At 43.3% G+C, this 60,948-nt stretch overlaps 1 protein-coding gene and 1 pseudogene across 4 annotated transcripts; both read right to left on the minus strand.

The window, feature by feature from the left end:
- Positions 1-13,187: 13,187 nt before the first annotated feature.
- On the minus strand, positions 13,188-18,427 carry LOC147019648 (uncharacterized; annotated as a pseudogene).
- A 7,744-nt stretch (positions 18,428-26,171) lies between these two features.
- LOC147019649 (rho-related GTP-binding protein RhoA-C) lies at positions 26,172-56,731 on the minus strand. 4 transcript variants are annotated; one of them, XM_085894258.1, is made up of 5 exons: positions 56,574-56,731; positions 40,755-40,912; positions 33,747-33,867; positions 32,756-32,886; positions 26,172-26,931 (listed from the first exon to the last, which is right to left on the minus strand). In XM_085894258.1, exons 2-5 carry the CDS (start codon positions 40,908-40,910, stop codon positions 26,758-26,760), a joined length of 582 nt encoding a protein of 193 aa, XP_085750384.1. In that variant the 5' UTR covers positions 40,911-40,912; positions 56,574-56,731; the 3' UTR covers positions 26,172-26,757. The 4 variants fall into 4 exon arrangements, with proteins under 4 accessions (XP_085750384.1, XP_085750385.1, XP_085750387.1 ...); XM_085894259.1 differs by lacking the exon at positions 56,574-56,731 and adding an exon at positions 56,164-56,308; XM_085894261.1 differs by lacking the exon at positions 56,574-56,731 and adding an exon at positions 42,373-42,392.
- Positions 56,732-60,948: the final 4,217 nt, after the last annotated feature.

A 60,948-nucleotide genomic window follows, 5' to 3' on the forward strand; every position in this document is an offset into this window, starting at 1 on the left:
ACACGTTTCAAAACCATCCCTATCAGTTCCAGTCGATGCATTGAAATCCTCCAAGACTTGAATAGTATCTCGCCTGGGGCACTGATCAACCACAGACTCGAGCGTGGCATATAATGCATCTCTCACGGTGAGATCACTCGCCGCATAAACAGAGACCAGGGAAATGACACCCAAAGTGACGAATCCTTAGTCTCATAATACGCTCGTTGATCGGTGTTGCCTCAATTATCATTGGACACAGCTACAGCAACTCCTTGGGTATGGTAACCATCAGAGCGAACAGACCAATAGAAGGTGTAACCACCCACCATGATCTCGCCACTATCCGGTCTCCGAACCTTAGAGAGTGCTGCAATACTGATGTCCAAATGCTTGAGCTCAGATGATAACAGACAGGTGATCATCCTCTCTGAGGGATAGGACATTCCAGGCACCCACCCGAAGGGACCGCCTCAGGTTAACCCAAGGAGGGAGACCACCGTCTGGTGGATGACACCTCAGCACCACCCTGACACACACTACCACAATATGACCCAGGAAGATTACCCCATGGTTTTCCTCCTTACATCAAAGAGTGGTGGCCCCGAAGGTTTTGCCCCAATTCCGTCATCTGGTGAGCTGCCCTGCGAAGGGCAGCTGCACAGGAGGTACTCTCACGGAGTGGGTTTTCAATTTTCTTTGCGTTTTTCTTGTTTTGCAGAGTGCAGGGTTTTACGGTGGTCAGAGTGCAAATCCTGCCACCATCCTCCTGATAAGAAGTAATCCAACTGCAGGAGGACATACACAGACAGTCAGGCACTAGATATGAATGGCTGTTGGCTCACAAGGAGCTCTTTGGCCCTTTGACAGGTTTTGTTTTTAATCCTGCTGGGTGTCCATATCCAAACACCCTCCTTACCAGGAAACCTGGTGGGAGAGATGGTTTCATCGCCGACAACCTGACCATGGAACAGGTTAGTACAAGTACAGGTTTACATGATACCTGCAGCAAGTCACCAAATCTAATCTGGCCTGACCTGATGACAATGTGTTGGTGCTCATATCTCAAAGGTTCGACATTAAAACTAGCTGAAACTTCGAATATACATCTAATTAATGGCTTTCCAAACAAATTTCACCTGAGTGCCATAGTTTTTGCTTTTTTGCCATTTATGATCAGTCAACTATCCACACATCATGCACAAATAACTCAGAAATATCATGCAATTCTGCTTGGTTTCCACCGGAGGGCAGCACTATATAATTTATGGATATGCATTCGTAGATCAATTTATTTGTGCATCAAATACGTCATCTACAATTGTACGTACTCATTACCCTCTGCTCACGAAGTGAAAGGCAGGGTTAAGCAGTCGGTGGCATACATATGTATGTCGTCCGTCGTACGTGTTTGCATTTTGTTAAGATTGAAAACAGTTCAGCGGAGGAAATTGAAAGTTTACCACATGTTACATGACCATGTGATATATAGCGGTCACTTTTGAGGTCAACATATGCAAAAGGTCAACAACTTCGGTGAGATTTCTAAAATCCTCAATTTTCATCCGATTGATTAGAAATTTGAACAGGATTTTCATATCAGCTTTCTGAATTCATCCACCAAGTATTCTTGAGGTTAACATAGGGCAAAAGGTTAGGCTGAATTTCTAAGATTGCCAATTTTCATCCACTTGACTTTAAATTTGAAGAGCATTCTTGGGAAAAGTGCCAGGGGCATAGAAAAGAGCCCTTTATATGATACAAGACAACCTGTTGTGACAGCAGTTGATGAAAAAAATAATTTCAAAAAAAATAAAATAAAGATAGCTCCAGTAAACTATACTGCTGAGGTTGTTTACATTGATTAAATTCTCCCAAAGAGTACTTGACTGAATCGGGAATTGATTTTTTATTAATTTTTTTCGTTGCCCGATTTTAACGAAACTTGATATTGCGCGTCAATGTGAAAAAAAAAAATGGAGAAAAGAAAGTCGAAGAAATTATTGTGCGTAATCTTCTAAACACAATTTTATTTATTAATGAACACGGAAGTATTACATCAAAATGGCCTTGTTTATTTTATGCTAAAAGAGCAGGTTGTGGGTCACCAAACATGTTCTGAAAATTTATCAATATGATTATATGTGCATTAAATAGTTCGATACAAACTATTGTGGTTGCCTAACTCTTGGGAAAATTAATGAAATTTAACTCCGAAGTTATTTCTCGAGGCTGTTGAAAAAAACAGCCGCGTGCCATATATGGATGTTGACGTCACGTTCTCCAAAACAAAGCGGACGCTCACTCGCTCATTGAAGAAGTGTCCAGTTCAGCAGGCCGTTCTTTCGCTTTTTTTGAGTTTGCAACTGTCGATATTATCCTTTTTTATTTTGAATTATTGTAGAACAAAGTTATTTGGATATTTGTACATCATGCCTTGTACGTGTGTCATCATGTTTTGCAAAAATGGCTGGAAAACGGGTAATCGCTCCCACCGATTCCCGAAGGAATCAAACATTCGCCGGCAGTGGATAAGATTTGTACAAACAAAACGGACGAATTTCCCCCCAAAGAAAACGGGTAAAGAGGACCCGTTGGATAGACTTGTCATTTGTGGTGACCATTTCACAGCCGAGGATTATGAAGGCTTAAACACATCTGATCAGCACTCTATGAATGAGTTGTTGGTTGACAAGTTGTCCAGATACTGCTCTGTCACAGAATCAATTGTTGAGTTTAAGTGAGAAAAACCTTGAAATGTATTCTTAAAGAGTACATGGAAAAGCACATAAATAAACTTTCTGAAAAACACAAGCATGAAAAAAATCTCAACAAATCAACTTATTGTTGATTAAATTACTTTAACAGCATCAGCAAATTGGGCTATTTCATATCAATTGTAAAAAAATTGATCAATTTTCCACATTTTCTTTCTAAATTTGGTAGAATATTTCCCAATGAGGCGAAACATGTTTTGGTATTTATATGCCACAACAGTCTCTTGAAAGTTGGGGTTTGTTCTAACTGTTCACTTTATCTGGGGTCAAGCTCAGCTGGCAGAAAGACTTCAATGCCAAGGCTACGGTGTATAATATATTTGGGTCCATTATTGATCCATTCTATTTCTGACTCTTGAGTGACTAGAGGGTTAAAAATTATTATATCAAATCACAGACGAATCAAACTTTACATTATTTTATGCATCGAACAAGAAAATGAAAATCTATAAACCAATCTGTCTGGTGGAGTCTCAGTGTGAACTGCCCGGCAGTCAGTCCTGCCACTTTTACACGAAATAGGCCACTTTCTGGCACTTGCAAGTGGCTCAGATTTATATGGCTCAGGGCCAGAAACTCCATAATATAAATTCCCACAATCCTCCGACTCGTCCTCGGTAATATCGGAATGAAAACACTCAATTTCATCGCTGCTAAAATCGCTCTCCGATTCGCATCTCGCCATTGTTCACACGCTGTTTCCGAATGTTCACGTAGTTTTCGGAGAACGTGCCGTCATAGCATCTTTGGTAAATTCTGGTCTGTTTTTCGATCACTGACAAAAGTTTTGACTTAAAAGTTAATTTTATCATATTTTGAGTTTCAAATGTAAGAAAATAATTGCCCAACGATTATTAATGTGATTACAACTTTCGAATCACGCAAAGTCATCAGCGACCCAAAACCTGCTCTTTAAAAATAAATCCTTCTTTGTCTATACTAAATGTCTGAGATTTTTTAATAAATCATTTCAAGAAAATTAAAAAGATAGCTCCAGCAAACGATACCACTGAGGTTGTTTACATTGATCAAATACTCCCAAAGAGTACTTGACTGAATCTGGAATTGATTTTTTAATAATTTTTTCATTGCCCGATTTTAACGAAACTTGATACTGCACACCACAGGCGAATGGTGAGTAAGGTGGGCTGAAAATTTTTGTGCTATCGTGTACCATTTTGGCTGTATTTCGGGAACATACATATATCCAAGATGAGAGTTTTGGTAATATATAGATGTGCCATGTAGCAAACAAGAGAAAAGAAGGGACATTGCATAGTTTGCAGAAAATGCCAGACAGAAAAAAAAGAAGGGACATTTCTCCATTCCATGCATTGTTGAAAATGTCAGACGATAGAGAATAAGGCACATTCAAAAAATCTCGTGCGTGTGCTGTACAACCCTTGTGTTCTTAGGAGAAACCAAGTAATGCTCTCTCAAAGTTCATGTCCCTTTTCTACCATTTTCTACAAGCTATGCAATGTCCGTGCTTTTCTATAGTTTGCTACATGGCACATACCATAGAAAGCGGTCTTTTCACTGCCCCTGGCATTTTTCCCCAATAATTAAACTGTCCTTTGCATTCTTAAGGCCGAAGTCACATTTGCTCTACGGCGAGGATACGGCGGCCGTACGCCCTCTGAATTGACAGAAACGTGTGGCGGCCACAGAGTTTCTGAGGTGGCCTCAGGGTAGCCCGAAGCCGTATGGCTATATTTTACAGGCCTAAGGTCACCGTGGAATTATAACTTTGTTCATTTCTACGTTCGCCGTAGCAATTAGACAAGCTGAAAAAAAAACTGGTAAAAAAAAAAAAAATTAACCCATTCGTTACCGTCCGTCTGGCTGCACGTTCGCCTTTGGACCCCTGCGGTCGCTTTGCGGACACCTTGGGTCTGCCTTGAAAATTATATGGCCACCGCAGGAACGCCCTAAGGTCACCGTGCGACATCAAATCAAAGACTGTACGGCAACCCCACGTTTTCGGTCTCCACAATTTATAAATACGCCGTGCAGCTCCCCGAAAAATAAAAACATATGTGACTGCTACATTGTGTCACCGTGGAAATACTGCAGCCACCGTATAATTGCTAATGGCCGTAGATTTTGGAGACCCCACGGCCGCCGTGGAAAATGTGACCTAGGCCTAAGTGATGTAATGACATTTTCCATTGGCCAAGCCTTCATTTTTACTTTTGAAGCTGAGGCCATAAATTAATTCTTATTCTTCTTCATTTGGATGCAGCACAAGGTTGTGGGGTTGCATCATTTGCTGAGGGCAGGGCTGTGCAACTGATGCAGTGCCCTCTGCTGGTTTGGGCAGGAATTTGTAATTTGCAGCAATGCCAACCCTCCCGATTTCATCGGGAGGCTTCCGAAAATTCACCCAAACTCCCGCCCTTACGATCACTATCCTTATCCTCCCGAAATTTTGATATTTTTGCACTGTTCACTAATCAGAATGTACTAGTATGAGAATTGAATGAAAAGCATCGTCTGCTACGTATAGCATGTGGTAACTCCATAACGTTCGCTGCTACCAAATTGTACGTAAAAAATTGCAAATTCAAATGAGGAGCAGCGAAACATTGGGTCTGGATCTCGCTTATGCGATCATGCACTGAGATTTAGTGCATGCGGTATGTGTGCAATACAGTGCATGCGGTATGTATGCACAGTGTATATGCATGCGATACGCTCACTGCATGCAGCTGGGCCCCGTACCAGCCCGGCGGTCGCGACCACCGTGCGGTGTTTAATTTAACAGCCGCTAGAGTTCTACGAGTCGCGCTGCAGCTGTGGAACATCGACTTCGAAGTTACCGATGCTTCAAGCCCTCGATGTTGATTACGAAATGGCAGAAAAGAAGCTTACGAAGACCAAGAAATGGTCTCAGAAGTACAAGACCGAATACAGTCTCCAATACCCGTGTATTCGAAAGTCTGAAAGAGGAATTCATCATGCGTATTGTACAGTATGCAGCGTTGATATTTCAGTTGAGCACGGAGGTCGCGATGATATTCGGAAGCACGTTGGAAGCAAACGGCACACAGACATTGCAAAGGAGAGATCTTCGAGCACGAGTACCGGTACACTTCTGAATTATTTCACCAAACAAGGGACAAGCGAGGAAGAGGATGTTACCCGAGCGGAACTTCTCTTTAGTGGATTTATTGTGGAACATAACTTGCCCATATCAGTCTCAGATCATGCTGGACCTCTATTTCAAAAGATGTTTCCAGATTCAAAAGTTGCTTCAAAGTATGGATGTGCAAGAACAAAAACTTGCAAGATGTGCAAGATGTGCAAGAACAAAAAAAAAAAAAAAAAAAAAAAAAGCAAGAAAAAAAAAAGAGTAAAAAAAAAAAAAAAAAAAACAAGAACAAAGAAGAAAAAAAGAACACTGGTCAACAATTTTTTACTTTCTGAATGTTGTCTAGATTTCTACAAGTGAATTAGGGTATTCTGGCACTGCTGAATCAGGAAATGGCATCCGTTTCTCTCCATCAGGTCAGGTTTTTGTGCTAAGTTGATTTGAAAAAATCAGATCTTGTGACAAAATCAATTACATTTTTGTGGCATTATCAGCTGATTTTTGTCAACACATATCATCCTAAACATGTTTTTAAGAAAAAAATGTTTTGCCAACAACATTTATTGATTACATGATAGAAACATCGATTACTGTCATCTGAATGGTGGGCATTGATAAAGGTAAGTACAAGTAAATTGCATGTTGCGTCACCACTGTTCAAACTTCAGGGCTTGAACTTCCGTTTCTTCGAACTCCTGGAATGTTCAGCGGCAGGGAGGTCTCTCTTCAGATTCCAACAGTAGTCAGCCATCATGACTGCGTCCCAGCGACCCTGATACCTGGTCTCCATCTCCTTCATGTCCTGATGGAATCTCTCCCCCTGCTCGTCACTCATTGAACCCAGGTTCTCAGGAAACCGGTTCATATGTGAAAATAGGTAGTGCATCTTGATGCTCATGTTGCAGCCCAGGTTTCTGAAAGCAGTCAGCATGTTGTTGACAAGTTCTGCGTAGTTTCTGGCCTTATTGTTGCCAAGAAAGTTCTTCACTACCAAAACAAATGTCTTCCACGCTTCCAGTTCCACTTCGTTCATTGAGTTTTTGAACTCTGGATCTCTGATGAGCTGACGGATCTGAGAACCATCAAAGATGCCAGCTTTCAACTTCTCCATGGTCAATCCTGGAAAAGCCTGGCACAAGTAAGTGAAGCAGTCACCATCTTTGTCCAGAGCCTTGGTGAACTGCTTGATTAAGCCGAGCTTGATGTGCAGCGGTGGGAAGAGTATTCTGTCTCTGTCCACCAGAGGGTCGTTGATGACGTTCCTTTCTTTGCATGGCACCAATTCCTCCCGCACAGGCCAGTCCTTCTTCGTGTAATGCTGAGCACGGTCCCTACTATCCCACATGCACAGAAAACATGGGTACTTGGTGAAGCCAGACTGTTGTCCCAACAAAAAGTTCACCATCTTCAGGTCAACACAAATAAACCACTTATGCTGATCATAACCAATTTTCTCCAGCACGTACTTCACCGCTTCATACTTCTCCTTCAGTGTAGTCGAGTGAGCGATGGGTACAGAGGCAAACTGGTTGCCGTTGTGTAGCAGAACACATTTCAGTGATCACTTGCTGCTGTCAATGAACAGTCTCCAATCTTTGGGTTCGTACTGTGGCACTCCAAGCTTGAGCAGAAGCGCATGTCATAAATTGGCGCATGTAGGTATTGTACATTCTTCAGAGTTCGTTATTTCAAGAAATACAACTTTTTTGTATTGTCACATTATTACAAAATCTGCCCCATTAACTTTAGTTTTGATCCACGAACTTTATGCTTTGCCTCACCAATTTTTGGAAGATTTTGAGGTTTTATGACTTCAAACTGATCCCTTTTCGACATAATCACCTAGAACTATCGTACCTGAATACTTCTTGTCATTAAAATAATTATTTCCAATTAAAACAATTATTTGACATGACATTTTACCCCCACCAACTTCTTCTAAAATGCTCCACACATGCGTACATGTGAACAAAAATGTAAAAAACGACATGTGGCCATATCTCAAAAACTTGACCTGATTGAACAAAACTAATGTGAGTTTTGGATTCAGCGCATCAGATTCGTCCTAAATCAGCTTAAAAAATGCAGACAACAAATTTGTTGTTGACCAGTGTAATTGGTGAGTTGTCAAATGTTACTGCTTCATCTATTGCCGATATTGCTAGACTAGCTCCATTTAGCCTAGCTACAGACGGTAGCAATGACAGTGGTGAGGCCCAGCTATATCCTGTCCTGATTTCGTACTATGACAACAGTGCTGGGATTGTGAAGCAAGGTTTGCTAAGTTTGCCTGCGTGCAAACAAGATTCCACTGGAGAAAACATTTTCAAACTGCTTGATCATGAGTTCAGTGACAGGAAAATTCCGTGGGGAAATTGTGTTTCCTTTTGTGCTGATAATGCCTGTCATGGTGGGCAAGCACAAAGGAGTCGCTGCTTATATCCACAAACAAAATCCAGAGTGCTACATCATGGGATGCCCTTGCCATATGATGCACAATACGGCCAAGAAGGCGGCTCAGGCCTTACCCATTGAATTAGATGACTTTCTCATCGATATTTACTACTACTTGGACAAAAGTAGTAAACGCGTCAAAGGAGTGAAAGCACTGCAAGAACTCTGTGATGCCCCGACACACAAGATTCTGAAGCATGTCGCAACAAGGTGGCTGTCCCTTGGTCAGTGCCTAGACAGGCTGATTGAACAGTGGGAGCCACTTCGCCTCTTCTTCAAAGAAGAAGTACGAAGAAAAATGCAACTAACTGTAGCCAAGACTCTAACAACGAGCAAGAAGGACGGCACTGTATCTACTGCCAGTACTGGCACTGCAGGATCAAGCACTAGTGGAGCAGCATTCACCACTACCACTGCAGTATCTGCTGCGAAGAAGACAGCAGGGACAGCACCAAAACCAATGCTGAGAGCAGGTAGCATCACCGGCCCTTCATCACGTTCATCTACAAAGCAGATCCCTTCAGAGTCGAGAAAGACTGTGATAGTCCCATCTACAGGCAAAGAAGGACCCAATTAAGTTCTGCTTTTGCCAAATCACTTGATAGAAGCTCAGCAAAACCTTCGAATCAGAGGTCTTCTTCCTTGGCTGCACCTACCTCAAGCTCTCTCCTCAAACGTAAAATTGGATCTGGTACTACGAGTCTGACCTCTTCTGCTGGCAGTAAACGCAAGTGTGATCGCCCTGCGGCTAAGTGTACTGCGAGTTCTACAACTAAAAGCGCATCTTCCTCAAACACTGTGCAGGAATCTAGAGAAAAACGTGTCAACAGGATGTTCTTGTCTCCACAAACAAAACTCTATTGTTTCTTCCTTCGATATGCTAACAAGCTTTTTGAGAAGGGGAATCTTCTGCTCCAAAGAGACGAACCCTGTATTCATCTCCTGCACGGAGAATTGAATGGTCTTCTGAAAGATATCTTCGTACGGTTTTTGAAACCATCGGTGTCATCGGTTGCTCTGGTAAATGTACCCTTCTCTGACAGAAATCATCAGAAGAATGATGAGGACCTCATGATTGGGAACGATGCCAAACTGTATATAAGGGAACAAAGGAGTCTCAAGAAATCCACCTTCACTCTGAGTGAGTCAGACATCCAAGGTTTCTTCAGTGCAGTTCGCTCATATTATGTGAAAGCCTGCAATTATATCTTCAAAACCTGTCCGCTAGATGATGAATTAGCCAAGCATGCTCAGGTGCTGGATGTTAAGCTACACCAATAAGTGGGGTTTGACTGTGTGGAGTTTTTCATCAAGAAATTCCCCTGTCTGTTCAGTGGCGGTGATAGTGACATAGACAGTCTTGAGAGTGAATTCGCTCACGACCAGGCAGACGCCTCCATAGCTACAATTGCTACTGAGACAGTGAGAGTGGATGAGCAGTGGCATCGGATTTCACAGCTCACAGATCCCTGCACTGGTGCCAAGAAGTATCCTAATTTGAGCAAAGTGATGAAGGGAATCTTGGTCATTCCTCATTCGAACGCATCATGTGAGCGGGCACTCAGTCTTGTACGGAAGAATCATACTCCCAATTTGTCCCAATTTGAGTGTCAAAACCCTGGAAGCTCTCTTAATTGAAAAACTAGCTCATAACACCCCTTGCTACCAGAGAGAATACAGCAAAGACATAATCAGAAGGGCTAAAAGAGCCACACAGCTGTCACTCAGCAAAGCTGCCATGGAAAAAGCAAGCAGCAGTAGTACCAGCCAGTAAGGTAAGAAAAATATTGCTTCTTTTGTGCTTTTTGTTAATCTTTGATTGTCCCCTAACTTACTAATATTAACATACATGTAACATTAAAAAGTGCACAATTTTCCCCTTTTTTTGTTCAAAAAGTGGGAATTCTTAACATGTTAAATGCTCCAAAATAGGGCTCAGAGGGCACTAGAGAGCATCTAGAACCCCAGAGCTTCCAGGGCCCAAAGGCGGGCCCTGGACCCCGCCGCAAGGGTCGAGCGCTCCGCGCTCGAGATGTGCGCTTCGCGCACATTATTTGGTGTCGGTTGAAAATCCTCCCTAATTCTGATTTCCAAAAGTTGGCATCTCTGAATTTGTTCATGGTGCTGCCGATAGCTCGCGTACTCTTTGTGAAGGACACTGGGATCTTTAAAATCCACCAACTAATCTCAGTAGATAGGACACCCAGTTTGACGTCCATCCAAGGGACGGCTCACACGTTGATGAATCGCCCTGCCTATGAAACACCAGGATGACAGTTTATAGCTGGAGTGGGATTTTAACCCAGGCTAGATAGCTTAGAGGGGAGTGTAGGTACCTCTGGGTCATCCTGCCAGCCAGATTAACAATGATGGAGTGGGTAGATTAAACATCGGAAGGCAATTCCACAGTAAAACAAAGGCCAAAATTGAAAGGATGAACTGTCAACTTGGACTTTGATTGAACTGTCACCTTTGAGAAGGAAAGTGAAGGGTTGGAGACCAAAGTGGGTACCAAGTCAGATTGGCAGAGACCCCAGGCCTTTGAGGCAAAGACCAAAGTCTACCATGTAATTGATATTTTGAGGGAAGACATTTTAAAAAGTTCTAATTGTCTGGTGTAAATCTCTTCACATGCGAAATATGATTCAATTTTCAGAATATGATTCAAGTGACCAAAGCCTGCTTTTAGGAGTTGGGGGGGGATTGACTTGAGATCAAAGTTGAGATTTATGTTCTTTGAACAGCGTAGATGTGCTCAAACTACCCTTTATCCCTGAAAAGGGATTGATTTCAATGTCGATTTGATGTGGTGTACAAACCAATCAAAGTGAAAGTTAATTAACCACTGTCCATTCAAACCAGGGTGGCATTTAGAGTTGTGGGTCCTTCGGGCGAACAACTTGTGGGGGCCCCTGTTATCAATTTTTATCATCAAATGATTGATTGATATATAATTGAATGTGCCAACCAATTTCTTCAGGGTTTTTTTTTTTTAACTGATGAACTCGGATGAAAAACAAAACAAATGTTTCATATGTCGCAAACAGTTTCATATAACATAATGTACTGCAGACAGCATATATGAAGTCCAACAAACTGAGTTTACGTGCTTTCTGAGAGGCAGATATTGAATCACATCTTCGAAATCCAATTCACGCAGCAAAATCTTACTCTATTCTCAACAATGAGAGACCAGCTTGATTCATTGTTCTTGGTGATTTTCATCTTGGAAAAAGACTGTTCGCCACTGAAATTGGACGCCATCGGTGCCAGTACATTCTCAGTGCAATTTCAACATTTGGAAATGTAGCTTTGAAATCTTTCTCAACAATAACTTAATATAACTTCAGCATATTGTCATAAAAGTCTGCTTTGTAAAGATTCATAATGGCAGCAACCTGCACCAATTCATTAGCAAGGACGTCTCCAAGTCAGCCTTGTATTTGCTGACACGATTGGCTGTGGCAGAGCAGAGAGTGGAAGCATCCAGATTTTCCAGCTGACGAAGGAAGCCAAACCGTTCAAGGGGCTGTCACACCTTGACGTTTTAGCCAGCGTATGCCGACGTATGAAAAATTTGGCGAATACGCTGGCACACGTCGAATACGTTATGGGTAAGTTTTGTATATGTTAAGAGCACGCTGGCATACGTCGTAGTACACTGAGCTCGTCGACAAATTTTGGGCATGCTGAAAATATGTCGACGTATGCCAGCGTATGACTTACACGTTCCGCATATGCTGGCCATAAGGTGTAGGCATGTTATGCGATGGTTGACACACCGACACACGTTACTTGTAAGTTACTCATAAGTCGAAATACGTCGAGGTAATGTCTAGCATACCCGAAACTTATTTCTAACCGATGAGTAACGTGCTTTGAACCTATGTGTAATGTATCTCCAACGCATATTGACGTATGTAGACTTATTTGACGTCTTCCGGACGACCACAGAACTTACTGAACGTGTTTCTAACTTACAGCTACCGTATAATGGCGTATTGGCAGCGTTTAAGTGAATTGGTATAGATAAAAAAATTTCTTGTTACTTTGTAATACGTTTTTATTGACTGTACATTATATTATTATACCTTTTTCAAAGTGTATGAATAAACATATATTTATATGGACCCAAAGGGAGTCAGTGATGTGTGTGTGTGTGTGTGTGTGTGTGTGTGTGTGTGTGTGTGTGTGTGTGTGTGTGTGTGTGTGTGTGTGTGTATATATATATATATATATATATATATATATATATATATATATATATATATATATATATATATATATATATATATATACATATATATATATATATATATATATATATACATATATATATATATATATACATATACATATATATATATATATATATATACATATATATATATACATATATATATATATATACATATATATATATATATATATATATATACATATATAGCCTGGTGTTGGCGCAGTGGTTGGGGCAGCGGCTTGGGATCCAAAATGTCCCGAGTTCAAGCCCCGTTGGGCCACTGAATTAATACACCAGGGGGTTGACTCAGCCTGTCATCCTTCCGAGGTCGGCGAAATGAGTACCAGTGTACTGGGCCGGTGTATACCCCGGTTAAAATAGGTGTACCATATCCCTGTGTCGTAAGAGGCGACCAGGGTTGCGTCAGGAAGGGCATCCGGCATAAAACATGTGCCAAATCACTATGTGGATGATTCGCTGTAGCGACCCCGAAAGGGAGCAGCCGAAAGAAGAAGAAGAAGAAGAAATATATATATATATATATATATATATATATATATATATATATATATATATATATATATATATATATATATATATATATATATATATATATATATATATATATACACACACACACACATACTAGTAAAGGTGCACGTCTTCGACGGGCGTCACTGGCAATATATGGTAAAAGACAGACAGCACGAATGCATTTTAAACAATATATTATATCATTTTTATCCATTGATTATCATTCAGGTTTTCCCCTTTGACAGTCCCGCAGCAGCTCCACTTCGATGACATTACCACGTAGTTTAGTGACTACACAACGTGTACCATTCGTGAGTTCCGGAGGATCCATAGAGCGCATTAAAATTACAGGGCACCCTACTTTAAAGTGATCCAAAAGGCCGGATCAGTTTCGTCTACATATTCATATATTGTAGAATTTAGCTCATTCTGAAACTTAACAGCATGTCAATCGGATGGTTCTGTGATTTTCTACGGGAGTAAACAGAAGTACGACTTAAGCCTGTACGCCGCTACGCAGACACCCGAGGACCTAATATTTCACAACAAACTAAAAACTCGCAAAATTTGAAGATATTTTAAATAATCAATTTTTTTATAATATCAATTAAATATCATTTTTATCCATCGATAATATGAATTGTTCTGTACAGCTATAGTTGTTCTCCTGGGATCTGCGCATCCATCCACGATCTATGTTCTAACGAAGTGCAGTCGGAATAATAAAAACAGCACCGTGCGGGAGTGTAGGTAATCTCTCCAAAGCTCTCCGAAAGCCTTAAAATGCATCACAATCGGTTTGATTGTGAACAGATATACAGATGGATGGACATAGAGACCGGTTTTATTAGGTCATCATGAAGGTACCGCTTGATATTACGCATTGAAATAGAGATATGAATACTCAAGTGAGTTTATTATTTGTCTATGATTGATAGCTTATTGACAGCTCAATAACATGAGCAATTTACTATGGCATATAGTGATTAATAATAACATACTCTACAAAAGGTTTTACGCAGTGCATTATTCACAGTTCACATTGCTCAAATTGACCATTCAAAACTAAGTTATTATACCAATAAATGAGAAATCCTGCAACGATCATTTACACATTAAAGTTAAAGTATTTCTTTGTAAACCACGTTCCTGGTAATTTTGTTCGGAGCTACAATGGTTCTGTTTTTTTGCTGCGCGCTCGCGAAAGTGCTACGTACAACATTCCGTGGGTAAATGAAGGAGAGCATAAATGCAAGCCAATGCGAGTGAATGTTTGGCCCTGTGCCTTGTTGATGGTGATGGCAAAACACAGTTTTACAGGAAATTGGATTCTTTTGAATGCAAATGGTAGATCAGTATCAGTAGGTATAATGGGAATCCTTGGTATCATTCTGGTTTTCCCCTTCGACTGTCCATCCAGTAGCTCCACTTCAATGACATTAGCACGTGGTTTAGTGACTACACAACGTGTACCATTCGTGAGTTCCGGAGGATCCAGAGAGTGCATTAAAATGATCGGGCACCCTACTTTGAGAATGCAACGATGGGATGGAATTCCAGAAAGCTATATTGAGTCCAGAAATTCCTGGGGATAATGAACGGCATCGTCTGGGTTTAGAGAACTGTTGATTGTAGTATAGGAAGTAGATTGGCCTGGAAAATTTTCGATGATCGATTGATTTATCGCATTTAGAGTTTCGTTTATGGGAGCTAATATAGCTTTATCCAAAAAGTAGGCAGAGTTATTGGCATTAGCATGAATGTCTGGATACACCATTTGTATCAAAGCTTCTGCACTGTCAACCGTTTCAAACTGGCTGAGGGAAACGTAATCGGGATGTTGAATGGTAGGTTATAGACCTTCTCCGACTGAACGGAAGTATTCTGCGAACGAACCTGCTTCGCCGTCATCAGCATCAAGCCTCATGTTGGTTTTCAGTTGCATTGTAGTTGTACAATGCCAAAGATGAGACTTTTTGAGTGTGGCGTCGACAATGGTTGGTCTGGTTCCGTGTCTCACGACGGGTAATATTTGTCGAAAATCACCACATAGCATGGTGGGAATGCCTCCGAATGGTCTTTCTTCGCCTCTTACGTCTCGTAATGTCCGATCTATGGCTTCGTAGGCTTTCCGGTGTGTCATGGGTGCCTCGTCTATAATTATACCCTGACATTCACTGAATACGCGAGCGAGTGAAGTTCCTTTTTTGACAGCGCAAGTAGGATAGTCCTGGACATGGAGTTGGAGAGGGACTTTGAACGTGGAGTGGATCGTTCTTCCTCCTGTTATTAGATTTGCCGCGATACCACTTGAAGGACAGGATATGGCTATTTTTCCTTGAGATCTGATGGAGGCTAGAATGACATTGATCAAGAAAGTTTTACCGGTTCCTCCAGGAGCATCTAAGAAAATGATGCCAGGTGTTTGCTGGAGAACGTGCGCATTGAATTCATCGTACACCGTTCGCTGCTCTGGATTCAGTTTTTGAGAGTTGAAATGAAGGAACTAATTGTTCGGCAACATCGTAATTCAGGTATCGTGTATACTCTATGCCGAAACCTGTATGAGCGGGAAGTTCAAAATGTAGTCCATAGTTGGAAATATTCCTACCGGTCATACGATGTACATGATCGTTGATGGATATGAGACACTCCTGATATAGATGCTCCGGGAAGGGTGGGTCAGTAGCCGTCAAACCGTTTTGATGCACAATGTCTTGGCTCAGCGCGTCTCTGAAAGATATCCAGAGTCCTGAAGGATCCGACGGTTCGCACTCAGTGATTACGATTGCAAAGAGGAGTCGCATTTGGTTTGGATTGTCAGACTGTTGAGATTCCTTCAGTGCATTGATGAGATGTTGGTCGTTGGCTAATAGACCGCGCGCCAGGCACGTCTCTCGATATGTAGTGTACTCGATATGGTCAACTCGACGGAGGTCGGTGTAAGTCTTCGGACCACGCACAACATGAAGTAGCATTCTCAGGAAATAGCATTCCGTCAAATTTGGATGGATTGTAAAAACCCTTCCAATCATTGGACCTTTTTAAATTCCAGGATGCTGCTGTGGTTGGCCCTGCTTTCGCCGTGACCATGTCTTGTTCGACCATGTGTAACACTGCGGTACCTCGTGATACAAGAGGGTTTCAGCGAACTCATCACTTTGACACAAGTGCAGAAACTCTGTCAAGGTAGTCTTTGGCGGTTCTGCTGCAGCTCTGGCTTGAGCATTTTCGGGAGTGAAAAATACTCGTTGTCCATTTTCTAAGTGAACTGCCAAATGCATGACAGGCGGCCAGTGTTCATGAATAGGAAAGCTCAAAAGTCGATAAGCTGCTTCCATACTCCTAACGTACCTAGCTTCTCGATAAAGTGAGATTTCGTAATTGTATGCTGAAGATTAACTGGTCGGAGCCTTTATTGACATACTTCAAAACGTATTTGATACTCTTTACAGAGCTGCAAATCTCAACGTTGGTATGGCTACTCATTTGCCTAAGAAGCCATTTGTTATAAGGTACAACAAAGCGATTGTCAATTTCTTCCGTCACTTCCTGATTATGAATGAATCTCGTCGCGTTGACGGTGTTACCACCAGACTGTGACGAGCGCCTCCGATATTTGGGGTATCCATAATTTCCATATTCAGTTTCACATCTGAAATCTTTTGGGAATTTCTTGGTGCACACTCCGTCTGACATACATGGGCATTCGGCCGAAGTGGTCCACATGGACCGTGAACCATGTTGGTTTTTACCAAATTGTGAAGTTCCGGTTCCTCAGTGGCGGAAGGAATTTCTGCTGAGATGATTCAATCGATATTATCATGAACGATGTGACTACCCTTTTTGAGCCAAGTGAGAATGTGGACATGCGGAAGCCCACACTTTTGAAACTCTACGGAATAGAGCCACGCAGTCACTTCTCCAAAAGCACCATCTTTGAGCATTGACATGAGACGATCTTTCTTCTGGTTGAATACACGAACAGTTAAAACTGGGTCGCCGTTCGCTGATTGTCCTGGTAATAAGTTTGACAATATTTCCGGCCATTTTGGGTTTGTGGTTGACGTGATAAAAAGTTGTGGTCGGCCATGATGGCTCACATAGGCAATGGCATCTTGTTGCCTTTCATGCATGTATCTAGGACCGACATAAGAAGACAGGAAGATCACCCTCTGCCCCAGTTGCCGCGGATCTGAATCTTCATTGATGATGCAATCGCGTAAACTGGAGTAATTGTCAGCTCTGAGTGCTTTTTGTTTTCGGCGGAGGAATCCAAGTCTTTCAGTTTCAATTTTACAGTAGACATCCACCAGAAACTGTTGGACTAGACGACCAGCCTTAGCAAGATCATTTCCTGCTCTTCTTTGAATGCGATAGGAATAATACTGGGGTTGAGAGATCTTTTTATTAGCCTTATTTTTCAGGTACAGACTGTAGCCGTCAGTTCCGTACGGAAAAAAGTAATGGGTACTGTAGTGGGTCGTACGATCGATGAAGCTTCGATGTCCGCTGTAATGGATCTTCTCGAAGGTGAATAACAATGTCCCTTGTACATGTCGGTTCGTTGGGCATAAGAATTTCTACTTCATCACTTGTGGTGCATTGCATCGCCTTTGGTGTTCTTTCAACGGTTTTTTATCTTCATGAATGACGACTCGTAAATCTTCAATTCCTTCGCCTTCCGTTTGAATATATTCGTGAGTCGTGAGGAATTGCTGGATGTACTTGTTTTGTTCGAAGAAGGAATGTATTGATTCGACAACTTCTTTCCTCAAACCACTGAAGAAGCTCATTCGTCTTTCTAACTGGTTCTGTATGTTGTCTATGAAGTAGACTTTGGAGGAATTGTGTGTTGGATGCTAAACTTGGGGACATACTTCCAATGCGATGGAATATTTGTCCATGCACACTGAAAGTGAGACTCCATCCTGACTGTTGTCGTTCTTGCGAGACGAAGCTAGTCATCTGGAAGGCACTGTTGTAGGCTCGGATATTTTGAATGAAATGGCGGGAGAGTGGTGATCGGATTTCTGTGATGTCTTTGAGAAATTGTGGCCAAGGAGGAAATGGCTGGAGCTGTACATTGCCATTGTTACAGCAGAAGCCTGGTCGCTCGCTACCGAATTTAGCCGCAGAACAGTGCGGACAAATTACATTCATCGCGCCAACATTTGTCTGGCTACCGAAATTGTCCTCCGAATAGTCATATGCGATGGGCAGTAGTTGAAGTTGAGGTTCAGGGCCAGCTTCACCTTGCGTTTGTCGTTCGAGCCTACGACGGCACGCCATCTGACGGGCTTTCGGAGTATCATCTCCAATTGGTTTCCTTTTCTTTGGAGTTGGCATGGTTCACCTGCAGTAGAAAACAGATAGTGAACAACTAGTGAACAATGAACAGAGTCTGTAAAATGATGTCCAATATGACATACACAACTGGCAGTAGGAAAAAGGTTGAATGAAGTTTCGCCTTGTGCATATTGAAGCATTTTGAATGCAATTCTAGTAGGTAATAGGGAATGGGAAATGATAATACCATGCAACCTCCTGATGGTCAAGCAGTGAACAACACAGGACTGATTTCAATTGAAATTTTCATGGAAATATATTTTATGAGGATGTTCAATATCACCGTTAGGATCAAGGCTCGGGCTTGGACTTGGGGGGGGGGGATGCTTGCAACAGAATTTTCATCAGAGGAGTGACTTGAAGAGTCTTCATATTCCTTGTTATTATTGGCATCTGCCATCACGATCGAACTCTTACTTGTGAGACGGTTGAAGAAGTACTTTTACGGAGAGGTAGACTCAAGGCTCACTGAAGCACTGAAGGCTCGAAGGCTATTTCTGTCGGTTCAAATTTCAAGGATCAAGTGGCCATTGTTGTTCAATTCAAGTTGGGTTGCCAGATTTTTATGTGCACGTGCTCATTCCCGCACTCACCCAGAAAAGACCCAAGTTCACTGTCAGTACACACCTCCACACTAAAACGATGATCATGATTTTGGGTTTAACCGTAATCGACCGGGCAATACTTTGTTGGCAGTTGGTCCGGCTGGGCAGCAGGTATCGGTCGATGAAAATTTCAAAACGGCAACCATGTATAAAAAAAAGCAAAGAAATACTTTGTACTTAATCAGAAAGTCATGGTTTTCTGAAGAAACTACGGCACATGGAAAGTGCAAGTTCGTCAGGTATGAACTCAACTGTTTTCTCCCCAAATGGAGCGTAATTCTATGAGCCGCTAATCTTAGTGGTCCTCTAAAAAATGGGAAACATTTTTATTTCTTTTTTGTGCAATAATTCCTCCCATTTTGCAAATGGAGAACATGAACTGTTTAACTACCATAATCATCAAAACGAATTTTGAGGGGCCTCTTAAGGAAGACAATAATATCATTACTATATATATATATATATATATATATATATATATATATATATATATATATATATATATATATATATATATATATATATATATATATATATATATATATATATATATATATATATATATATATATATATATATATATATATATATGTATATATGTCAAAGCTTGTTTCATTTCATGCAGTAACAAAAATCTGATGGTGGAACAAAAAAAGGGGCGTGCCGAAATATTAATATAGATCGATACAAGATGTATTGTTACGGCTGTGGAAATTCGCAGAGCACCATATAGGTCCTTTAGATCAGTTATGCCGATAAGTCTGTGTTCAGATAGATTTCTCCACCGTTGTCTAAAGGGCTTTGTTCGTGTAATCCGGGCTGTGATATTTGAGGTAGCCGTTTTTCTTTTACTATCGTTATTTTGGACCAACCACAACGCCCACCACCAACCACCCTCTCCACAACCGCCTTCAAACAACGACATCTCCTCACCATCCCCTAATCCACATTTCCCCCAATAGATCAACACGAACAACATCGCCTCAACTTCATCTCCGAAGCGACGCCATCTTTGCGCCAGCCACGGCGAGTCCGCATCGAACGGCAGCGCTGCAGGCAGACGCGGGGGTTTCCTCGCCGCGCAAGTCGGTGATTTCGCGCACGTCCGCTCGCCGCGCAGGGTCGCTGTCTTCGCGCACGTCCGCGAATCTGATCAGGAGATCGAGAGGGGTGGAGCCAGCGTGGGGGTCAGAGGTGAGGGATCGAAGGCCAAACCTCGTCTCTCGGGCCCTATAAAAGGGTGAGCGGAGCGCCAGTCTGAGGTCAGTCTGTGGAGTGTCTGTCGGGGTTCGGAGCGCCTGGAGCCTGCAGTTGGTGCAGAAGCTGAGGAGAGCGGAGGAGACGCGAGCGTAGAGCACGGCCAAGCCTGCTGTGCCACGCGGAGCTGCGTGTTCATGTGCGGGACGTGGAGAGAGCCGGAGAGAGCTCGCCAACCAGCACCGAACGGTCTGAGGTGATCGGGCTTCGGAACAGTCCGAGCATCGCTGAGGGACGGACGGGTTCTTAAAGAGAGCATCAACTCTGAGAGAGCAAAGACCCGTTCGTTTCTCTCAGGCGTTGCCGGCTGGGGCCCGAATCACTAGGCTGCGGCTGCGAATCACATTGCATTTATTGTATTAGTGAGAAAGTTATATTTTGAAGGTAGGCCACGTGTGATTTTTTTTTGACCTGAAAAATCATGAAATTTCATATTGTTGCGGTTGTGGAAATTCGCAAACCACCATTCAGGTCCCATAGGTGAGATATCTCTGTAAGTACATGTGTAGTTAGCCCCAAACCCGTTGTTTAGAGGGAATAAATGTGATTCATTCGGGCTGCGACGCTTTGAGATAGTCGTTTTTCTGTTCTATCTTTATTTTGAACCAACCACGTCTCAACCGCCATCACACAACAACCACCAACCACAACGCTGCTTCACAACAACAACGCCAACAGCCACGATCTTTACCTTCACAACTCGCTCCCGCAAACATCGCATCACCGCCATTCCAAACGGCACCAAGGCCATAAACCACCACCATAAACCCTCCACCACCTTCACCTCTCCTCCTTCTACCGCCATTCCCGCACCACCTGTGAACACCGAGCGTCGGGCTGTCCTGGGCTCGTACGGGACGCGCGTCGAGCCGCGAGTGCAAAATGCGGCCTTTCCGAGGAGAATTCGGATCAGGAATGCTACACGCCCACTTCTGATCCGTCCAATCAGCAAGCACGGGGCGCTTTGGCCCCGCCTCCAGGCGCGTGGGTGTAGAATCGAGATATGCAAATTCGAGGATCAGGGGAGACTCACGCCCCTTTTTCTCCGTCCAATGGGCGAGCGTGGCTCCACCCCCGAGCTCGTTGATCCAGAAATTTGCATATGGGTTCTCCTGCCGACCTATAAAGCGCCGAGCGCGGGGCGAATCAGGGGCAGTCAGTTTTAACAGAGTCGGTCTCGGTCGAGTCGGTTTGGGTCGAGTCGGTCTCAGCAGAGTCGGCCTCAGAAGAGCGGAGAGTGTTTTGGGCAGAGTCGGGTTGGAGCGCGGAGGGGAGTCAGGAGGCGAGGGCGTACAGGTGGTTTGCTGCAGTCGGCTGAGGAGAATTGGGGAAGGGACCGAGGAGTTCGGGTCCAAGGCAAGGAAGACGGCGGTCGGCGACGAGGTCGCGGTGGAATCGCTCGTCACGGGACCCAAGCAAGCCAGCTATCCTCTTTCCCCAGAGCATCAACAATTCCCCCTTTTTTCCCCCGCGCTGAGATAGTGCGAAAAGGGGGCCCCGTTCCCACCCCGCTACAAGCAGTGCCAACGAAACCCGCGAAGGAGCACGAAGTCGGGGCACCGCCGCGCTGCCACATTTGCGGCTCATCGCAAAGACACGGGTAGGATCCACCCGGTCTCGCGGACCTGACCGCTCTTTCAGGTCCCGCGCAAATATTGGCCCACAGGCCCCATCTGCCCCCTTGTCTTTGAGGGTGGCCCTTTTCTTTTGTTTCTGTGTAAACGTGTGTGTGTGGCGCCAGTCTGGTGAAGTAAAACTGTGCAAGTGTTGCCGTGTGTACGCGTAGTCGGTTGTAGATCTGCATTGTTGCGTTTCTTTTGTTGCAATTGCTTTATGTGCATTCTGTTTAATTGTATATGTGTGCTCTCCGTGTGCCGCGGAATAAATGTGCATCATGTTGAACTGTTTTCCCGTTTCGCTTCGTCTTTTCTTTAATTGAATCTCCATCTTGCTTCACGTAAAGGGTTGGTCGTGGGCTTAATACGCCCGATAATTAATCGGAACCGTCGAGGCCGACGATAACACCGCTCGGTTATCCCGATAGTACGGAACGGATCGCTTAGGCGGCCCGTGTCTGGAGTCGACCTGCGGCGAGGTGCGATCGCCCGGTCTACCCTCCGCGTGGGTACTTAGGTAGGTCGAGTTTGGCGAACAACCCTATCCTACGCGGGTGGCCGATTGGCATGATCGTGGTGAGGCCGAAAGGCCCACACATGACTAGCTCCCGGCGTTAGTCCGAGAGGGTCACCACAGAATTGTCCGTCCGGTGGGCGACGTGCCGCGATTCGAGTCACGTGGCCGTTCGCACGCCGGCGGGCGCGAATTCGCAACAATATTTTTCCCTTTTTGAAAGGGCCTAAAATAAAAATTAAATGCAGTAGACACCTGGTAATTCATATTTTGGTAGACATTTTAGTATATTTTTCACACAAAAAAATTACATGGGTGACAATAAATGAAAGGTACTTTAACATGGGTCAAAGTTGCCCGTTTCAGTCGTGCTATTTTGATTTTTACCATTTTTGAGGGTGGCTGCAGGCCTAATCTTTTTTCTGCAATGTATCCGGCTTTATTTTTTCTTTAGAATACAATAAAAGTTGCATTAGGGAAAAAAATTTCATTGCTTTATCTCAAACAGATGCCAAGAAATGGGTTGCTGAAATTGAATTGATAATTAGGGGGTCGTTTTTCTTCAATCAACCTTGACACGCTCTTGGGGTCATATCTCAAAAACTCCTTGGAATACAGAACTAATATTTAACATTTTTTCTGTTCAATGTTTGTCCAACCCACACAAAAAAATTCATGAAAATCTGAGATGGTCGACCTGGAACTTTTCTGAAAATTTGTTGATTTGACACGGAATGACCCAAATACACTTGAGTGGCCCAATCAGAGCCCCGACCGAGATCCAATCGAAAATCTGTGGCATTACTTGAAGATTGCTGTCCAACGCTCCCTATGCAACTTGACTGAGCTTCAACAGAAGAATGGGCAAATAATTGCCCAATCAAGGTGTGCAAAGTTGGTAGAGACCTATCCCAACAGACAGACATACAGATGTAATTGCTGTCAAAGGTGCCTCCTCAAAGTATTAACTCAGGGGGGTGGACACTTATCCAACCAAGATATTGTAGTTATTTATTTTTAAGAAATTTTCTGAAATTTGTAGAATTTGTTTTTCACTTGATAGTTGTGAGTTACGATGTGTAAATAAAGGTAGAAAAAAAAAATCTGATTTAATGCAGTTTAATTCCAGGCTACAAGGCAACAAAAACGTGAAAATTTTGAAAGGGGGTGTAGACTTTCTATCGGTACTGTATGGAGAAACGCATACCATCGAGGCTCCCAAGCATGCACTATGAGCAAATGTCCAAAAGCAATCAACAGAAAAAAATGAAACACAAAGACCCACTCAATCACATCATCTTCTTTTCTACTATAAATAGATGAGGTAGGTGTGTGTGTGTGTGTGTGTGTGTGTGTGTGTGTGTGTGTGTGTGTGTGTGTGTGTGTGTGTGTGTGTGTGTGTGTGTGTGTGTGTGTGTGTGTGTGTGCGCGCGCGCGCGCCATACTTTTTGTCTATTAATTATGTATATATATTCATTAATTTTGCACTATTGGAATGTACCTTTTGACCCTTTGGAGTGCCGAGACCCCTTCGAACTTTGAAGACCCCAAAAGTCTCTGAGGACCCAAAAGTCCCCAAGTACCGAAAAGTTCGCGAGGACCCAAAAGACCCCTTAGACTCTGTAGATCCTGTAGAACCTTTAAGACTCAGCTATACCACAAAAATCCGTTAGAATTCCAACGTTGTAAATACACTCCATGTTAAGGTATATAAAGCAGCTTAACATGTCCCTCTACCACTGCATGGCATTCCAATTACAAAATATATAACAAAAAAACAATGATAATATTGCAACAAAGCATATATTAATTAACACATAATATTTACAACAATAATAAGAATAGTAGTATCATATGGCAATAATAATAAAAATGAACATATAATACCTGTGCTGGCCCCAGGCACACCTGGGCTTGGTGAAAGGTAAGCTCATGCTGAAGTTCAGCAGGTGGGTATGCAACAAGGCTGTGAAGACCAATGCGCTCACGAGTTTACTATAAATGGATGAGGTGTTTGTATCATACTTTTTGTCTATTCATTAATTATTACGTACTATTGGAATGTACCTTTTGACCCCTTCAAACTTTTAAGACCCCGAGGACCACCACCAATACTCTCCTCTCCATCAAACATCCTTTCAAAAATCCCTCCTTCACCTCATGGGTCTTACCTTCAATCCCTCGGTCGTGCAGGGTTCCTTTCGGTGTTTCCTCCATCCGCGCATTGCTCTGCTCGCATGAGCAGAAGACCGACAGGCTGAGAAGGCTCGTGAGTGAAGGAACAAAAACATGTGAGGGAAAAGAAAGGAAAGTTTCACGAGCAATTGGTGTCGAGCTTCTGTGGAAAAAGAACACACCTTCCACGAGCGTCATCCTGCCCTCTCGATCCTGTCCGCCACGAAGGATGAGGAGGGTGAACGGCGAGACCTCATCGACGGGGGCATGATGAGGAAGAAACTGAGGTAGAGGAGGGCGAGTCACACATCTAGCTCACATATCTAGGATGCCAGAGAGGACTCGTCTTCTGTGTCTGGGTATCTCAGGGAAGTGGCTGCATGTCCGTAACATTATATCCATGTCTGATGCTAGAATGTACAAACAGCAAATGGTATGAACCCACCACCTCTCATCCACGGATATTTCGGGTATTCCTATATTCCCGCGAGTCCGATTTACATTCAGGAACAGAATCATGGTGAACCATTTTGAAATTGCTACTTTCGTTTCAATGTTCAAAATCATGTTTAAAAGAGGATTTGAATGACACATCAAAAGTGCCTGGCGAGCAGAACCAAATCAGCATCTACATACACGGAGCCTCATTTAGCATTCCAAAAGTTCCATATTCCACATGAAGGAAAAAACAAACAAACAAAAATTCTCACCAATCACCCATGCAAATGGAAAGCACACTGCAAAAACAAATTGGTTAATATTAAAAAAATAAAACCACATTATAGTTTTTTTTACTTCAAGGTGTATAAACAAGTCTCATGGAGACTAAGTATTTTTCTCTCATCTGTTCTCACCTTCACTGGTTTCTAAACGTTTTGACAACCCTAGAAGCTGGCAGGATACCTTCGTGGTATGCACACCTGGGTTCAAATCTCAATTCAGTTATAAATTATCATCTTGGTGTTTCGCAAGCAGGGCGATTCGGTGAGTCATCCCTCAAGTGGACGTGAATCCTGGCGTCCCGTCTGAAGGTACGGTATTTGTTGTGAGACGTCAACATCCCACGGCGTCCTTCGCAAAGAGTAGGCGAGCTATGGCAGGGAACCTGACCAAATTTCTGTCACTGTCAATTGGACCTGGCCAGCATGTTTGTGAAAGTCTTGAGCCAAAAGCATTCACCAGCCAATCCCACAAGGTGTGAACAATTGGGGCCACATAAGAACATCATTTTGCTTCAGTATAAATTTATGAACATCCTTCCCTGGTGAAACACATTTACCGATTTTTAAATTCATAAATAGATGTCCAAATAATATCAAGTTATTTTTTATTCTTACTTTTCACCATTGTTTTTCCGTGACCAAGAATAGGTTTGATAACAGCAGAACACAATCGCTCAACACCAAATTAATCAAAACCATGTTGGATGGTACAAGAAGTTTTGAAAATCGTTTCCACTTACTAAGCAACACCATTTACATACGATTGGTGAGGAATCGCTTTCATCAAGATGAAACGGGTTGTTTTTAAGTTAATGCTCGCTGACTCAGAATAGAGATACAACCTGTAGGCCAAAGTCGGGTAGATTCCCTTAAAATCCATCCTTTATTTGGTTTAACATGACACAGAAACAGGGCTTCAAAAACAAAACCAGCCAATCACTTAAATAAGCTGTTCCGAAGATATTGGTAATCAGAAGAACAAACACGATGTGTCACAAAGTCCCATTTGCAAGTCACTCACATCAATGCAACAATATTAACGGCACAGCAGGAGGGAGGGTTTAAAGGTTAAGTGATGCCCTCATGGTGAACAGCAGGAACAGGGGTGTCATGCAATACTACAGCACAGCATGCAGAATTCATTATACCCCAAGGGTCAGGAAATGGGTTTCAATATTAGAAACAGGCCCCACAATAGAACTCAGAACCCCTTTCCTCCTCTCCCTCCCTTCCTCTTCTAATCCACATTCCCAACTAAAGTCAAGGAATGTTGAGACTGTGGGATATCTTGCAATGCCAAATGACCACAAAAAAGAAGAAGAAAAAAAAATATCAATTCTACACACAATGGAAGAAGTGCAGAGTAGATTCAAGGGTGATGGGGATTTGGGAAGGGGGGGGGGCGATGTAGTGTTGGAGAATGACTGATTCGCAATGTTGTCTACAAGAGCATGCATCGGCGCTTTTTTCTGCGCTTGCGAACCTGCAAAGCAGCACGTGTGGCCATCTCAAATACCTCCCGTACGCCGTCTTTGGTTTTTGCTGAGCATTCCATGTAACCAAAAGCGTTGATGCGGTTCGCCATGTCCCGACCCTCATCCGACTTGACCGGTTCCTGCAACGGCGACAAGGCCAACTCGATTAAAACATCATCACATGCAGCCCCTTTACGATCATGTGTAAACAACGTTTAAAAAGGGGCAAGGATGTCATACACGGGTTACTAAGCAAAATACAATTCATAAGAATCACCTCATTTGTTAGCACGTCCCCAAATCAAATTATTCGCTCACTATCATGTGTAACCTGTGGCTGCTGGTTGCATCATTTCATGAGGGTGCAGCTGTGCCGCTGATGCAGTGTCCTCCATTACCAGTACAGTGGGACTCAAATTCGAGACCCCAAGATCTCAAGCCAACCACCTTAACCATCAAGCAAACACCAGGCTTTCAAATAAAAAAAACGAATATAACCATATATATATATATATATATATATATATATATATATATATATATATATATATATATATATATATATATATATATATATATATATATATATATATATATATATTACACACAAGGATACCGCACGAGTGAAACTCGAAGTAATTTCCAAAGAACTGATTGTACACGGAGTCCATAAATTAATAATTACCAAGACTGACAAAGTAGAGCCTGGACAAAACACAAAAGCACAGCCAGAATGTTTGATCAAAGAAAGGCTCAGAAAGTCCAATATTTTAGCCATCGTGACCTTCATCAGGAACCAAGACAACACTGATAAACGGCCACCCTTGTGGCCGAACTGATAGGCTTCAATCCTTTGTCGGAAAGGCCTCGAGTTGGTCATGGTTGTTGCATTTTTTTCCGCTCCGTGGCTCTCACAACCTTGGTGATTATTCAAAAGACCAGAAAAAACCCAAATGTCACAAACGTGGCAGATCAATTTGTGCAGTCACTCGGCAAGCTGCTCTGGAATCAAAAGTCCCGGCTATAAAGCGTTCATCAAATTTCGCTTAGGCCAATAGAAAAACAAATCGGTATTCACAAGGGGTGGCCTGGTATATAGAATAGTGTCAAAGCCCTTTTCACAGTGGGTCCCTTACTATTGTGCTACAAATTCCAATTCCTCTGCAGAGAAGGAACGAACATTGAAATGTCTTTTCTTTTGATTGAAAGGGCATATTCCCAAATAATGCCCGGTCTCATCTTCAGTGAAGCAAAATGTTCAGACGAGCCAAACGTGAACACATCAGAGAACATTCAACATCTGCACTCTACGTTGAAACACTCGTTTGTGTACGCACGCAGGTATGACGGTGATTCCTGCACCACACTTGAAATACTTGGAGAACAAATGGCACCATAGCCAGGCACAAAAAAACAAACCAACAATTTTCACAAGAGTTTACGTCATACGTTCTAGAAATCTTGAAGATTTTGTGCTGAGATTAGTGAATCCGCGTATCGTGTTGGGGGGGGGGGAAATCAAACCGTCGATTGTTTTGAGTTTAATCACCAGTTTGTATGCTGTGCTGCATCTACATATCAGCTGGCACGATCAATGTTGTCCTCCCCGAATGACAAACTTAGAGTTGTTTAAGAATCGTGCAATTGTGCATACAGATGAGAGAGAGTCAGAAATGACTCAGCTATCAAGTCATGGGAAGAGAGAATACTCAAAATACAGAAACCAGTCTTTCCATCTCCCCCTCAAATCCCCAACAGCATAAACGAGCTTCCATGCCGGTGTACCCTGTCTCCGTTTCTGGATGGCCTCGACGTACGCGCACTCACCTTTAAGCGATCAAACCTGGGTTATAATCCCAATTGAGGTATAAACTGTCATCCTGATGTTGAACAGGTAGGGTGATTAATCGATGCGTCATCCCTTGGATGGAAATTGAATTGGGGCGTCCCATCTGCTGGCATTAGTTGGTGGACATTAAATATTGCGGGGTGTCCTTCACGACAAGTTGGCGAGCTATCACCGGCACGCTGAACAAATTATAAATTCCTGCCCTCACCTCGAGTGGGCATTGCATCAGCGGCACAGCTGCACCCTCAGCTAATGATGCTACTACGCAGCCTTACGCTGCATGTAAAAGAAGAGGCCTCCTTCTCCACTTTGTGCTGAAACAACATCCGTCAGCAACACATGCCACATGTATGCACAAGTAATGAATTCACCTCAACGGAGGAGCTTGTGCAGGTATTAACTGTATTTGTATGCAGATCAGACAGCAGACATCAGTGGGCTTTTACACATTACAAGGACCTTGGGGTAAACGGGGGGGGGGGGGAAATTAAATAAATAAAATGGAACACCTGGGTAAATGAGGAACACCATGCAACAGCTTCCACACAGGTGGGGCCAATGTGTTAATTAAACAAACAACATTCCAGCATGCTTCAGGTCATGTATAACCAGAGTTGGTGTCAAAGCCACCCAATGCTCACCTGTTCATACATTTATCGTTTCTAAAAGACTAGTCTAATAATATTTTTTTATAAAGCATTGCAGTGAAGTCTGATCCAAATAATTTTAAAGCAATATATGTATTTGTATATTGTAATCAGTAAAAAATAGTGTGGTAGATAAAAACATTGGAAAGGAAATAACTTGCACCAAAAACTTTAACATTTTCACGCTCACGCTGACGCTCACGCCGGGGGTATCGCTACAGCTCTCTGTTCTTCGAACCGGCGAGCTAAAAATGCTGCACCCAGGCCTGGTTGCCTTCAATTATGGCAAGCATGGTTGCAAGGAGACCCTCCCGCCCCCAAATGTCCCCGTCCGCAGAGCATGTGTGGTGGCCCAATGGTTTGATGAGCATGACACCGATATTATCCATAAACAGCATCATGGCCTTTTCAATCACGACATCTGAACCCAATCAAGCATTTATGGGATACAAGCAGGGGTACACATCTGACAGGCAACCCCCCCCCCCCAAAAAAAAACCCAGGTTGCGTGCATGAAGCAAAAACGTACCTACTTTTTACAATTCAAAACCTCACTGCAATGGAAAACGTGGGGACAGGAATACTGTGCTGCACTGTAAAGGGTGAAGACTTGCAATACCCTCCCCCACCCGAAGGTGGCACTACATGAAACATTTGCGTACCACTCGCCCCCAAGACCACCAGCAAAGATATAAACACCCCGACACACGAATTCGGGTCATCCTGATCCTATGTAGTAAATCTGGATGTTATCAGCACAGAACTTTAGGAGTAGTAGTACCACAAGCACACAAACACCAGTCCGTTAATTATAGCAACGATTCTGGAACGACGCCTGAGACAGCTGTTTCCAAAGCGAGTTGATTGACTTTCTTGTGCAAGAATGGTGCCACATATCCCTGCTGCAAATTCCCAGACGCTGTTGGACTCTATGCCATGGCACATGCAGGTCACACATGATGGCCCAACACCCGATTAAGAGACTTCACTTTGGCGTTTCAATTTTTGGTCCACCATCTGTATACGTGTAACGAACAGACACACACACACAATATTATGATTTGAAACTATGTTCCCAGCATTCTGTTCATTGGTTCAGAGATGTGAAAATCAAAACAGGTCAAGCCAGAGCTTACACTAAGTTTTCATTTTTAGACAAACATTTTCACATTTCAGGCTGATCTTTGATTCGAGGAACATGTGCTCTATTATTTTTGGTCATTCCCAAGGTGAGCATGATACACTGGGCAATGTGTTGGAAATGGCACATCTCATGGGGTTGTTCAAAACATGAGCAGACTTACTAATCACCAAAAACAGTTGTATAATCGGGATGCCTTCTGGAGGATTCTTGGTCTTCGTGGGGTGCCACCAAAACTGATCAATATGACGTCTGAACGATACTGTGGTACTGAGAGTACTGCGAGATATGGTGATACCATCTCAGACTTATTTCCAGTTGTTACTGGAGTTCATCAGAGGTGTGGACTGGCCCCCCACAATTTTCAATGCTTTTATGGACTGCATTCTGGGAAGGATGTTAGAGAGATCAAGCTGCCATCCGTCATTTGGGAATGTCAAGATCTCTAACCTTGATTTCGCAGATGATGTAGTGATCTTTGCAGAGACTCTGGATATCCTTTTGGGGGCCCTCATGGTGCTGAATGAGGAGTCGGAGCCGCTGCGAATACAGGTTTCCTGGGTCAAAACCAAGTTCCAGGTTTTCATTGACATTGGATGCTGCGATCTTGTCTGTACTTGTTTGTGGCAAGGATGTTGAGGTCAGAGAGATTCGCATACCTTGGCATCTTGGCCTATCCACCACCCAAATAAAGGGAAGTGTCAGAAGAACACATTGCACACTTGGAGCAAGATTGACCGGAGGGTGGGTACTCTGCTTTGGTATTAATAAAATCAAAGATAATTACATGCTCCCCTGGTGGTTCCCATAGGGAGCAGGTGCTTCTATTCTCACAAACCTTGCCAGATATTGATGCCAAAATGCACACTACTTCCATCAATTTTATTATAGTGTTGAACCGTGGCCACATCTAGACCTTTCAATTTAGCCTTTGGACCATTAAACTTTGATACCTTTCATTGAGTAAATAATGCGCAAACTCCACCCCACATGAAGGGTGGGTAAACTGCTAATAAGGGGATACAAAATAATCATCACAGGTATGACGGCATGTGCACATTGTGTCGGAACTTTCTTCCTTCTGTAAAGCTTGAAGGACTCACGCATGTTCGCCACACAGTTTGTCATCGACGAAGTGCGGCAGACATTAAATAAAGTTGGCAAGCAAAAAAATGTATACTTTTTTTTTTTTAAACCACAAAACAAGAAATAAATACATCATCAGAGATGGGGAATCCCCTACCATTGAATGAAAAAGGTCATACATATTCCAGATAATGAGGGAGGTGTATTGGAAACAAGACACCATTTGGTCATCATCTCGAAAAAGTTCCCCAGGGGTGAGGAACGTAGTAACCAAAAATAATTGAAATCAGATAAGCAGTTTTCCATCTATTACAAAAAACATTTTTTTCAAGATGGCCGCCCCAGTCGGCTAACTTGGATCCGGCCACGGCCAAAATCAATAGGGTTCTTCCTTTTCAGGTGGTGCATGTGTGACCCAAATTTCAAATCGATATGGCGAACAGTTTATGAGTTATCACACTCACAGCTATAAATGTTGACGCCCAGCCAGCCGGACGGACGACCCGGGTGACAACAATATCCCCCCTTCCACCACGTGGCGGGGGATAAAAATATTTAAAAAAATAAATAAATAAAACAGCAGGCTGAACAGTTTACGTTTTGTATTTCATAAGCCAGATCTGGATCCGGACTTTAACCAAAATCAAATGGCTTGTTCTTTTCACCAACGCAACTCGTCCACCAAGTTTTGTCAAAATCAATCTACAACATTCTGAAATACGGTGCTATACGTATATCGTTTATGGCCCCATCTCAAAATGGTGAAGAATCATTAAAAAAAGAAATCATAAAATTATCGAATCCGGATTTTCACCAAAAATCGAAACAATTCTTCATGGTCACACAACCAACCTCTCCACCAAGTTTCCTCCGAATCAATCAATAACCTTTTGAGATATGTCATGTATCGTGTTTTCGTTTTGTTTGTTTTTTCTTTCTCGGATCCGAAAGCAGATCTTGATCTTCACCAATATCATGATTGTATATCGCAGTGGCCAACTTTGGTCTGCATCACACAGATGAGTCTCTTTCATGCAACACGTTGAGTAAAAGTTAGACATAGGTTCATTTCAAGGTTGCATGAAGATTCCATACTTTTCCAGATTTACACCAAGCTTTGTTTTATTTACTTATTTTTCAACAAGTGATACATTTATTAACGTGGGGTTATTTAATTTCTGGAAAACAAATTTGAAGATATCAAAGTAAGCTTAAGTAAAGGTTGGTTTCTGCTGCCACACCTGTTTCATCTTGGCCAGTTCACGCTTGGTGCCTTCGTCATTGCGCAAATCTTTCTTGTTTCCCACAAGGATAATGGGCACGTTCGGACAAAAGTGTTTTACTTCTGGGGTCCATTTCTCAGGAATGTTCTCTGCACACGACAACATGTACCAATACAAAGGCTTGACCTCGAAAATTCACACAAATTTCAATAAAGGGGATACTGTTAAAAGAAATTAAAATAAATAAAACAAATAAATAACCACCAACACTTCACAATCAATCCAAATTTACATGAACAATGACTGCTTCATTACCATCAGATGTGACCCAATACGTTTTTATTTCTATACAACATCAAGGTAATGAACACTTTCACAACTTCAAAGTTTTTAAACCATCATGCTTTTCTGTTCTTACAACATTCCCATCATATTGAAGATAAGCTGGATTGATCAAAACGACTTCCATTAAATCTTTGCATTTCTCAAACAAAAGGAAGTAATTTGACAAACCGGACTTGCAACAAATAGAGCAGAAAAATAAATATTTAAATAAACGGTAGAAATTTTGGATAATGCATTGCAAAACAGTGAATATAAACTCAAGCAATGGATTGCAAGTCCTTGAATGAGAGGATGATGGGTATTTTAAAAATATACCATCAGAGATGGGGAATCCCCTGCCATTGAAAAATAATTGAAATCAGAAAAGCATTTTTCCATTTATTACAAAAAAACATTTTTTTCAAGATGGCCGCCCCAGTCGGCCGTCTTGGATCCGGCCACGCCCAAAATCAATAGGGTTCTTCCTTTTCAGGTGGTACATGTGTGACCCAAATTTCAAATCGATATGGTGAACAGTTTATGAGTTATCGCACTCACAGCTATAAATGTTGACGCCCAGCCAGCCGGACAGACGGACGACCCGGGTGACAACAATATCCCCCTTCCGCCACGCGGCGGGGGATAAAAACAAGGGAAAAGTGGTGATAACAGAACTTAATCAAACCTAGACTGTCAGGGCTGTCGATGGAGAAGCACATGAGGATGACATCAGTGTCAGGGTAGGAGAGAGGCCTAAGCCTATCATAGTCTTCCTGTCCAGCGGTGTCCCACAGAGCCAGTTCTACCTGCAGGGTGATTAAAGAGATAGGAAGACATCATTTTAGGCCAGCAAATCAACCAATGGACAAAGACAGGCTCTTCATGTTGAAAACTACTTCCTCAAAAATAACGTCAAAAAGAAGCGAGAGATGCATTGAACAAAATTATATAATGTCACGTGATCAGGTCTTCAACCCTGACCACACGAGTTTAGACCAGAAAGTCTTGAGCAGTTGAGGCATAAGGAAGAAGCCCACCACTAAAACCTCCTTTACCCACCATTGTAAGAACAATTTCCAATGGGCCATAATAATAACAATAATAATAACAACTTAAACAGGAAGCAACACCTCAACTATCGCTGTGAGCATGGTTATGCACACAGAAGTGAGGCAAGAAAAATAGACTCAACGGGATTGCAAGCTCCAAACATCACCATAAAAATAAGACCACAGGTCCTGAAGCCCACCTGGATCTGGAGCAACAGTCAATAACGCCATAAAACATCGACATTTTGTTTATGCGCAGAATCTGGTCACGTGATTGGTTGAATAAAAGCCTCCTCGATGCTGATAACAGTGATACATGCTTACAGGTCATGTTTGCGGTGAAGGGCATGGCTGTGCTCGTGATGCAACGTCACCTGTTGGTTAGGGAGGAATTTTGTTTTTAGCATTTTAAGCCCGATTACAACCCATTAATGAGTACAGATTTTGATGCGGTCAATCCACCTTGGTTAGGCATCAGATATGAAGATTGTGGCCATGCATCATCAAAATTGTGTACTTGGTCCAAGCGATAATGACTGAAGTGTTTGCAGACTGACTGATCGCAGAAGTTCACCGGTGAGCTTCTAAAAATGCAGGCGAGCTTAAAAATGGGACGTGTACATTTTACATTTAAATAAAATAAGTAAAAGTTGGAGAAAAGCAAAAGGTAACTTGTATGTAGTAATGGTAAAGTTATATCCAAACATATAAATAATGGTTCCCAAAGTATCCATAAGTGTGTCTGTGTCTGTCTCTGTCTCTGTCTCTGTCTCTGTCTCTGTCTCTGTCTCTGTCTCTGTCTCTGTCTCTGTCTCTGTCTCTGTCTCTGTCTCTGTCTCTGTCTCTGTCTCTGTCTCTGTCTCTGTCTCTGTCTCTGTCTCTGTCTCTGTGTGTGTGTGTGTGTGTGTGTTCCTCAACTCCAAAACCATGAAACCCAGCAGCCTGAAATTTTGCATGCATACTCAGAACTCCATAAAAGTGTACGAGTGAAAATTGGGTGTTTGGATTCATTAAAACACCTCTTTTGAAGATAACACCCTTATTTTATGATATCCTTTATCAGGCGCATCCTCGGTCACCTCACTCTCCATGGGGTCTGAAAGCGCATCATGGGTTACCTCACTGGGGTCTGAAGCCACCATCTTTTCCTTCTTTTCCTTGTGTATGGCAGCATGGTTGCCGGGTCGTTATTTTGTTGGGGCGTGACTATGCCACTGATCCTGTACACCTATACTAGTACACTGGCATTCATTTTGCCGATCTCGGCAGGATGACAGGCTGAGTCAACCTCACCAGGTGTCAACTCAGCAGCCAATGGGGCTCAAACTCAAAACCCAAAGATCCTAAGCCAGCCACCTGAACCACTAAGCCAACTCCAGGCATGCCTGCTCAACTATGCCTCCCCTTGTAACATGCCACAACGATTTCTTAACGAGAAAGTATTTTCACTTTCCTCACTCATTATCTAATGCCTGATTATAGCTCCGAATCACTGGGTACATTGCAATGCTAATAAACGCCTGGAGATGCCAGCGGTCATGGCTTTATTTCATTTCAGCACATGCCATAACCTCTAGAATATTAAATTTTGTAATTCAGCTTAGTTTAAGCTCTAGAGAACTGACATATATGCCTGGTGTTGGCTTAATGGTTAAGGTAGTGGGCTTGGGATCCTAGGATCCCGAGTTCAAATCCCGCTCAGCTGTTGAATTAACACCAGGTGGGGTTGACTCTGCCTGTCATCCTTCCGAGGTCGGCAAAATGAGTGCCAGCATGCTGGTATACTGTGTCGGAGTGGCGACCCGTCCAGGATTGTTCTCAATAGCCAAGGAGACTGCTTAGGCAGCACCAACGCTCTGCACAGAGTATGGTCCTAATGGATGGATGGAGAACTGACATAGCAGCAGTTCTAACTCATAAAAAAGTGTGTTAATTTGTCCAATTCGAACATATTTGATATTTCGGGCGTCTCAGGGAGTTGTGCGTTTAATACGATGGTTCGGTGATTGCTAATCGCGTGCCAAGCAAGCTGCTCATCAGCAACCGTTTCGCTGGAGTGCTTAAGCCACTTAAGTAACTTGGCGAGTCAATGAATATCGATCGGTTTGAACAATGTTCAGAGGCCACTCGCCTGCGAAGGCCCCACGTTCTGTGGTCACTTTGGCATAGATAATCACAATAAATAAACAAACAAATAAATAAATAAAAAAACCAAAAGGTGACCACGTGTGACTTCTTTAAGGTCACACTGAGGTGAACAGAGCTGCTTTCCACCAGGAGCAACTCCTTGAGGAATATCTGCCGACGAGAGATTCCGATGAGAATAGTTCTACACAGCAACCATGAAAAATATGTTTGCCTCATAACGTCACCAAATGACGTCATAATGTCTCAAGCTTGACATATCTAGAAAGCACTCATTGAGGTGTGCAATTTTAGGTACTACACGATATGGTTCCTAAAACTTGAAAATTTACCTTGGGGTCAAATATGCTTGACCTCAGGCGCTAACCATGAAGGTCAAGGCCAATCGCCACCAAAAATTAATCAGCTGAGCGCCAGACCATGAACTATATTCCCATAAAGTTTGGAGACAATTCGATTAAAATTACTCAAAAAATAAGGGTTTCGTCGACTCCCCTGATTTGCGACAAAGTGACCTTGACCTTCAAAATTTTGTGCACTGAAAGGGACCTCTATAGGCCTCTGATATGCGAAGTTACAAAATTTTCCTATGATAACTGTGCTCTGCAGAGTGATTTATACGTGATTACAGACAAAAAAAAAAAAAAAAAAAAAAAACATAAAGGTCAAGGCCAATCGCCACCAAAAATTAATCAGCTGAGCGCCAGACCATGAACTATATTCCCAAGAAGTTTGAAGACAATCCGATCAAAATTACTCAAAAAATAAGGGTTTCGTCGACTCCCCTGATTTGCGACAAAGTGACCTTGACCTTTGACCTTCAAAATTTTATGCGCACAAAGGGACCTCCATAGGCCTCTGATATGCGAAGTTACAAAAATTTCCAATGATAACTGTGCTCTGTAGAATTTTTTATACGTGATTACAGAAAAACAAAAATAAATAAACCAATGTCACCCGCAGGGTGACCCATATCTTGCCAAAAGGTGACCACGTGTGACTTTTTTAAGGTCACACTGAGGTGAACAGAGCTGCTATCCACCAGGAGCAACTCCTTGAGGAATATCTGCCTACGAGAGATTCCGATGAGAATCGTTCTACAGAGCAACCATGAAAAATATGCGTTTGCCTCATAACGTCACCAAATGATGTCATAATGTCTCAAGCTTGACATATCTAGAAAGCACTCATCGAGGTGTTCAATTTGAGGTACTACACGATATGGTTCCTAAAACTTGAAAATTTGACCGTAGGGTCAAATATGTTTGACCTGAGGCGCTAACCATGAAGGTCAAGGCCAATCGCCACCAAAAATTAATCAGCTGAGCGCCAGACCATGAACTATATTCCCATGAAGTTTGAAGACGATCCGATCAAAATCACTCAAAAAATAAGGGTTTCGTCGACTCCCCTGATTTGCGACAAAGTGACCTTGACCTTGACCTTCAAAATTTTGTGCGTTGAAAGGGACCTCTATAGGCCTCTGATATGCGAAGTTACAAAAATTTCCAATGATAACTGTGCTCTGCAGAATTTTTTTTATACGTGATTACAGACAAACAAACAAAAAAACAAATAAATAAATAAAAAACATACAAGCTGACTAACATATCTTGCAAAAACTTTGTTTTGGCAAGATAATAAATACATTGGAACGCCTGTCCTGAAGCTCGTCACTCAATTCCCCCCACTCTCAGATTGAATTTTTTTTTTAATGCCATGAACAAACTTTGGTCCATCAAGAGTGATGAAGGTTGTGGTCAAGTTTCATTGAAATTGAGAGAAAAAAGCAAACACCAATTTTAGATTTATGGGGGGGGGGGTCAGAACCAGCCCCCCCCCCATGTATCTGAACGGTGGTCATCTCCGCACGCATCTGGAAAGTGGTTATATCCACGTGGCGGTTATCTCCACAAGTGTCCGGATGGTGGATATTTCTGGAGGGACCCTCTCCTCACACCGCCTTACCTTGACGTAGCTGCACAGTGGGTATGCCTGGATGGTGGTTATCTCTGCACCTATCCAGATAGTGGTCATGTCCGGACGGAGCCTCCCCTCACAATTATTTCCCCTCCCTTCCTCCACCCCTCATCGCTCCTTTTGTAGTATACATAGATAGATAGATGTGGGTGTGAACCTGAATCCCAGCATCATCAAGCATAGGTTTAAAATGGAATGCAAGATCAAAGACAATGCGTAAAATAAAAAAAGTAATAATAAATTTTAAAAACCAACTCATCACGTTCTTTGCAGATGTAAAACCAAGACCCTGTTTCTCTAATTTATTAGCAAATGAGTCCTATTAATAAAATAATAGTTAAAAAAAAGGACCTCTTAACCTGTAGCTTATCTGGGCCCTAGCCTAATGTTGTAACCCAAAGTTGGTCGCATTCTGACTTGTGGGTCTGGAGAGGTAAACTTTTGAAGTAATTTACGCAATTTTCCCAAAAATTTATGAAGACCGGCATGTTGACACTTCCGGTCATGTGATTAGCATGACCTCCGCAATTTAACATCATGACCCCGTCCTAATGTTACCAAAATTTGGAAGCATCCTGACTGGTGGGTCTAGCGAAGAAGATTTTTGAAGAAATTTACTACGTTGGCCATTTGGACCTAGTTGAGGCCACGTGAACGGAACGAGCTTTGCAATCCCCGTAAGTCAGGAGCGGAACGTTGCTACCAAATTTCAGCAGGATCGACCCAGCCGTTTAGCTTGAGAAGTCTAAATAGGAGACAGACGGAGACAGACAGACATGCACGGTACACGATGACAATACCTTATCTGGAATTCCAATTCCAGATTAAAGCTAATAATAACGAGAACGGCACTCTGAAGAGCACATATTTCCGGCAGGCCAAGTAGTTTACATTTTGTATCCCACTGATAAGGTATGGATGCAGAACCGGCTGAACCAAAATATAAGCAGCTTGTTCTTGTCACCTAACCAACTCATCCACCGAGTTTCATCATAATATGTCCACAACGTTTTGATACATCATATCGTCTTTGACCCCATCTCTCAATGGTGAAAAATCACTTAAAAAATAACTTAGATGCAGGAGGAGGCCAATAGGCCCATCAAAGCCTGTGCTATATTTACCTGGTGATGGTTCTTTTCCCATGCTCTATCATTTTTAAATGCTGAACGTCAAGCAAGGAAGCAGCACGTACCATTTTTAAGTCTTTGATACGACTCGACCGGAGTTCGAACCACTGACCTCTCAGACTCAGAGCAGACGCTGTAACCGTTACACCACCAAGGCTGGTGTTCTAACACAGTATTGCCCCAAGCAAGCATAATTGATCCAAAATTAAATTTTAATTACAGAAGCACATTAACATCAACAACCAGTGAATACAGTTTTTGCCTAATTTCATTGTCCATGATTGGTAAGTTATCAAATCAATGGTGTTCATCATGTGCAACTCTTTCCGCCTGAGTCTGTCGAACGTCAGAGCACGTGTTACGTATAAAACAGCAATCGTATTGGACGCTAAAAAAATCCAGATGGCTGAACAAAATATTTCAAAGGGAAATATAATGAGCAGATTCACCGATGGCGATGAGTTCATGACATCACAAAAACAAGCGCCTGCAGACTGTCGTTACATCATTTAAAGGCAGCAAGACGATACGCATCAATTTTGGGAAAACAATTGATGTTATATACACAAACTCTTATGACATCTCGAGAGTTCATCGAACACGTTACCAGATGCAGTGTTCAAGTATATACTTCAATTTAAATAAAATAACGATTTTAAAAGATGTAAGTTTCCTGTTTGCAATGATTTTAAATTTTGTTTGACTGCCAGGCAGGCAGAGCAAGAAAAAAAAAATTTGTTGCACCTTTCTGCGAATGTGCAATCAGGACCAATTCAGAGACAAAGTCGTGTAAAATTGCAGGTTTGTCGTCTTTCCAATTCACATTCAATTGAAATAAAGTCATTCCTCGATCATAAACTGACCTTTACAGATGGACGAACGGACGGACATGAACGAATCAACTGCTGAACCTCACTTTTCGCTTAACGTATGCAGGGTAACAATCGAGCTTATGAGAACAAGGTTTGTAAATACCACACTTTGGCTCTTCATTGATAATACCTGATAGACCACTCTTTAATAATAAACACTCAGTTCCAGCGATTCAGCATGTATGGAAAACAGCATCCTGTCCTCTTGTCAATCCAATGAAAGCTCTTTGCAGAAATATTTTTGCAATTACTTCAGATAACATTTTGGAAATGCTGGAATCCCTCTCACCCTCCTCCACCGAGGGGATCGAGTGAATTTTAAGTTCGTTTTTTAATACAGCATGGAGTACAAGCAAAGCGAGTATGCGTGTTACAATCATGACATCACACTTGCAAATATGATACACGTGTGTCCCACCTGTGCACTCCTTCACCTGCCATCGCTATACAAGGTATAAATCGCTACACTGTGCACCACGCCATATTTGGAGTCCTTAAGAGGGTGGCCGCAACACACCTGTTTGCCATCCACCTCAATGTCAGCGACGTAGTTTTCAAACACAGTTGGTACGTACACCTCGGGAAACTGATCTTTGCTGAAGACTATAAGCAGACACGTCTTTCCACAGGCTCCATCACCTACGATTACAAGCTTCTTCCTGATGGCTGCCATTTCTGTGCGAGATTCAAGGAAGGATTAATGAAATTAAAGATATTGGACATTTAAAGCCAGTGAAGCATAGAATATTCCAACAGCTTGTGAACAATAACAATTTAAAAAAATCAAAAAAAAAAAATAATCCAAACATTACATCATATTTGCCATAAAAATTAAACCTTTTCACGACACCACCATTTCAAACCAGAACAGCATGAGGTTGAGCGCACACCTCCGCCAGGCTGAATAATTACATTTTGTATCTCAATGAGCCATTCGAGTATCCTACGTTGGAGTGGTGACGTGTCCAGGATTGCGCCCAACAGCCCAGAAGACTGCTGCTTCGGCAGCACCAACGCTCTGTACAGAGTATAGTCCCAATGGAGGGATGGATAGGCCTGATCTGGTTCCTGACCATAACCAAAATTTAATCAGCTTGTTCTTGTCACCAAACAAACTCATCCACCAAGTTTTGTCTGAATCCAGCCATAACTTGAGATATCGCGTTAGATTTTAGCCCTATTATTCAATACCAGTAAAAATAAATAAATAAACAAATATTCAAACCGCGAGCATGAAACAACAACCACAGAGGCCGTTTCTTCGCTCTCGCGTGCCCGTACGTGCGTTACCCGGAAGTTCGCATATCGCAGTTACGATTATTCGCAATTTAGTTTTAATGGCCAATTATTCAATTAGCGCCAATGTATTTTGCCTTTTCGCAATGAAAAACAAAAAGAGAAGAGAAGAAAAAAAATTACTTCCTGGTTCGGAGCACACCAGCTCACTGATGTTACCAAAATGTATGCAACATCTAACATGAAAACGATCATAACTTGGGGCATAGTGTTTATCTATAAATGCGCATAAGAAATCGAGAAATTATTAGAATACACGAACTCACTCTCTTAGTCCGGGAGCCAACCTGTGTACGAGGCTGTTTTAGGGTTGGACCTTACAGCCTCTGCTATAAAATTTTACACCCCCAGGATGTTTAGATATATGTTTGCAGTTCATGAAAACCAATGTTGGCAATTCATAAGCTCTTGCGAAAAATTTTGGCGGCCGTTTTTGTTTGAGGAAGATTTGAAAAATTTGATAAAACAACAATTGTCAATAAAATTTCTAAAAAAATTAAAAAATCACATTCATGAAAAATAAATGTGAACTAAATGTAAGAATTCAATCAGTGCATTGTAAAATGACAAAAAAAAATTGCCTTTGTGAAAGTAAACCTCGTAAAAGTACATAATTTTGTGAAAAATGCCTTAAAAATAACGTTTTTTGAAGATGGCCTTTAGAACTTTTCTTATCATAGGCAGATGCTGCATTAGAATACTAATTTCTCTTAATGTGATATGAACATGGTATCCATGGCTAATTAAAACAGCAAATTTGATTGAGTTCTATCAATTTTTAAAGAGAAAATTAACATTTTTGTCAACCAAAGTTACCCCTACCCCCAAAATCCTCTTACTCTATTGAACACAGTTCGGTTAAGGTTTGCTGGATCCAGGTTGGGTACTTCACAGTTCACTCTTCCAAAGGAAAATTCAATGGTGTTTGGAGTGACATGGCCCTGGAGCAGACATACAACAATGAAGGGAAGACATCTCTGTTCAAACGCATATCTCAGGCACCAGCTGCTCGAGATAAATATGTGAAAACAGCACCATTTCTCACAGCTGTATCAGAGAACATAAAGTCTATGGCTAATCTAGGCCAACAGGAATCTACTCATCATGGAGAAACACAGAAGCAGGCAACAGAAGAACATATGCATGTTGAGGAGATCAAGAAAGTGATATGCCAGCAGATGATAAACCCATTCCAGTGTAACAACCAAGTGGTTCTGCTCAATAGAGCAACTAGTGAGAAGGCTGCTTCAAAAGACTTGGTCCATGCTCAAGCTAAGGGCATGGAAGCCATTATGAAAGCAGAAGAGGTGGTCTCTATTAAGATTGAACCACTGAAGCTGGTAACTTTCTCCTCACAGAAGAAATCAAAACCATCAAGGAAACAGAGTTTAATCAGGATCTATCAAGATGAGACTGCAACTACACGTGTGCTGTGTTTCTATCGAGATGCCGACCCAGTCACAAGACAGATTGCATTTTCCCATGAGTGGACAGACTATCCATCATCCCTGTTTGAGGTTGATCCACGCTTAGCACAGGGGGTTGTAATGCGCAAAGGCAACGAGTCTGATTTCGTGGCAGTGCTAATTGCTGAAGCTGAGCAGGATGTTGTTTTACAGCTGCCATCATTACCACAGAGTGACCTATACACAGTTTATCTGGTAGACACAATGGCATTTGTAAATAAATACCAAAAAATGGGTGCGAAAACATTTGGTGAACTTCCCCAGCTGTATCTTCGCAAGCAGGTGTATCCTGCAGTTGAAACCTGAAATGTGCAACTGTGTCAACATCATTGGTGATCAGTATGATTTTGATGATAGCCATACTTTGAAGGGTGATGAGCAGCAGAGGAGAAACCAGACAGACCAGGCAAGACAATTCTCACCATCCAAGAGTCTAGAAATTCCGGACTGGAATTTATTCATGAAGAATCCAAGAAATAAAGGAAATCTTCAGAACTTCATTGGCACTTCCCTTTGTGAGAGTCCTGAAGCTATTCCGGATGGAGTGACCATCATTCTTGGTAGTATGATGGAAAACAAAGGTCACACTCTTTCCATCACATCAGCATCAAGTTCAGTTCTGGACTTACCTTGTGAAGAACATGAAGAGGCAGACACAAGGATTATTGCTCATCTTGTATTGTGTGGAATATCTTGATCACCATCGAGCTGTTGTGCATGCAACAGATACAGACATAATTATGCTGTGTATATATCACTTCTGCTGCTTGAACACATTGCAAGAACTCTGGATACAACGGCAGAATCAATACCTACCTATTCATGAGCTGGTAGAAGTGTTGAGCAAGAAGTACCAGAAAATCCTCTTGATGTCGCAGCTACACTTCTGTGCACATATGTGTTGTGTGGATGTGACACAGTGAGCTACCCATTCAGAAGGGGAAAAGAAGAGGTCAGGTCAGGTATGGGAGCATGTGCCAGAACAGCGCGTCGCTGCGTCCACTTTCCGCCGGTACTCCAGGGGCCTCCGTCTGGCCATCCCCCAGGCAGATGCCAGGCCCATCCCCATCTCCTTGAGATGATGGTCAACCTGCTGCAACCATGAGGCACATGGTCGGCCCACTGGCCTCCCACTCATGAGACTCCCTCGCTGAGAGAATCTGGTGAGCAGGATCAGCGTCAGGAAAACGAGCCACATGTCCATACAGCCGCAGCTGACGCTCACGGACTATGCAGGTAACAAATCTCATCCGAGTCTCTCTCAGCAACCGCTCGTTGGACACAAAATCCGACCAGCGATAGCCAAGGATTCTCCGAAGAGACCTGGTACCAAAGGAATTAAGTCTCCGTCTCAGATCCTTGGTCAAAGTCCAAGTCTCGCACCCATAGAGCAAGACTGGAAGTACCAAGGACCTGAAGACTCAGACTTTCGTCCTCCCGCACAGGTACCGGCAGCGCCACACCCCATGATCCAGTGAATCCATGACTCCCCAGGCCCGACCCAGACGTCTATTGACCTCCGGCTCACAACCTGCGGAGACATGAATATCACTGCCAAGGTAAGTGAATCTCTCCACGACCTCAACATCCTCACCACAAACAGACACAGACAGGACAGCAGCATCCAAAATGTCACCGAAAGCCTGGATCTTAGTTTTGACCCAAGAAATCCGTAATCCCAACGGCTCCGACTCCTCATTCAGCACCTCGAGGGCCCCCAAGAGGATGTCTAAAGTCTCCGCAAAGATGACTGCATCATCTGCAAAATCAAGGTCTGAGATCTTGACATTGCCAAACGATGCACCGCAACTTGATCTCTCCGACATCCTCCCTAGAATCCAGTCCATACAAGTGCTGAAAAGTGTGGGGGCAAGTACACATCCCTGACGAACTCCAGTAACAACTGGAAATAAGTCAGAGATGGTACCACCACACTTCACAGCACTCTCAGTACCAGAGTAGAGTTCAGACATCAGATCGATCAGTTTCGGTGGCACCCCACGAAGACCAAGAATCCTCCAGAGGACATCCCGATTCACTGAATCGAACGCTTTACAGAGATCAACATAGGCTGCAAGCAGCCCCTGCCGAAACTCTCGTCTGTGTTCGGTGAGGACACGAAGTGCAAGGATACGGTCAATCGTTGACCTCTTTGGTGTAAAGCCTGACTGCTCTGGACGCTGGTGCTCAAGCAGATGGTGGCAAACCCTATCAAGAATTATCCGAGCAAAGACCTTGCCCGGCACTGAGAGCAGCGTCACCCCTCGCTAGTTTTTGCAGTCTTGGCGATCACCCTTCCCTTTCCAGAGAGGGACAACAAGGCCCCTCTTCCAGTCAGTTGGGATGATGCCTGTGTTCCTGTGAAAAGAAGAGCGGCACAGGTTTCTCTGGGACTGATAGGAAACCTTCCCCACCTTGTTGATTTTGGAAGAGATAGTGAAATGGCAGCAACAGAATGTGTCATTGATGAGGCCAGAGTATACTGGACTGCTCTGCATGGCCAAAAAGGGTTCAGCTGTTTGGATACCCTCAGGCAGCATATGTTTGTCTCTTCAAAATTAGACCTTAGGTCACTGCCAGCAACAGAAGATGCGTTTTACTTCCTTGTTGTAAGAGCATTGTATCAATTGCTTCTGTATAGACGTGCACATCTCAGTGACCGAGCACTTCCCCCAGCCACAACATTTGGCAGAACCCTTATCAATGGAAAACTGGTCCCAATTCTCATGTCTAAGCCAGCCAAGCCAGACAGACAAAACGGTGTCTTGCATGTGCAAATTATCCAAATGTCTGAAACGATGTTCATGCAAAAAGGCTGCTGTGCCTTGCTGAGTGACATGCATATGCCTTGGTCAGAGAGGTTCATGTGGTGGAGTTGTTTCAGAGAGTGACTCTTCCTCTGAAGAGGATGTTTCATGTCACAATATTGTGTTAATCCATTTCTAATTTTATCTTCCTTAAAACCATGGCATGTAAAAGTATGTTCTTGTTCCTGACCCCATTGATAGTCAAGCATTTCTGAGTTACATAAATCTTTTGTTGTTTGACATATAACCTTGTCAATTGAAGGTAGGTTAAATCTACACCAATTGTGATATAGGAAATGAACTCCTCTTTAATATGAGGGGTCATTTGTGTATATAGGTTTAGTGGTTATGATTTTAGGACAATATGAATTACCCCTACCCCCATCCTACATCTTCGCTTTTGCCAACATTTTGTTATCAGAGGGGGCTCGCAAAAGTGTTGACTGTGTTGTTGCGCAAGAGTTTCACCATTGCCAACATTGGTTTTCATATACTCAAAGGGTGTCTCTTTATGAAAATCAACACAAAAATTTTATAGCAGACCGGGCAATTTTTTTTTAATTTTGATCGGTTGGCTCCCGGACTATCTGGAAGCCCGTACGTTGTAACCCGAAAAGGGGAACGCGGCTGAGCTTCCCTTCCCCATCGGCCACGCCCACGCAACAACGCGTCTTGTCATTGGTTTGGTAAATAAATGGCCATAACTTGGGAACCACTTGTCCGATTAATATCAAACCTTGAAAAGGCACATCCTCAGGTCCCCAGCAATATACCTGGCAAGTTTCAATCAGATCGGACCAGTGCTTGTCGAGAAACAGTGGTCACACGCACACAGACACAGACATTGCTGGAATTATAGATAGATACAGTATATATATATATATATATATATATATATATATATATATATATATATATATATATATATATATATATATATATATATATATATATATATATATATATATATATATATATATTGTTGCAAATTCGCGCCCGCCGGCGTGCGATCGGCCACGAAACTCAAATCGCGACACGTCGCCCACCGGAATGGACAATTCAGTCGTGACCCTCCGGGAACTACCGCCAGGAGCCAGTCACGGGTGGGGCTTTAACCTCACCACAACTCAGTCCGCATTCTACCCGTGTGAAATAGGGTCAATCGCCAAATGTCGATATACCTTAGTACCCGCGCGAGTAGTGTACCGAGGAGTTGTACCATGCCGCAGGTCGACTCCGGACACGAACCGCTTTAGTGGCTCGTTCCGTGCTGCAGGGATAACCGAGCGGAGTTATCGTCGACCTCGACGGTTCAGATTATTTACCAGGTGTTTTAAACCCACTATCAATCCCTTACGTGATGCAAGATGGAGCTTTCAATAAGGGGAGAAAAAAGGATGCAACGAAACGGGAAACAGTTCACACAATGCACATTTATTTCACACACACAAGCACGTATGGCAGTAATGCAATGACACGAAAGGAAAAGCACAACTACCGACTATAATTATTTACAACACTTAAACAATTATACTTGTCGGACGGCGCCACAGCATTCATTCAAAAGCAAGGGAAACGAAAGCCACCCTCACAGGCAAGGAGGCAGACAGGTCCGTGAACCAAATGTGCGCGGAGCCTGGAGGAGCGGCCAGGTCCACGAGACTGAAAAGGTCTTACCCGCGTCCTCGTGACGTGATGGCGGGCAAGCCACAATGTCCGCGCAGCTGCGCCCCAACTCCGTGCCCCTGGCGTGGTCGGTGAGCCCTCTCCGGCGTGCTCCGCGCCAGCACGGTTGGGTCGGCACCACGGTTAGGGTGGGGAAGGAACGGGGCCACCGGCATTATCTCAGCAGGGATGGGGGGAGAATTGTTGATGCTCAGGGTCGAGCGAGGGGAATGGCTGGCTGGCTTGGTCGCTTGTGAGAATGAAGGTGGGTCAATTTCATGACGAGACGACACCACACTCCAACTCTCCAACCTCGACAACGACCTCCGTCTTCACTCGACCCAAACTGCGTCTTCACTCGACCTGAACTGCGCGCGAGTCGCCTTGTGCTCGAGTCTTTATAGACCGGAGGAGGAGCCTGTATGCAGATGTTCGGATCAAAACGCGATTGGAGGCGGGGCCACGCCACCCTCTGTTCAGCCATTGGCGTGGCAAAAAGGGGCGTGAGCCTCTTTTGATCCGAATTCTCTCCCGTGAAGAATCCACATTCAACGCGCTTGGAGGCGGGGCCATACCGCCCGACGCTCACCCATTGGATGGAGAAAAGGGGGCGTGAACCCTTCCTGATCCGAATTTCTCCCCGAGAGGAACGCATTCGTACCCGCGGCTCGACGCGTTTGGCATCAATTACCGAATGGGCCCTGGACAGCACGACGTTTGGTGTTGATTGGTGGTGTGGTCGATGGTTGTAGAAGGAGATAGGCGAAGGTGTTGGGGGGTTTGTTGTGGTGGTTTGGTGGTTGGCGGGCGTCGTTTGGGAATGGCGGTGAAGCGATGTTTGCGGGATGGAGTTGTGGAGGTAAAGAGGCAAGGGTGGTGGTGTTTGAGCTGTTGGCGGCTTAATGGTCCAAAATAACAATAGAGAAAGAAAAATGGCTTACTCAAAGCGTCGCAGCTCGGATGAATCACACATATTCCCTCTATACAACGGGTTTGGGCGAACTACACATGAACTTACCGATATATCTCACCTGAGGACCCTTTATGGTGTAATGCGACTTTCCACAACCGTAACTATATATATATATATATATATTGTTGTGGTTACCAAATTCGCAAACCACCATTCAGGTCCCTTAGGTGAGGTATCTCGGTAAGTACATGTGTAGTTAGGTCCAAACCCGTTGTCTAGTGGGAATACATGTCATTTATGCGAGCTGCGACTCTTCAGGATAGCCGTTTTTCTTTTACTATCTTTATTTTGGACCAATCGCCACCATCACAACCACAACATCAACCACCGACCACAACCACCGCTTCACCACAACCGCCACGACCTTTACCGTCACAACTCGCCACCATCGCATCACCGTCATCTCGCGCCACTCATGGGCACCGATGCTGGACTCGTGTAGGGCGCACGTTGAACAGCGTGTACAAAATCACGGATTTTCTGCTTCAAAAACGGATCGAAAACGACACACGCCCACTTTTTGCCGTCCAATCGGTGAGCGAGGGGCGACTGGCCCCGCCCCAGGGCGATCGATATATGCAAATTTGTGGATCAAAAAGCCTTCACGCCCACTTTTTGTCGGGCCAATGGGGAGCGAGGTGAAAGGTCAAAGGGAGGGGGTCAAAGGCGAAGTTACGGGGGGGATAAAAGGACGGTGTTCGTCAGTCAAAGGAGTCGTAAAAGTCGGAGCGAAAGAGTCAGCAGAACGAGAACGAGTAGTAAAGGTCGGAACGAGGCGAAGGAGTCGGAACAGAGAGTCAAGACTTCGCGGGCGGTGGAGCTGCTCGTCGTGTGCGTTGAAGTCGGAACGGAGGGGACGAGCTGTGGAGAGGCGGCGACACCGGACGAGGGGGTGCTCGCGTCGTGCAAGGAGCTGTGCACCCCTGGGAGGCCGACAGCGCGACCTGGCCGAGGTGGAGACGCTCGTCGCACATAATAAAGATCCTCTATACCCCGAGCATCAGCAACCCCCTCCTGTTTCCCCCCGCGCTGAGATAGTGCGACCAAGGGGGCCCCGTTCCCACCCCCTGCCAGGCACTGTCCACGAGGCCCGCGGGTTGCGGGGCCATCGCCGCTCCGCGTCTCATCACCAGACGGGTAGGCCCGACCAGGTCTCGGCCCCAGGCCTACCTCATTCTTGAGGGTATTTCTTTTCCTTGGTTTTGGGTATGTGTTGTCGGCGCCGTCTGTGAAGTAGAATTGTATAAGTGTTGCCGTGTGCTCGGTAGTCGGTATTAGCTCTGCACTGTGTTTTCACTTTTATGTTTGCTTTTTGTGTAAATGGAATTGTGTTTTCTTTTTTGTGTGCATTTGGTGGAATTGTATTTGTGTGCTTCCCGTGTGCGGAGAATAAATGTGCTTTATTGTTGAACTGTTCTCCCGCTTCGCTTCGTCTTTTTTCCCCATTGAACCCCCATCTTGCTTCACGTAAAGGGTTGGTAGTGGGCTGAGTACGCCCGATAATTAATCGAACCGTCGAGGTCGACGATAACACCGCTCGGTTATTCTGATAGTTGGAACGGGTCGCTTAAGTGGCCCGTGTCCGAAGTCGACCTGCGGCGAGGTGCGATCGCCCGGTCTACCCTCCGCGTGGGTACTTAGGTAGTTCGAATTTGGCGAGCAACCCTATCCCACGCGGGGGCTGATTGGCTCGATCGCGGTGAGACCGAAAGGTCCACCCGTGACTGGTTCCCGGCGTTAGTCCGAGAGGGTCACGACTGGATTGTCCGTCCGGTGGGCGACGTGCCGCGATTCGAGTTACGTGGCCGTCCGCACGCCGGCGGGCGCGAAAATCAGCAACAATATATATATATATATATATATATATATATATATATATATATATATATATATATATATATATATATATATATATATATATATATATTGTTACGGTTGTGGAAATTCACAGAACACCAGGTTCCCCGAAGATCAGTTATGTCGATAAGTGTGTGTCCAGATAGATTTCCCCACCGATGTCCAATGGATTTATTCGTGAGCCAGGCTGTGCATCTTTGAGGTAGTGTTATTCTGTTCTCTCGTTACTTTAAACAACATCTCCTCAACAACCGCCAACATCTCCTCACCACATTCTCAACAACCGCCAACATCTCCTCACCACCTTAACCAACAACATCGCCTCACCACCTCATAACATCAACAAACAGACAACGTCTCCTCACCTTCATCTCCACAGACGCCGCCATCTTTTTGCCAGCAACGGCATTCCACGGAGGAGCAGCACCTTAGCCGACAGACGCAGGGACTCCCTCATTGGGGCGAGGGCTGGTGATTTCAACCACGTCCGCTTTTCTCCGCATTTGACGGCAAGATCGGATCAAAATGACAAAAGGGGCGGAGCCAGCGGGGGGGGGGGGGTGAATGGTCATAGGTAAAAGACCAAAACGCACCCCCGTACCCCATAAAAGGGCGCGCTGGGACACCAAGCCGGAAGTTGAGTTGAGGAGAGGAGTTGAGTCGAGCTGGAGTCTGAGTTCGAAGTCGAGTGCAGTTCGTTCGGAGTCGGGGTGGAGAGCGCCAGTTCCAATTAGAGTCCAGTGCAGGGCTGTTGGTCGGTGGAGGCAGCCGGCGAGAAGTCGCCAACCAGCGGCATAACGGTCCGAGGTGATCGGGCCCCGGGACGGTCCGAGCGACACTGAGGAGTGAGCGAAATCTTGAGAGCATCAACTCTAAAAGAGCAAGGCCCGTCCGCTCCTCTGAGGCATCGTCGGCTCGGCCCAATCGACCAGGCCACACGGCAAGGCCTGGACCAACCGAGTCGCCATCACACCAGCTGCCGTGTTGATGGCGAGACATCGGGGGTCGTCCAGCGAGTCACCACGAGGGTGGCAGGTAACCTGCGCGGTCTCGCGGAGCTCTTTCGGTCTATACAGCTCCGCGGAAACATTAAAGGCCTACGGGTCCTGTTCTACCCTTTCCTTTCCTGGAGTTTTCTTTGCATGGAAGTTGTGGCGCCTTGTCCTTGAGTAGAGAATTGTTATAAGTGTACGTAATAGATAGACAAACGGCTGTAGGTCTTTTTGCTCGTGTCTTGTCCCTTATCCCCATTGCTTCATTGACTGCATACGTGTAAATAAATGTCATTGTTTGAATATTCACCTGCTCGTTGCGTCCCTTCCTCCATTGAGCTGCTGTAATTGCGTTCGGAATAATAGCTGGTTTTTAATAGCCGATAAGATAATCGGATCCAACGGGGCTTGGCGATAATACACCGCTCGGCAATCGAAAACAGAGCGAGCTTCCCAAGCGGCTCGTTTCCGAGCAAGTTCCGTTGAGGTACAACTTTTCGGTAGTCTGCCCGCGCGAATAATTAGGTAAATCGACCATTCGGCGATCGGACCCTGTAGCGCGGGCAGAGCATTGACAAGGTTGTGGTGTGCTTAAAAACACAACCGTAGCTGGATTTCGGCATTGATCCGGAAAGCTACGACTGGATTTCCCGTCCGGTGGGTGCACACCACAACAATATATATATATATACATATATACATATACATATACAGACACAGACGACACACAGTCTCGGCTCATGGAAGACCAAGGACACAACATAACAAAGGGAACAGCAGGAGAACGGGGAAACGCCAAAAGCATGGCAGAGAAAGAAGGTAGACGTAAACTGACAAACAAGGGATGCAGGGAACGACGAGGATTATGGGAAACGCAAGGGGTGGACAAAATGGATCCACAGCAAAATTTTGGGAGGGGTGTGGGGTCATTCAACAGGTGTAGAGATATGGACGTTATTAATTTTATGGACGGATTCGGACAAAATTTGGTGAACAGGTTGGGTGTGTGACAAGGACAAAGCGATTCGATTTTGGTGAAGATCCGGATTTTATAATTTGTAAGTGATTCTTCACGATTGAAATAGGACCAAAACAATACATTGAATGTTATTTCAAAACGTTGTGGACGGATGATGAGAAAACTTGGTGGATGAATTGGGTAGGTGACAATAACAAGTCGATTCCATTTTGGTTCAGGTACGGATATGGATCTGGTCTACAAGTGGGATACAAAACGTAAAATGTTCAACCTGGCGGAGGTATGTGCTCTACTGAGTGCCATTCTACTTGTAACCATCATTTGGCATAATCAGTCAAGTACAGTCGTGGCCGAAAATATTGGCACCCTTTGCACTTTTTTCAAATAACTCACAATTTTCTCTCAAAAAAAAGAAGTTGAAATTGACAAAAGTATTTTGTCTCCACAATTCTTCATTTCACTGATGTTACAGAACCTTTGTTTTTGATTCAGAACTTAATCTTTGGCTGTGTCCAAAGTTACACACAGCCTTTGGACAAAATACCTGCAGTCAAGCACTTCCTAGAGCGATGAATGAGCTTCCTACACCTCTCCACTGGTAGTTTGTCCCACTCTTCTTGTGCAAACTGATCCAGTTCTCCCATATTTGAAGGGTCCCTTCTCCCAACTGCTGTTTTCAGATCTCCCCACAGATGTTCATTGGGATTTAGATATGGACTCATTTGCTGGCCACTTCAGACCAGTCCAGCGTTTTGTCTTGAACCATTCCTGGGTGCTTTCTAAAGTGTGTTTGGGGCCATTGTCCTGCTACAAAACCCATGACCTTCGACAGAGACCCAGCTTTCGACACTGGGTTGAACATTGCGCTCCAAAATGCCTTGGTAATCTCCTGATTTCAAGATGCCATGCACACATTCAAGGCATCTCGTGCCAGAGGAAGCACAGCAACACCAAAACATCACTGAACCTCCTCCATGTTTGACTGTGGGGAAGGTGTTCTTTTCTTTGAAGGCTTCATTTTGTTTTCTGTCAATACAACAAAGAGATGACGTGCTTTACCAAAAAGCTCCAATTTGGTCTCGTCTGTCCACCAGACATTCTCCCAGAAAGATTTTGACTTGTTCAGGTGAGTTTTGGACAAATCCAGTTGGGCTTTCTTATCTCTCTCTCAGCAGTGCGGTCCTCCTGCGTCTCCTACCATAGAACCCCCTTTCATTGTGTTGGCTACGGATGGTGCAAGTTGAAACTGTCGTACCTTGTGTATGAAGGTCAGCTTGAATCTGTTTGGCAGTTGATCGAGGTGCTTTTTCCACCATTTCAACAATGCTTCGCTGCAATCTTCGACCAAGTTTTTTCTTGTGGCCACGTCCAGGGAGGTTGGCTACAGTGTCATTGTCTTAAACTTCCTGATAACATTGCATACGGTGGACATAGGAACATCAAGGTCTCTAGAGATGGACTTGTAGCCTTGAGATTGCCCATGCTAGGCTACAATCTTGTCTGACCTCCTCAGACAATTCTCTGGTTTTCTTTCTTTTCTCCATGCTCATTGTGGTACACAGTGCCAAAAAACAGCAGAATGACTCCTTTTCTCTATTTTTCTCGGGCCATTTTAGGATTTCTGTGTGGAATAAACTGAAAATTAGCAAATTTTTCAGCTTTTTTTTGTTTTGTTCCACTGCAAAACAAAGAAATACATTCGTGGATAACAAAAGATTTATTAATTTCAACAACTTTCTGGAAGAAATGGTGCCCTATTTGAAAAAACGTGCAAGGGTGCCAATATTTTTGGCGACAATTCATGCCCTGTACAACACCAAGTGGAAGGAAACCAACCATGAAACCAGAGTTTGTTATAAAAATTAAAAAAAAAACTTTCACCAGGATAATGTTCACAACAGCACCATTACATAACCAGAGAGAGTTGGTGTCAAAGCCACCCAATGCTCGCCTGTTTATACATTTATAGTTTTTAAAAGACTCGTCTAATATTTTTTTATAAAGCATTGCAGTGGTCTGATCCAAATAATTTTAAAGCAATATATGTATTTGTATTTTGTAAAAAAATAGTGTGGTAGATAAAAACATTAGAAAGGAAATAACTTGCACCAAAAACTTTAACATTTTCACACTGACGCTCACGCTCACGCTGGGGGGTTATCGCTATAGCTTTCTGTTCTTCAAACAGGCGAGCTAAAAAGTTATTTGAATACATTTTTAATGACTGTCATAGCAACAAATAGTCACATAAAAAGTTTCTGGTTTCATCAGTTTCACTTAAAAAGGTTTGACCTGTTACAAGGGAATTGGGATTGGATAATGCTATTTGATTAATCTCATTGTTCATGCCACTCAGAGTCCTGTTAGTAACTCTAAAGAATCCTCTAGACTCTACAGTTTCAACTTCAGTTTCAGATTCAATCTCTGTAAAATGGCCTCTTACAGCAGTACAGCTGGCTATGGGACTGCTTTAGATGACCTGATCACTTCTACTTCCACCATTCTATTGCCTCTGCGATAAGCTCACCAGATTCCTTGACATTTGGTGCATTGATCGATATGTGGAGGAGTCTCCTCAAACACGTTTTGCTTCATTCTGTTTCTCAGTCTTGTTTTAACTCCCAACCCCAGCAGACGCAACTTTCTCTGACTACGTGTTTCTTATGGGAAGGGACAGACACACTTCCAGGATATGGACAAGCATTGACATGGAATACTGACAGGTGGCCATGTTGCCAACATAAGTGGGCAAGGGACACGCTCCGTTAGCAAGCGGCTTGCTTACCGCTTGCTAAACACCTCGATTGCTTGCTCCACTTGCAAAGCGGTTGATATGGAACAGCTGGCTTGGCAACCGATAGCAAGCCGCTTGCTAATGCAACACACACTTGGTTCTATGCACGAATCATGGCAGTACAAAGTGTATTAAAAATAAAAATAATAAAAACTCGAACAATTGCCAGTATTTTACAATCCTTTCAATTTAACCAGAGTTGGTGTCAAAGCCACCCAATGATCGCCTGTTTATACATTTATCGTTTTTAAAAGACTAGTCTAATAATATTTTTTTATAAAGCATTGCAGTGAAGTCTCATCCAAATAATTTTAAAGTAATATATGTATTTGTATATTGTAATCAGTAAAAAATAGTGTGGTAGATAAAAACATTAGAAAGGAAATAACTTGCACCAAAAACTTAAACATTTTCACGCTGACGCTCACGCCGGGGGTATCGCTATAGCTCTCTAATCTTCGAATGGGGTGGACAAGATGGATACAGACGGAAACTCTCAGGAAGGACAAAGGGGGTAGAAAAAGATCATGGTTTTAGATAGGGGATGATCTGAGGTGGTGGTGCACAGTCGTCTTGAAGACCTGGAGGGAAGAATGAGATTGAAGAGGATGTGGAAGTTGATTCAACAGGAGGGGGGGGGGGGAAGTGATTAAAAACAATAATAATAATAAATATTTAAAAAAAAACAAGAGAGGACGAGATGAGTGGAGGTGAGCAGTGATCCTGGATTTAGGTAGTTTCATCAGAAGGGGGTTGATGGTGGACCGTATGTGCCTCGCAGAAACCTGTGGGGTGGGGGGGAGGGAGGGGTAAAGCACGAGAAGAGCAGAGGGTACAAGACCAGAGAGGAGAGACCACCGACCCGTGTGCGATGGCGAAGGGCTAGACCCATGGACTCAGCTTCGATCCAATGATCTTCAAGGTCCCACACACATCGCTCTCAACTCGAAGCCAAGAGGCAAGAACCCATCATCCTTTTCAGACATTCCGATTCATGGTTGAAGGAAAATAATAAATAATAACAATGCTTCGGAAACCTCCGGAGGAATCTCAGATTGAACCAGAAAGAAGGTTTCGCGAGTTATTTTTAAACCCACACTCAAATGTTGTGGTACTATCGAACAGAACTGGAGATAGCCCGTCAAAGGGGGCGCAGGCCCCGTCGCACCGACCCCGGGGACTCCCTCCAAGCAGATACGAACGACAAACACAGCAGAGAAATCCCGCGTGGCGACAAAGAAAGGGATACAAGGCACGAAAAACCGCCCAGCCGGAAAAAAAACACATCGAACATTTGGGGTTTCTCTGTTAACTTGATAAAACCAATGTTCCATCGAGCTGAGGTAAAAAAAATGAGCTGAGGTACAAAAAACAAATAAGCTGAGGTAAAAAATGCGCTGAGGTAAAAAAAAAAAACATGAGCCAAGGTAAAAAAAATGAGCTGAGGTAAAAATGAGCTGAGGAAAAAATGAGCTGAGGTAAAAAAATGCACTGAGTGCATCCTTACCGCCACAGCACTCTGCTCCAAACAGCACCAAAACCACACCCAGTCCCAAGCAACTCGAAAAGGACAACTCGGCGGAACGAATGAAATCGCTCCTTCGATCGATGAAATTTCTTTCGACATTAATTAATTTTATTTCGTCGTATTAATGCATCGGAACTCCAAATGCTCGCTGAAAGTGTGATTATAAAGTATTTCAATCAAAATTGAAGAAGAGAAAGAAAAAATAAAATAAAAAAACGGCAACGACGCGACGTTGATACGGCACCATAGTTTTTTTTTTTTAATGTCTTGCAGAGGCATATTATTAGAACGTAATTCGTTTTCATGTTTGGGACATAAGGTTGAATTGATATATTTTCATTTTTGGCTAATTCCTTTATTTGTACTTCAAATTATCGTAATTATCATTCGCGGCGGTGTAGCGGCGGCGGATTCGTCGGCATTGTACATTATTGGAGATTTTTTATTTTATAAGAGATGTTTTCTCGTAACGAAATATCACGCATTTATCCCAACGTGTATCCCAAAAATAAAGGATAATGTGTTAAATTTGTAGCAGGAATACGAAACGTAAAACAATGACAGGAAATTCTGGTTCGATCCACATCACCAAACCATGGATATTTATATAATCACAAATGCATTGTTATTGTCACATGTACAAGGGAGGGGAGGGGTGGGATGGGATGGGATGGGATGGGATGTACAAGGGAGGATGTATGTCCATACAGCCGCAACTGACGCTCACCAACTATACAGGTAACAAATCTCTATCTCTATCTCTATCTCTATCTCTATCTCTATCTCTATCTCTATCTCTATCTCTATCTCCTCGTTGGACACAAAGTCCAAACAGCGAAAGCCAACATTCTCTGAAGAGACCTCATACCAAAGTTAAGTCTCCATCTCAGATCCTGAGTCAGTGTCCAAGTCACATCCATAGAGCGAAACTGGAAGCACCAAGGACCTGAAGACTCGAACTTTCATCATCCTGCACAGGTACCGACAGCGCCACACCCCATGATCCAGTGAATCGATGACTCCCAGGCCCGACCCAGACGTCTGTTGACCTCCGGCTCACAGCTAGCAGAGACATGAATATCACTGCCAAGGAAGGTGAATGTCACCGTGACCTCAACATCTTCACCACCAACAGATACAGACAAGACAGCAACATCCAAGATGTCATTGAAAGCCTGGATCTTAGTTTTGACCCAGGAAACCCGTAATCTCAGCGGCTCCGACTCTTCATTAAGCACCTCAAGGGCCCCCAAAAGGATATTCAGCGTCTCCGCAAAGATAACTGCATCATCTTCAAAATCAAGGTCAGTGATCTTCACATTCCCAAATGATGCACCACTGCTACATCTCTCAGACATCCTCCCAAGAATCCAGTCCATACAAGTGCTGAAAAGTGTGAGGAAGCTGAAAAAAAAAAAAAGATCCTGATGAAAAAGATCATACTGAAAACAAAGATCCTGATGATCTCCAGCAATAACTGGAAATAAGTCTGAGATGGTATCACCACATCTCACAGCACTCTCAGTACCAGAGTATAGTTCAGATCAGATTGATCAGTTTTGTTGGCACCCCACAAAGACCAATAATCCTCCAGAGGGCATCCCGATTCACTGAATCGAACGCTTTGTAGAGATCAACATAGGCTGCAAGCAGCCCCTGCCGAAACTCTTGTCTGCGTTCGGTGAGGATCCGATGGGCAATCGTTGACCTCTTTGGTGTAAAACTTGATTGCACTGGATGCTGGTGCTCAAACAAATGGTGGTGAACCATATCAAGAATTATCTGAGCAAAGACCTTGCCCGGAACTGAGAGCAGTGTCACCCCTCAGTAGTTGTTACAGTCCTGGCAATCACCCTTCCCTTTCTAGAGTTGGACAACAAGGCCCCTCTTCCAGTCAGTTGCGATGATGCCTGTGTTCCAGGCAGAGCACAGAACTGCATGCAAGGACACAAGTACAGCATTTCCACTAGCCTTGAGAAGTTCAGCATGGATGCCACACATCCCAGGAGCTTAACCCAATTTCGCCACAGCCTGTGTTTCCACATACAACGGTGGATCACAGTTGATTGGAGGGTCAGCAATAGGGATAGTAACACCCCTGACATCCAACTTGACAGCTGGTGGATCAGCATGGTACAGCCTCTCAAATGAACCAGCCCAGTGGGCCTTCACTTCAGACTCCTTTGTCAAGAGCCCACCACTACCGCAGATACGAACGACAAACTTGGATCTTCACCAAAATCGAATCAATTCTTCCTTGTCACACACCCAACCTGTCCACCAAATTTCATCCGAATCCATCCACAACTTTTTGAGATATTGTGTTATATATTATTTTTCGCCCAATCACTCAATTATGAAGCGACTCACGGAAAAAAAAGCTCAGATCCGGATTCCGATCTTCACCAAAATCGAATTAATTCTTCCTCATCACACACCAAACTGCCCACCACGTTTCATCTGAATCCATCCACAACAATTTGGGATATTGTGCGAAATATCGTTTTTGCCCGATCTCTCAATAGTGAAGAATCACTTTCAAAATGCTAGTATCCAGATCCAGAGCTTCATCAAAATCGAATCAATTTGTCCTTGCCACACACCCAACCTGTCCACCAAATTTCGTCTGAATCTGTCCACGTTTTGAGATATCCTCTTCACAGACAACCAATCAAGAAAGATGTCATGGATAGAAAGCACTATACTTCGAAATCCATAAAACAAATTTGACCTTAAAAATCATTGGAGATTGAATTGAATAACCAAATGTGCACATCCTCTTCAACTGTCAAGTCACTTAGATGAAAATTGACGATTTTAGAAATTTGGCCTATGTTGACCTTTTGACCGTTAGACCTCAAAATAATTTGTGGTTGAATTCAGTGACCTGATTTGCCAAACCTGTTCAAATTTCAAGTCAATCGGAAGAAAATAGAGGATGTTATAAATTTTAGAGATTTGTTGACCTTTGATCTCGAAATCAATAAGCTTGTTGTTTATGACCAACTCTACCATTTCATGAAGTTTTGTGAAGATTGGTTTAAAATTGTGACCTGTAGGCGATTGACAGACAAACAAACAAGAAAAACACGCCGTGCAGAGCACAATACTTGCAAAATCCCTCAAACAATTTTGATCATGAAAATAATTGGTGGTTGAATTCAGTGACCTGAGAGGCAAATCCTTTTCAGATTTCAAGTAAATCAGATGAAAATTGACGATTTTAGAAATTTGGCCTATGTCAACTTTTAAACCTGAAAAATAATTGGTGGTTACAGTGAGTGCCTTCAGAAAGTATTCACACCCATTGACGTTTTCACAATTTGTTGTGTTATAGCCTGAATCTAAAATGGATTAAATTGAGATTTGTTTTTGTCACTGATCTACACAAAATACCCCATCATCTCAAAGTGGATTTTTTTAAATAGAGAGTTTTACAAATTAATTAAAAATGAAAAGCTGAAATGTCTTGAGTCAATAAGTATTCAACCCCTTTGCTACGACACTCCAAATTGAGCTCAGGTGCATCCAATGTCCTTTGATCATCCATGAGATGTCTCCACAGCTTGACTGGAGTCCGCCTGTGGCCAGTTCAATTGATTGGACATGATTTAGAAAGAAACACCTTTCTATATGAGGTCCCACAGTTGACAATGCTTGTCAGAGGAAAAACTCTACCATGAAGTCCAAGGAACTGTCCGTGTAGAACTCTGAGATAGAATTGTTTCATGATTCAGAAAATTCAGAACGATTGCCTCAAAACTGTAGACAAAAAACGTGTGACAATCAGACTAACAAACAGACAGATAAATGTGACAGACCAACACACGTGGAAAAAAAATATATTTGTAAAGTAATAACACACACGATGAACCAATATACGGTACTTGGAAAATCTTCAACTTTTGCAAGCAACAAACAGACAGACAGACAGACAGACAAGGTTGAAAACATAACCTATGTCCACCTTTGATGGCAGAGGTAAAAAAAAACAAACTGTCATTCGGAGGTTATTTTAACTGATTCCCCATGTGTGCCCCCTGACATCCACTGAAAATGTTTTAAAATGTATTTATTTGAACGAGGCCGAGCATAGCGAGGTCGAGGCTGTTTATTCCTGAAACATGAAACACCCTGCAACCCATGCCTACAGAAAACAGACTTTTTGGAAACGCCGGCTGCATTTTCCATTCAATCATCATGTAACTTTGTTAAAACGTTCTTCATAGGTTGGTGCTCCTATGTTGAAAGTTTTGTGTCAATCGTTCAAGCAGTTGTGGAGAAAACAAATTTAAAAGCGAATGAAGGTGAAAAAGTGAGGGTGGAAGAAAAAAATAGTGAGGGCCTCGGCCGA

This window comes from Eptatretus burgeri, chromosome 9 (genome assembly GCF_056783735.1).
Source record: "Eptatretus burgeri isolate ZD-2024b chromosome 9, Ebu_testis_v1, whole genome shotgun sequence".
Taxonomy (NCBI): Eukaryota; Metazoa; Chordata; class Myxini; order Myxiniformes; family Myxinidae; genus Eptatretus; species Eptatretus burgeri.

Coding starts and splice junctions, on each gene's coding strand:
- LOC147019649 (XM_085894258.1), bottom strand. CDS start 40,910: ATGGCAGCCATCAGGAAGAAGCTTGTAATCGTAGGTGATGGAGCCTGT. Junction 33,868..40,754: donor TTGAGGTGGATGGCAAACAG/GTGTGTTGCGGC, acceptor ATCACCCTGCAG/GTAGAACTGGCTCTGTGGGA. Junction 26,932..32,755: donor AACTGGCCAAGATGAAACAG/GTGTGGCAGCAG, acceptor TCGCCGTTGCAG/GAACCGGTCAAGTCGGATGA.